The sequence below is a fragment of the Vicugna pacos genome, chromosome 2, assembly GCF_048564905.1.
Source record: "Vicugna pacos chromosome 2, VicPac4, whole genome shotgun sequence".
Taxonomy (NCBI): domain Eukaryota; kingdom Metazoa; phylum Chordata; class Mammalia; order Artiodactyla; family Camelidae; genus Vicugna; species Vicugna pacos.
In genome coordinates this window covers 25,323,203-25,395,291 of record NC_132988.1, presented here as the reverse complement: position 1 = coordinate 25,395,291, position 72,089 = coordinate 25,323,203, and the positions used below count along the sequence as shown (strand labels likewise).

The following is a 72,089-nucleotide window of genomic DNA, read 5'->3' as shown; positions in this document are numbered from 1 at the left end:
CAAGCAACTAGAAGTATATCAGGAGTACCCCTAACCTTTATTACTGAGATGGGAAAGAATACAGGAGTAGATATTTTGGAGGGGGTGATTAGTTTTGACATGCTGAATTTGAGATGACAATAAGATATGGAGATTTTACAAAGGCAGTTATACCTATGGGCCTGGAATTCAGAAAAAAGATCCAAGCAGGAAATAAGAATGTGGCAGCTGACAACATATACATGGTAGTCAAAGCCAGTCCACAGGATAAATGGACCAAGGACTCAGCTCTTGGTTGCCAGGAATGTTAAGAGGGTGGGACAAGAGTAGGAATTGGTAAAGATGACTAAGAAGGAGCTACTAGTGTGGAAGGAAAAAAAAAAAGACAGTGGTGTCCTGATATCCAAGGGAAGTAGTGCATCAAGGTTGAGAATGTTAAATTGTGTCACAAATCAATTAAAAAGGAAAAAAACTGATAAACTGATATGAAATTTGACAATGTAGAAATCATTGGGGAGATTTATGTGGAACTCTGGAGCAAAATCTCAGTTGGAATGGATGTAAGAGAGAATAAGCTGTGAGAATTTGGAGATGCATAGCACAGACAATTATTTCTTAGACTTTTACAATTAATAAAAATAGCTGTGGCAGCTGGTGGCTCAAAAAATGATGTTTTTTAAAGATGTGACAGTAACATTATGTTTTTATAATGATGGAAATTGCCTATAGACAGAAAATAATTGCTGATATAGCAGAGAGCCCCAAAGTATTCCTGGGGCTATGTACTGAAGTACAAAGGGAAAAGGGGAGAAATTGTGTGAAAAACAGAAATTATTGAATGTAGGCAGAATTATGGCTAGTTCAAGTATGGTAACATGCAATACTACAATATCTTCAGATACTGGTAAGTAGGAATATGTGGCAGTGGGAATGTGTAGATTGTTTTGTTATTGCTTCTATTTTGACAGTGAGGGAAGAAGCAGGGTGTGAGTGGGTGTGAGTATATGGAAGGACTGACAATAAAGGACCAGGTATGAAACAGTCCCATAGTTTGGGTGGGGGTGATTTAACAAGTTAAAAGTTGCATCCATGTCTGGTATCTTTACAGGCTCTTTTGAACATTGTTATCCTGAATTAAATTGATACTAATCAACACAGTTATATATATTTTTTCAGTCACTTTTAATCACATATTTGCATGTGTAAAAAGGGGTGAATACATGTGTTTAATCACGGTTTTAGTTTGCCAATATGTAAGGCAAAGCACAGAGGTATCAATCAAGGGCCAGTTCTTTATTTATTCATCATCAAAATATCAAGATTGTGTGGTGATTTTCCCCAAGATATAATTTTTTTTTAAATTTGACACAGACACACACAAAAACCTTTTCTTCATAACCAAGAGCTTTTTCCATTTTATTGCCAGGATCTAGTGATGCAAGTATCTTTCAAATGATGATCTAGCTCTACTGTCACACAGTGCCCCTAGTTGATGCTAATTTATCCTGTACACCACCAGCAGATTAATCCCTATAATGTACAATTTACAAAGAATATATTTGACAATTTAAAAAATCATGCATGCCTATTAAGTAAAAGAACAAATGACAACAGGAAATTTTTCTTCTAACCCTATCAACAATGAAGATTTTTACCTCCTTTTTGTATGTTATTTTCCACATAATTTTGTGAAAACATATACTTTCAAGAAAAGAAATTAATATTATTTATATAGTGATATTTAACAAATCATAAATTTTAATATTTCATGCTTTAAAATTCAAATTATTTAATAATTCTCTATTTCCTAAGGTAATTTTTTATTTTGCATTCAAAGCCCTTCACTAATTTCCACACTCATCTTCACTTATGTTTCACATGACACAGATAAGCTGCTGATAACAAACACATTTATTTCTCTAGTTATGACTCTCCCCTCAGCTTGAAATTCCTATATTCTTCTTGCTCTTACCTCTTTCTTGATTTTTATTTGGATATTTAATAGGAAATTCAAATAACGTCTGCAAATACCTTGTTTCAATTCTACCATGTTCCAGTACCAGTTTGTTCCTCCCTGTATTCCATATCCTGGTAAACTGCACCATTATTCATCCCGGGGCTCATTCCCAAACATGAGAATCTTTGATTTTCCTCCTCCTACTGCTCCTATCCATCATCAAATACTGTCAGTTCAACCTTCAAAATACAGACTCAATTGCACAATCTCTCATTTCAGAGAGCTCTATACAACTCCTTATCTGGAGTGATCCTTTCAAAGTAAAAAACTATTCTACAGCTTTTCATCGAAGTTAGAATAAGATCCGAACTTCTACAGTGCCCTGCAAGCATCTTACCTAGGAACTTTGCGCTTGAGATTGTCTTCACCAGAGAAACTCTTCCCAAAGATCTTCTCACTGTCTCACATAAGCATTTTTCAAATGATGCTTCCTCAGAGATGTCTCTCATAACTTTTCCATGTACAATAGTCACTCAGGGTTCCTCATGGGAAAAAATGGGGACATATGTAATGTTAATACTCACTCAAATTGAAATGACAACTCCACACTGTGGCAAGTGTAGGCTGGTGTATGGGCCAACTCTCGGAGATTTCTGGTCTGGGGTCACCTGTGTTCTCTCCTACTATGCCCTTCTGTGCCTTCACCAGAGTCTTTCCTACCCGGACCTCAGTAGATGGTGGGCACTGAAACACACATTTCATGCAGTAGGTGCCCATAGCACCTTTAATGTTTTTGACCATAATGAACCTTAGTCAAGAAAGAAAACTCAGTTAAACAATATATTGCTTAATGAAAGTAAAATCATTCAATCTGAGTATAAAATTCAAAAAATTCAGTAAATTAGGTATTTTTTAAAATTAAGCAGTCTATTAAAATGTTTTATCAGTTCTAGTCAAAGTAACGTTATAGTTTCAACTATGTACGTGATATACTGTCAAGATTATGGTTAATTTCCTTAAAGATACAATGAGTAACTCATTAATAGCTGAATTTCAAATTTGATATTCAAAACTAATTCAAAACAATTATCATTAGCTATCTTTTAGCTTATGTATTTTAAACTGTTTGAAATGTTATTTTAAATATCTGAATTTTTATATCAAAGTTATTAACTTAAAATTATTATTTTAAAAATAGCAATGGAAAGAAACTAATCTCTGTATTAGTCGGACACATGCTAATATTTAAAGGTATACAGCTGCATTTCTCTTGGTAAAAGAAGACAATTCAATCCTTAAATCTTCAGGTTGAAAACGGGACAGTAACTGTAAATCTTGTTGACATGATTTCCCCGTGCTCTGACAAACATTTAAGTTTGTAGTTGAATAGCCAACACTCATTATCTATTACTCGTTTACTTTGAATCTTAGAGAATACATCATTTTTCTCTTTTATTTCAGCCCCTCTAGTAGGTCAATATTACCAAGTATGAAGAAGATGACTACATTCATTATATTTATTAATAGCATACATATATATATCATATCGTTTATATATATGTTGTGAGTGTGTGTATATATACATATGTGTTACATATATAAAGTCTGTGAAAAGAACAATTCTTCTTTTAAAGGTAAGAATTCTTAAGTAAATGTTTTAGGATTATTAGTAACATGGATAGACTGTTTCTAGCATGGTTTAGTCTAGGCAAATGTATCTTTCTCTGTTCCTTAAACAGATTAGTTTTGGGAATAGCAAGAGGGTACAATTTGTCTAACAGATCTTCACTATGCAAGGGGCTGTATATACTCCAGCCTTAATACATCAATGACTTCACAGTAAAGTTTATTAATATCTTAGTGTCCCAGATGTCTTCTGATATATCTTAGCTCAAATACTAATATTTGTCTGGAAATTCAGGGAACTAGTCTGAAAAAAATTAATTCTTGATAGCTCCATTTATTTTCTGTTGAATCTATTCGTAATAATCTAAAGATTAGAGTAGGACTGAGGGAACAAAAGAAAGATGAAGGATTCTATATCTTGCTGACAGGTTTGGCTGCCGATGACCTCTTATTCTTCCTCTGATTTCCCATTGTTCCACAAGAGCTTGTGCAGATCAGAACAAGAATTCTCTAGCATCTGTCATGTAGCATTAATATTACCTCTTACTTCTTATGACATTGACCTACAAATAAATGACAGCTAAAAACTACACAGTTCAAGCTCAAACAGGTATTTTGAATGATGACAGTTTGAACATTAGGTACTTTACAATATTAAATCCATACAAATCCTAGATCAGGAAACATTTTCTGGTATGGGATAATAAAATAGATATTCTGAATATGTGAGCGATAATTGTAGATAAGGCTTTTTTGAAGAATAGTCCTCAGATAGTTTCTTTTCTAACCTCATATTAAATGTTCTCCTTTATCTTTTGTCATACGGTTTGTCTTGAAGTTTATTTTATTAATGTAGACACACTACCTTTCTTATGTTTAATGTTTGCATAGATTCTATTTTACCTTAAAAGTATTTGTATACTTATATTTAAAGTGCGTATCTCTTAGTGAAAGGAATAATTATTCCTGGCTTAAATTATTATTGTTATTTTAAAATCAGGTCTGATGATATATACTTTTTAATTGAATTATATACTGTTAATTCTGTTTATCTGATGTTACTATAATGTAGTTGGACTAATATTTACCAGTCTCCTACTATCTATCTCTCTATATATCATTTATCTATCTATATTTATTCGCTTTTCTGTTTCTATTTATCTCCTTTCCATCCTTCTCTTGGATTGAACAACTATTTTCTGTTTAATATTCCTCTTAAATTTCTTTGTGCTATCCAGTTCCATATCTAATTTATTATTGCTCTTGGGATTATTCTGTGTATTTTTAATTTATTAGAATATAAAGTTAATCTTTCAATGCTTTATGCAAAATGTAAGCACATTGCAACAATAGTTGTTCATTTATCTCAAATTTGTTGCACCATGGCCATATACTTTACATCTATATATGCTATAAACCTAACCATAAAATGTTATATTTTTTGCATTAAATTATCAGTTCTATAATTAAAGTAATTAATTAGAGAAGAAACACAAACTTAGTCTTTCTCAATTATCCAATCTATTTATCAATCTAGTGTCTTGAGTCTGTCCTTTGATCAGTTCCATCTGGAGTCATATGCTTCTGTCTGAAAATTTCCCACAGCAGTTTTTGTGTTGCAGGTCTTTCGGTGACAAATTGTTTTCTTTACTTTTCTGAATATATTTTCGATTTATTTTCCTTTTTGAAGACATTTTGACTGGACATAGAATTTTTGTTTTTACTTGTTTGTTTGTCCAATAAATACCCTAAAGACATTGGTTCACAGTGTGCCAGCATTTGTTTTTTTCTGATTCTCGAGAATTTCACTGTTATCTGTATCATTATTCTTCTATATTCAGTGTGTCATTATTTCTTTGGCTGCTTTCCAGATATTTATTTTTATCTCTCCTTTTAAGAGATTTAATTATAATATGCCTAGGTGTGATTTTATTTTCATTTAGCCTGCTTTAGGATTTTGGAGTGACATAAATCTGTATATTTGTGTTTTCCGTCATGCTTTGGACATCTTTGTCTTTATTTCAATATGTATATATTTTTTCTCTTTCTCATATTTTTCTCTCCTCTCCTGGGACTGTAATTAAACATACATTAGATCTATTGGACATCCAATTTATTTGTTTTTTCAATCCGTTTTTCTCTCTGTAATCTATATTGGATAATTTCTATTAATCTATCTTCAAGATCACAGAACTTTTCTTTTGTCATCTTCAATATCCTGTTAGTCACATCCAGTAAATTTTAATTTCTTAAATCTTCAATTTTGTTGTTTTAAAATTTTTCTTTCCTTTCTTTTTTTTCACATATTAAGATTTTCTTTCTTTCAGGTATTTAAACATATTTACAATAACTGCTTTAAACCCTTTGACTGCTAATTTCTATCTCTGGTTTTCTTAGGATCTATTTTTATTTATTTTTTATTGTTCATGAGTTATAGTTCCCTACTCCATCATATACCTAATCATCTTTATGGTTTATTGGACACTTTTGGATGATATACTGTAGACTCTTGGTTATTCTGTTTTCACTGAAGAGAAATGATTTCTGTTCAAGCAGATGGTGAGACTTTTGGCTGCTCACCTTTAACTTGTATAAAGTTTTGAATTTAGGGCTTTAGAGTGGGCCTGTTTCACTTTTGCTCTTATCTTCCATAGAATCCATGGATCTGTAATGCAATCTTCCCTTGTTAGGCAAAGTTCTTTTAAGGTTTCACTGGAAAGACTGATGTGGTTCCCAAGGCCCTCTATGTTGAAGATACTTAAACTGCTAAATATGCGCCTTGTATTAAGTAGCTATAAATGTCTGTTCAACTTATTCATGCTTTGAGATGTGTTTTTTCACCAAGCTCCATGGCATCTCGTTCAGGGGTTAGCCAAGGATTTGATGGGAGATTAGGTTTGGATCTTTCATTAATTTTTTATGAACTAAGCTATTCAAAAGAAGGTTGACTAGACTTAAAATGTGATTTTTAAGGATTTCTTTTGTAAGAATTTTAGAGAATATTTTCATTTATATGTTGAAAAAATATATATTATATATATATTCCCTGCAATACTTAACCTTTATATCCTTGTCTGAAACATTCATTATATTTGAAGAAAATTCTGTGGAAATCCAATTTCTTCTTATTTTTATAAAACTGACTGATAATAAGTATAATTGCAAAGGTATATGGATATTTTGTATATATGTACTTTTCATAAATTCACTAAACTTAAAATATTAGTAAACTCTTTTAAAAACTTGTATATGTAAAATAATATATCTGTAAGAATAATCTTTTTGTTTTTCAGGTTCTTATTTTGATATCATATAGTTCCAACTAACAACCTTGGATTGTTTAAAGTAAAATGAAAATTGGTATTGACTGACCCCCAACATCCAAACGGCTATATCCCAAGTATCCTTTCTTAATAGGGTCTTTGGAACTCAGGTGTATTTTCCTATTAAAACACACACACAATGTTTATCATTCTTTAGTCCTAGACAAAACCATATTTTTTTTCCATCTGTAATTAGATATTAGTCCTAATAGTGCTATAAAAGCTGGTAAGCTTCCTGCGAAAGTCACATTTAACCTCTAAACTAGAGCACCTTGAATACCTTTCTGCAATCCTGTTGGGAAGAAGGATTCCCACATTTATGATATTCGTGAGCATCCCTGTAATCTGGATCGATCCTCTTTAAGAAGGGAGAAAAAATACTGCAGACTTGCATTGATCATAAATGCTATTAACTTCTTGAATGTCCCAGACTTCCTATTTTTCTTCAGATTCCATTAAATAATGTGTTCCTTTTCTGCCGTATTAATCTGTTTATTATCATAAAAGTTAATCTAATTTCTCATGGATTTTTTTTTTTTTTGCCTTTCTTCCTCTAAAGTACAAAACTCTTTTGAAGTTCTCTAAAGGCTATTATTTGTTATAAGATGGAGACAGGTAAAATAAAAAGAGACAAAAGATGAGAATGAAGCATTTGCTATAGAAATAATGGTATGTGAAATCCAAACCCTAGAAGTACTGAAAAGGAGAGGAATCTCTTTGATCTCCTGCTCTTGAGACTACAATTGTGTCAGGAAGTAATCTATCTTAGAATACACAAGTCAAGACTAATTCACTTTAATGTATTTAAATTATTTTACAACCTCCATTTGGTTATGTTCTGGCTTAAAGGTTCTGCAATAATTACAGTTACAAAAAAATTGAAAAGCTACTGAATTTTTTAAGTCTCCAGAGAAGATACATTTTATTTAAACAATTAACAAAAGCAAGATATGGTGAAAATAAGAAGATAAAGAGAGCTATGTAATGGTAACAAAATGAAATCAGGAAACATATAAATAATAACAATAGTAATAATAATAAAGATAATTAGCAGAGCCAATGTAAATTGGTACATTGTACATGAACCTTCCCTTCAAACTATGTGTGAATAGATAATAAAAAGCTGAAAAGTTAGGCAAATCACCAATTTCTAAAGGAGATTTACCAGCTCATGAAATTACAACAAACTAACCAACCAAAGCCAATTAATAAAGTCTATTAAGATTTGTTTCAGGCAAATGATTTTAATGATTTTTATAAACTCATGATACATATGTAATGTTTTCCCAGCCCCTAAATATGGAATGACTTCCAATGCTCTGTTTCTTACATTCAGACATCATTTCTAGTTTATGAACTTGCATTTATAAACTGTTCTTTGAGAAGTCTGTTAGTCATAAATATTTATTTCCTTTATTATCTTTTCTTTAGAAAATACTTAACATCTATAGCATTGGATTTTTTATATTTTATAGACTTGAGCCAATGAGAAATTAAATATCATTCAAATTATATTATAGTATGTATTTACTTATCAACTTGGTTCTTTAAAGCACAAAATAATGAAACTATCTTTTAGATATAATTTCCTAATGTACACAGTTTTTATTATTTCTCCCTGGAGTTCTGGATATTTAACATATCAATTAATAGGTATCTATAGATGAATAACTCAAATCATAGAAAGAAAAAGATTCCCTGAATTACTGATTGAATACATTTTCAATGTATTCTCCTGAAAGCTGCTATGAACTTTTCCGTTTTGGTTGCTACTCCTCTTCACACTCATTTCTGGGAATCCCTCATATGCCCTTTTTTCCTCTTGGGGGTTGATTAAAACACAGTCAATGGAGGGCATAGTTGAACTTCATTAAACCATGATTGATCAATAATTCTCTTTTTCTATAGTATAATCTACTTAAAACAGATACATGAGTTTGGTTTTTGGTGTGTCCAGTTCTTTATACGAACTAAATACTTAAACTTTAATTAATTGCAGTGCTCCTCCCCTGCAAATAAATATTTTGAATAAAAACTAAGGTCATGATTAGAATAATGAAGGCAGTAGCTATCATATAAAATTTAATTTCAGTTTAGGTAATAAAAAGGATATATAGTAATAAATATACCTTCTGGATTTTTAATAAAGAATTATTTTTCCCATACCAGCATTCCCCACTATTTCTTAGACTATTTTAAGTTCATAATCTATAAAACATAATCACCTAGCTTCCTTACATGAAGAGTTTTGTGAAAATCAGAATCGTAGAATCTATATGATTAGTTTATTAGCCAACCTTTTCATATTATATAAAACTGTTCTCTTTACTGTGTCTTTGCCTGAATTCTCTTATTTTTTTAGACTGTGGGATTTTTAATTCCATAATCACATTTCACTGACACTTTTTAAATTGATTTTTAAATCTGATTATTAATGTGCTTTTTTAAAAACACAAGAAAAATTTTTCCTCATGATTATTGTTACAAGAGTAATAGTAATCAAAGAATGGAATTAATGACATTACTTCAATGACTCAAAAATAATCATTTGAAATATCATGCATTCAATTTCTAAAAACTGACTAAAAGATAAAGCTCACTATTTTTGCCTATGTTTTTAAAAATGATACTTTAATGGGAACATTTTAGTTTATTCATTTATAAATTAACACTACACAATTAAGTAACAGTTTGTTGAAAATAAGTTTTGTGAAAGCTTTGAGATATACACATTTGAAAAATATTACCTCAGTCACAATTTTAATTCAACTAAATCAAATTAACAATTATATTTAAATTATGACTCAGTGATCTATTTTAAAACTTGCAATTACACTTCCCTTTGATAAATCAGTTACTGTTGTATAGTAACAAAGTTTCATTATCAAATAAACACATTTAGAATATCTATGGATGGGGAGCTGCAATGCTAGAATAAAGAAAATAAAGCATAACTAAAATTTGTTTCCTGAAAGGAAATTTCCAAAATCTAAAGTTTATCACTACCTTCTCCTTTCTCCATTTAGTAATAAGACCATTTGCTGACTTTCATCAGTATTTTAGTGTCATTTTGCTTTTGCATTTCCTACATTTGTCATAATTATTATTAATGTTTATAAATTTCATACTTGTTCACTGTATAATCAGAAGAGTTTTACTATTAATCATTAAATAATTTAAAACTTAGTAATCTTATGATGTTTATATTTCAAAAAATTGTATTTCATTATAAAAGTGATATAAAAATCTAATGCTTCCCTGGAATAAATCCCATTTTATATCTGTCTCAGCAATATTTTTTTGGATCTGTCTTCTTAGGCAAGGGCAACAAAAGCAAAACTGAACAGATGGGACTACAGCAAATTAAAAAACTTTTGCACAGGAAAGGAAACCATCAAGAAAACAAAAAGGCAGCCTACTGAATGAGGGAAGATATTTGCAAATGAGATATCTAACAATGGTTAATACCCAAAGTATATAAAGAACTTACACAACTCAACATAAAAAAACTGATTAAAAAATGAGCAGAGGACGTGAATAGATATTTTTCTAAGGAAGATTTACAGATGGCCAATAGACACATGAAAAGACGCTCAGTATCACTGATCACCAGGGAAATGCAAATCAAAAACACAGGGAGATATTACCTCACATCTGTCAGAACGGCAATGATCAAAAAGACAACAAATAACAAGTGTTCAGCTGGATGTGGAGAAAAGGGAACCCTCCTGCACTGTTGCTGGGAATGTAAATTGGTGCTGCTGCTATGGAAAACAGTATGGAGGTTCTTCAAAAAACTAAAAAGTAGAACTACTATGTGATCCAGTAATTCCACTTCTGGGTATTTTTCTGAAGAAAATAAAAACACTAATTTAAGAAGATACATGTAGCCCTATGTTCACTGTAGCATTGTTTACAATAGCCAATATATGGACACAACCTAAGTGTTCATTGATAGAAGAATGGATAAAGAAGATGTGGTATATATACACAATAGAATATTATTCAGCCTTAAAAAGAAGAAATCTTGTCATCTGTGACAACAAAGATGGTCCAAGAGAACATTATGCTAAGTAAAATAAGTCAGAAAAAGACAAATACCATATGATTTCACTTATATGTGGAATCTAAAAAAACACAACAGAACAAAACAGACTCACAGACACAGAGAAAAAAACTGGTGGTAGCCAGAGAGGATGAGGGTGGGAGTGATGAGCAAAATAGGTAAAGGAGAGTAAGAGGTATAAACTTCCTGTTATAAAATCAGTAATTCATAGGATATAATGTACACTGCAGGGAATATAGTTGATAAAATTGCAATAACTTTGGTGACAGATGGTTACTAGACTTATCATGGTGATCAATTTGTAATATATATAAATGTTGAATCACTACATCATATACCTGAAACTAATATATAGTTATGTTCACTATACTTCAATTAAAAAAAAGTCTAATGCTTTACAATCATTTTCTTTCTTGGTTATCCAAACTGAAGCATCTGTAACTAATATAGAATCAATCATAGCAAAATGTGTAATGAGAATAATTTCTTGGGCTTTTTTTTTTTAACATTTTTTATTGATTTATAATCATTTTACAATGTTGTGTCAAATTCCAGTGTTCAGCACAATTTTTCAGTCATTCATGGACATATACACACTCATTGTCACATTTTTTTCTCTGTGAGTTATCATAACATTTTGTGTATATTTCCCTGTGCTGTACAGTGTAATCTTGTTTATCTATTCTACAGTTTTGAAATCCCAGTCTATCCCTTCCCACCCTCTACCCCCCTGGTAACCGCAAGTCTGTATTCTCTGTCCATGAGTCTTTAGATTCCACATATGAGCGATCTCATATGGTATTTTTCTTTCTCTTTCTGGCTTACTTCACTTAGAATGACATTCTCTAGGAGCATCCATGTTGCTGCAAATGGCGTTATGTTGTCGGTTTTTATGGCTGAGTAGTATTCCATTGTATAAATATACCACATCTTCTTTATCCAGTCACCTATTGATGGACATTTAGGCTGTTTCCATGTTTTGGCTATTGTAAATAGTGCTGCTATGAACATTGGAATGCAGGTGTCATCCTGAAGTAGATTTCCTTCTGGATACAAGCCCAGGAGGGGGATTCCTGGGTCAAATGGTAAGTCTATTCCACACTGTTTTCCACAGTGGCTGCACCAAACTGCATTCCCACCAGCAGTGTAGGAGGGTTCCCCTCTTGGGCTTTTTAATGTATAGATTTGTGAATTCCAGAACGTAGTTACAGGTAAGAGTGACCGTCTCTGTCTTAAACTGCTAATATTTATAGGTACAGCTGCAGGATAACAAATATAACCAGCACTAACTGGAGCACTTGAAATAAACAGCCTATCTGAGTGGATTAATTACTGTGGTTCTCTGTAAGGCATTGTTCAGTAATCCTATTTCTTGAGTATTATGTGACAATCAGTGAAAATATACATTATGTATGATACAAAGTGTGGATTATACATCGTATGTACTTACACACACACTGTGTGTGTACTTACACACACAAATACATAATGTGTGTACCTAGGGAGATACAAGAAACTTTCTGTGAAAGATTTCATGCAGGACCCCCCACACTCCAGGCTAGATAATTGTAACTTGGATTTGTCTATTACACTTTTCCTCTTTTTGAATTCATTTGCTGTTTAGTTATTGTTTATAGACTGAGTATTTGAGTTTCCCAAAATTCATAGGTTGAGAATTATCCCCATTGTGATGTTATTTGGAGATGGGTTTTGGGGGAGTTGATTAGGTCATAAGAGCAGGGCCCTCATGAATGGGATTAGTACCCTTATAAAAAAGTCTGCAGGGATTTCCTACCCTGCTTCTGCCATGCGAGGACACAGCCAAAAGACAGCTATCTATTAACCAGGAATCAGGCTCTCATCAGACAACAAATCTACCCGTGTCTTGACCTTGGACTTCCCAGTCTTCATAATTGTGAGCATTACATTTGTGTTGTCTATAAGCCACTACATCTATTTCATTAGAGCAGCCCCGATGGTCTAAGACTGTTATGATTAAGATCAAAATGAAAACAGGGAGCTGAAATTTTCCTTTTGAACCTGTTCCTTATGTGCACTTTTTTTTTTTAACCCCTAAATAAATTTCAGACTCAGCTCCAAAGAGAAAATTATTCTTATTGGGTTGTTCATCAATGCTTATTGTAACACACTCAAACTCTTCTAAATATAGCTGTTTCTTGCTTCTTCCTCCACGTCCACTTTCCTACCTTGCCAGCCCTGCTCTTGACCCAAGACAACCTCATACGCGGGCTATGTCTGCAGGACTCTCAGGCTCTCTGGCTTCTGGTTGAGTTGCATCAATGGTGAGCTTCAAGAGGAACACTGAAGGATGAAGGAGCGATAGGTCAGGAAAACTAGCCTCAGGATCCCTCCCAAGAGAGTCAACACAAGCTGGCTGTATTCCTTGAATACAGATGACAAATCTTCAAAGCCATTTCTTTCCTATGTAATCCATAACCCCACCCTCCCTTCATTTTTTTCCATTTCTGCTAGTGCTGGAATCTGCACTGACATTTAAGATTCCACTCCACGTCACTCACATCTTTATAAGGAATCCCCATATTAAAAAAAAAAAAACCTTCAGATTACCTTAATTTGCATATATCATACACCTCCAGTTGGGACTCTGACTGATATGTTTTCAGTGTCATAGAACATATCTTTCATACAGCATGTCCTCAAAGGTACATCAATATCCTTGAAATCTAAGACAATTTTAATTGTCCGCTAATAACTTTGTCCGGGACACTACCTCATAATGTGTTAACATTCACTAAGACATTGAGTAATTTCAGTTCTCAGGAGAAGCCACAGGACAAATTATAGAATGCTGTCAAAATAATTTGGGTTTATCACTTATAAAAAAGCATTTTTCAAGAAGTAATTTCAAAATTAATAATTTGATTTATGCCACAGGAATACATAATTGAATGTTAGAATATGGCAACTGTTCCATCCAACTCCAAATAAATACATCATCTAACTCCACATAATTACATTTAAAAATATATTTAACCAGTTAAAATACTTTTATTAATTACTATGCTCCCTATATTCAGACAAATAAAGAGGTTGCACTATTTTTAAATTTCTATTTCACTGCTATTTGTACAATAAGATTAAATTTAGATATTATCTTCAAAATAGACAATGCAGAATACAGAAAGTAGGAAAATCATGTTTAAATTGCATTTTGTTTCGTCTTCATAATATGCTACAGTCATCGTGGAATTGAATTAATAAAACCTGGACTTAAAATTAAATCAAGTGTAAAAAAATATTATTTTAGTTGAAATTTGAGTGCATTATTTAGTTTACTCTCACTGGGTTATGTTTTCCAAACTGGGACCTATTTTACTAATTTATCAATTTCTTTTCCCCAAATCCATATTGTTAATCACTCAGTTTGTGGAGTGTAGGCTTACTGGGTCTGGGCATTTGGCTCAATTCGTTGGTATAATGAAGCCAAGTATCTATGCCCAGTCCCAATAGGAGCCACTTAGTTTCACACAGAAACAATAACTACATAATGTACATTTAATTTCAATACTAACTGAAAAAAATCAACTTATTCATATATGAGCTTACCTTTATCTTTGCTTGAGAATCTAGTCTCTATTCCAATAATAGTAATAAAATAATTTTAGTTTACCATTTTCCTGAATACAGCACTTTATCTTAAGCTCTTTCAAGTAGAGGTTGCTCATTTTCTTTCTTTTTTTAATACTTTTTTTTAAAAAATGGAAGTACTGGGGATTGAATCCTGAATCTCAAGCATACTAAGAAGGTGCTGAGCTATTACCGTCTTTGCACCCCTCTCCCTGGGGTGGCTCATTTTCCACATTCCACAAAATTGGGTGTCAGGAAGTATTGTAAGCATCCTCTTCGATCCCTGCTGCCATGATGCTCTTTCTAAGTCATGACCTCTTCACTTCTCTTCACTTACTTAAATGAATCTGTGAATTTGAGGTTCATGGCAGCATGCTGCACCCCATGTTCTCTTCAGATTTATTTTTACCTTTTTATTTTGAAATACCTTAAACTCACACTACATTTGAAAAAATATTAAAGAGAAAACTCTTACAAATTTCATTCATATTCTACCTATGTATTTTACAAAACATATGTGTATAAACATGCACATACACACATGTATGTGTAAGTTATAAATGAGTTGCTAATTTAATCTGATTAATTGCCTGTATAATTGTGTGTTTTTTGAAAGGACATTATCTTAAATAATCACCATTTAATAATACATATTGCAAAATTAACCTTCATAAAATACTATTTATATAATATATAGATTTTATTTGACTTTTATCAGTTGTCCTGCTAATGTTATTTTTATCTGCTCTGGAATCACATGATGTCATCATTTGTCATTGTTCTTTAGACTTCTTTAAGAAGATAAAGTTTCTCAATCTTTTTATTTTTTTTCATGACCTTCATACTTTATACTGAGATCCCTTTCATTCTTTCTCATTCATTAAATCAGTGAGTACTCGGTTTATGCCTGCTTTTTCCACACTGGCATCAAGCTGAGAAACTTGAACATGACTAGACATCATCTCTCGTGCTATTAACCTTCCTCAGTTCACCCTCAGTTAGCATGACTACATCATGGATCTAGTCAGCATCCAGAGGGTTCCCATTAGTAAAATATGAATGCTGTTATTCCATTCCTACACAGCATTATTTTTGCCTATACCTATTGTCAAATTCTGAAAGAACTCAAATCTTTCTTGTATTTCTGCTGATCAGATTCTTCCTGTCTTAATTTTCTTCCATATTTGATGAATATTTCATAGTATATCAGTCTACCTAAATCTTGTCACTTTTCTAACTTTCTTTGCCCCATTCATTTCAGTTATCTCACTTGACAAAATACCCATTTAAGATTAATCAGATGTTTTCCAATGTTTCACCTCTATTATAAAAGCAGGTAAAGTTGTGACACTGCAAATTTATGGTCTCCAGATCAATTAGGTGATGAATGCTTCCTGTCAATCCTTTTTCTTTTTCCTTTGAAGGAAATAGAAATGGATACTGGGGGCAATCCAACATGAAAATTGGGCTGGCACAGGCACAGTTACCAAAGACTCCCACCTTTCAATGCATATCATCCTCATTTTAAAGTGATCTCTGCTTCTTTATCAATGACAAACCTTGTCATGCTCTAATATCCCTGCCCTTAGATAAAGATTATTGGGATATCCCATCATCAGATTAATACTGCTTCAAATTCAGAAATGGTCCCCTCTTTTTAAATCCTTTCTTAAGCGCCTCTCAACTTCTCCTTATTAAAATGTCCCTGTTCTTCCCTGGTGTGGGCTTCAACTTGCTATAACAAACTAAGTAAACTTAGATTTGTTTCAATGAAAATGTGCTCTGGATGGGTTTCAGTTAAGTCGTTGACATAACTTTTGCTTGTTTCCCTCACTCCTACTTTTTTTTTTTAAAACCTCCTTTGCTCATTTTAAACTTTCTTGGTTCTTTTCATTCATGACCCTGCCACTTTCCCCTTCACTTTTGTTTATTTGATGCCCTCTTATTTCCCAAAGAAAATATAAAAGTTTTAGATAATAATCTTCCCTGGCTGTATCATGGAGAATAAGTTCCAGGGAGTTAAACTTGAAATATGGAAAAGTGGTTTACAGTTTCAGGCAGGAGATGACAATAATCTGGAGTAGGGGCCCTCAGGTGGATTGCAGAGAAGTGGACAGAATTTAGGGATGGTGAGGAGGTACAGTTGTGAGACTGAAAACCAATTCCTGCTTCCCCTCACTCCTACTAAAGATTCATAGGTTTGAGGTGGATTGGAAGAGGAAATAAGAGTTAAAGTGAGCAAAGGTATAGAGTTATATGAATATGATATTGGAATGGACATTTTTTTAACAGAGTAGATCCTTCTTGTGGATGAAAGTGACACTACTTTATGCAAAAATTATGAGGCCTGCAGAACAGTTCTTTTAAAAGTGGTGAAGAAATAATCTACATAGTATATAGAAAGAGACAGCAGAAGAAGTTTTTCCCCCTGAGTTACACTATATTGAATTTAGTTCATTTAGTGGGTTTCGTATGCATGTTATTTTACTATTTCCCGATTTTTCCATTTTAGATAATACATCCCAATTTCCTATAGTGTAACATTATTTTCCTTTCCTTCATCCACCTCCCTCCATATTTATAGACAAGGAAAAGATATACACTTATACCAAGACTTTTCTGTGTGTGACATTCAGTGAAAAAGTGTGAAAATTATTTCAAGCCTTGGAGAATAAATTATTCCTCCAGAATGGATAGGTGTTTGCATCTTTCAGGCACTGGGCAACTATTAGTCCAAGACCATTCAAATTAAACACATGGCTTGGTGCTCTTTGTCTTATTTTATCTATGTTTTCAACATAGATAATATGAATCTGTATTGCAAGTCTACATTAGGGCAAATTTATGATGATAACTTCACAAGGATGATTAATTTAATTCTATGACTATTCAGTAACACCTTCCTTGCAGTCACTAAAGACTGGAGGTGGGTGCCAATCTTCGCATAGTAGGGGTCCCAGAAGGGAAAGAAAGTCAAAGTGGATTGAAAAGATATTGGAAGAAATCATGATTGAAAACTTCCCAAACTTAAAGAAGAAATCAGATATCCAAGTACAGGAAGCTCAGAGGGTCCCAAACAGTAAAAACCCAAAACAGACTCACACCAAGACATCATAATCAAGATGGCCAGAGTCAAGAATAAAGAAATGATCCTAAAGGCAGCAAAAGAAAAGCAAAGAATGAGTTACAAGGGAACCCCCATAAGGCTCTCAGCTGATTTCTCTACACAAACACTACAGGTCAGAAGGGAGTGGCAAAATATATTCAAAGTCCTGAATGAAACAAAGATGCAGCCTAGGATACCTTATCCAGCAAGGCTATCCTTTAGGATAGAAGGAGACATAAAGAATTTCACAGACAAGAAAAAGCTACAAGAGTTTAGCTACACTAAACCCATGCTAAAAGAAATATTGAAAGGTCTACTCTAAATAGAAAAGCAGCAGGATGCTACAGAAATGAGAAACTCACAACTGGAAAGGTGATAACTCATGAATTACAAATAAAATAAACATGAAATTGTAAAACAAGACATTTAAATCATTAAGAGTGGGAGAGGGAGGCAGGAAAATATAGATTTTTTTTCTTTCTTTTTAAAATTTTTTGTTCTCGGTAGGATGGGTTTGAGATCATGTTACTAAGAGTTTAATAAAAACAGTTATAGTAATGGGCTAATAGACTTACAAAAAAGGGTAACCACAAGCCAAAAACCTACAAGGGAGTCACAAAAACTAAATAAAATCCATGATAATACAAAGGAAAATTACCAAACAAAACGAAGAAGAAAGGAACAAAGAGGAAATACCAAATCAACTGCAAAGATAAGTTCAAAATGGCCAATAAACACACATCTATCATTAATTACTGTAAATGTTAATGGACTAAATGCTCCAGTCAAAAGACATAAAGTAGCAGACTGGATAATAAAGCGAGAACCTTCAATATGCTGCATACAAGAGACCCACTTTAGGGAGGACACATATAGATTGAGAGTGAAAGGATGGAAAAGGATATTCCATGCAAATGGAAAAGCCAAAAAAGCAGGTGTAGCAGTACTGATTTCAGACAAAAATAAAGGCCATAAAGAAAGATAAAGAAGGACATTTTATAATGATTAAAGGAGTAATACAAGATAAGGATATTACACTCGTTAATATATATATATCCAATGTAGGAGAACCTAAGTACATAAAACAATTACTAACAGAGATAAAGGGGGATATTGATGGGAATACAATCATAGTTGGAGATTTTAACATTGCATTAACAACACTAGACAGATCTTCCAGACAGAAAATAAATAAGGCAACAGAAAAATTAAATAATACAATAGAAAACTTAGATTTGGTGGATATTTTCAGAGCATTACACCCCCCCAAAAATAGGATATACATTCTTTTCAAGTGCACATGGAACATTTTCCAGGATTGATCATGTACTTGGGCACAGAAGAAACCTCAACAATTTTAAGAAGATAGAAATTGTCTCAAGCATCTTTACTGACCACAATGCCATGAAACTAGAAATCAACAACAGAGAAACAAAGGAGAAAAAAAGGAAAGCATTGAGATTAAACAATATGCTATTAAAAACTAATGAGTAAATGAGGAAATCAAAGCTGAAATTAAAAAATACCTTGAGACAAATGACAATGAAAGCACAACCACTCAAAATCTATGGCACACAGCAAAGGCAGTGCTAAGAGGGAAGTTTATAGCAATACAGGCCTTCCTCAAAAAAGAACAATCTCAAATAAACAATTAAACAAACCCACCAGCTAAAAGAACTATAAAAAGAAGAACAAAAAACCCCAAAAGGCAGCAGAAGGAAGGAAATTATAAAGATTAGGGAGGAAATAAATGAAATAGAGATAAAAAAAACAACCATAGAAAAATCAATCAAACCAAAAGCTGTTTTTTTGAAAAAGTAAATAAAATCGACAAACCTCTGGCCAAACTCACAAAGAAGAAAAAAGAGAGAGAACAAATTAGCAAAACAAGAAAGGAAAATGGAGAAATTACAACAAATAAAATAGAAATACAGACTATCATAAGAGAGTATTATGAAAAACCATATGGAACCAAACTGGATAACCTAGAGGAGATCGACAAGTTTCTGGAAACATACAGTCCACCAAGACTGAATCAAGAAGACACTGACCACTTGAAAAATCTGATCACTAGAAATGAAATTGAAATAGCAATAAAAAATCTCCCTACAAATAAAAGTCCAAGACCAGACGGCTTCACCGGGGAATTCTACCAAACATACAAAGAAGAACTCATACCAGTCCTTCTCAAACTCTTCCAGAAGATTGAAAAGGAGGGAATACTCCCAAACTCATTCTATGAAGCCACCATCATCCTGATACCAAAACCAGGCAAAGACACTACCAAAAAAAAAGAATTATAGGCCAATATCACTGATGAACATAGATGCCAAAATCCTCACCAAAATATTAGCAAATAGGATGCAACAACACATAAAAAAGATTATACATCATGACCAAGTGGGGTTCATCCCAGGGACACCAGAGTGGTTGAACTTATGCAAATCAATCAATTTAATACATCACATCAACGAGAGAAAGGACAAAAACCACATGATCATCTCAATAGATGCAGAAAAAGCATTTGATAAAATTCAACATCCATTTATGATAAAAACTCTCGCCAAAGTGGATATAGAGGGAACATATATCAAAATCATAAAAGCTATATATGACAAACCTACAGCCAGCATAGTACTCAATGGTGAAAAACTCAAAAGCTTCCCACTAAAATCTGGGAGAACACAAGGATGCCCACTATCACTGCTCCTATTCAACATAGTCTTGGAAGTCCTAGACACAGTAATCAGGCAAGAGAAAGAAATAAAAGGGATCCAAATTGGAAAAGAAGAGGTAAAAGTGCCAGTATATGTTGACGACATGTTACTATATATAGAAGACCCTAAAAGGTCCACACAAAAACTACTAGAGCTGATCGAAGAATTCACCAAGGTAGCAGGTTACAAGATTAACATTCAAAAATCAGTGGCATTTCTTTACACTAATGATGAATCAACAGAAAAAGAAAGTAAAGAAACAATCCCCTTTAAAATAGCACCCAAAGTAATAAAATACCTAGGAATAAATCTAACCAAGGAGGTGAAAGAATCACACACAGAAAACTATAAACCATTGATGAAGGAAATTAAAGATTTTACAAAATGGAAAGATATCCCATGCTCTTGGTTTGGAAGAATCAATATTGTTACAATGGTCACACTGCCCAAGGCAATCTACAGATTTAATGCAATCCCTATCCAATTACCCAGGACATATTTCACAGAACTAGAACAAATCATAACAAAATTTATATGGAAGCATCAAAGATCTAGAATTGCCAAAGCATTACTGAAGAGAAAGAAAGAGGCTGGAGGAATAACTCTCCCAGACTTCAGACAATACTACAGAGCTACAGTCATCAAGACAGCATGGTATTGGTACAAAAACAGACATATAGACCAACGGAACAGAATAGAGAGCCCAGAAATGAACCCACAAACCTTTGGTCAACTAATCTTCGACAAAGGAGGCAAGAATATACAATGGAATAAAGACAGTCTCTTCAGCAGATGATGTTGGGAAAACTGGACAGTAGCATGTAAAGCAATGAAGCTAGAACACTCCCTTACACCATACACAAAAATCAACTCAAAATGGATCAAAGACTTACACATAAGACAAGATACAATAAACCTCCTTGAAGAAAATATAGGCAAAACATTATCTGACATACATCTAAAAAATGTTCTCCTAGAACAGTCTACTCAAGCAATAGAAATAAAAGCAAGAATAAACAAGTGGGACTTAATGAAACTTACAAGCTTCTGCACAGCAAAGGAAATCACAAAACAAAAAGACAACCTATGGAATGGAAGAAAATTTTTGCAAATGAAACCGACAAAGGTTTGATCTCCAGAATATATAAGCAGCTCATACGACTTAATAAGAAAAAAACAAACAACTCAATCCAAAAATGGGCAGAAGACTTAAACAAGCAATTCTCCAAAGAAGACATACAAATGATCAATAGACACATGAAAAAATGCTCAATATCACTAATTATCAGAGAAATGCAAATCAAAACTACAATGAGGTGTTACCTCACACCAGTCAGAATGGCCATCATTCAAAAATCCATAAATGACAAAGGCTGGAGAGGCTGTGGAGAAAAGGGAACCCTCCTACACTGCTGGTGGGAATGCAGTTTGGTACAGGCACTGTGGAAAACAGTATAGAGATTACTCAGAAGACTAGGAAGAGACTCACCGCATGACCCAGGAATCCCACTCCTGGGCATATAACCAGAAGGAACCCTACTTCAGGATGACACCTGCACCCCAATGTTCATAGCTGCATTATTTACAATAGCCAAGACATGAAAACAGCCTAAATGTCCATCAACAGATGACTGGATAAAGAAGAAGTGGTATATTTATGCAATGGAGTATTATTCAGCCATAAAAACTGACAACATAACGCCATTTGCAGCAACACGTATGCTCCTGGAGAATGTCATTCTAAGTGAAGTAAGCCAGAAAGAGAAATAAAAATAACATATGAGATCGCTTATATGTGGAATCTACAACGAACAAACAAACAAAGCATAAATACAAAACAGAAATAGACTCATAGACATAGAATACACACTTGTGGTTGCCAAGGGGGCGAGGGGTGGGGAGGGATACACTGGGATTTCAAAATTGTGGAATAGATAAACAAGATTATATTGTATAGCACAGGGAAATATATACAAGATCTTATGGTAGCTCACAGAGAAAAAAAATGTGACAATGAATATATATATGTTCATGTATAACTGAAAAATTGTGCTCTACACTGGAATTTGATACAACATTGTAAAATGATTATAAATCAATAAAAAATGTTCAAAAAAAAAAAGACTGGAGGTGGGACTTGTGTACTTTCAGAGGGGATAAATCTGTGGGTTCTCAGTTTTAATGGGTTTGTCTTTTATTTGACCTTCTCTTGGTTTGCAGAGTTGCTCTCTATTCCCAGAAGCTGCTAAAGCAAAGAAAACTAAAGCCCAAATCAGCTTCTGTAACTTACCTCAAGGCAAACTTGGCTCTAGTGCTCTGCCCACCTCTGTGGGTTTCCCTTGCAGAGAAGAAAGCTAATTTTCCCCTACCCCTCTGAGTTCCTGGCTGAGACACCTATAACAGAAAGACAAATTAACAGAGAAAGATAGTTCATTAACACATGCAGCCCACATCACGTGGAAGAATTCTAAACCAAAAGCAACTCAAAATGGTGGCTTAGAATTCCAGCTTATATAGCATTTTCAACAAAGAACAGTAAATTTGTAGAGAAATGATAGGATAAAGTGTTTGGAATAGGGGTAATAAATTGTGGAGAAGTAATTAGGAAGATAAAGGTAGTTTAACAAGGTTTTTGTGAACAGATTTCTCAGCCCCAATACCCCATCTCTTATAATAACAGTATCTTCCTTCCTGCTAGTATAGGAAAGGCACTTTTCATATGGGAGTTTTTTCTCTTACTTTCAGGAAGAAAAGGAGGATTTTTTTAGATTTGCAATTTCTCAAATGCCTTTAAATCAAAATAATCAATATATCAAATTGGCATATTTTGGAATGACATGCTCTGAACACCTTCTCTATCTTATCTTATATTTTACACAAGTAATTACAATCATGGAAAGGTTTCAATGACTTTATAAAGAAATACGTATATTCTTATTAATTGATATTGCTTTTGAAAATATTACAGCTAAGTACATTTTTTCAAAATACATGTAACTATATCTAGACAACCTCAATAACACACTGACATTGTTGGGCAATAAATGGGATTTAGCCTACAATAAGCACTTTAGATACTAGCTTTTCAAGATGTATAATGCACATATATTATACATTTAAAAAATATATGTTTATGTGTATATACGTAGATATATATGCAAAATGTACACATATATATTACAGTGATCATTCCAACTTACAAATAACGAATATTATACCTCCTAAAATAACTATTCCAAACACTTGTTATGTATGAATATGCTATAATAGACACCAATGGAAAGGTTGATCCTAAATTACAAGCATATCTTTTCAGAGTTACCATTTTTTATAGCACAGCTATCTTTTAAGTTGAATATTTCTTGAATTAGAACTTGGGGAGTTTGTCTTATTTGTAAATGTTTAAAAACAGTATGTTTTTGTTGTCACAGTTTATTCATAAGTGTAAATCATGATACATACATAAGAATGATATTGAGAAATGTCCCATATAACCCTGGGTTTACAGAATATTTTATTATACAATGAAACCCTCTCTTCAGAATGTAATGGTCCATGAATGCAGCCAATCTAGAGAAACACAATAGAGTTGATTCTCTAGATGACTGAAGAACTGAAATTTATAGATGCTTTTAGTAAGTATTTAGGATCAATCATATCAGGCTAGGTTCTAAGTACTATATATACACAAAATAAAAGTCCATCTGTTTGCACTAAATGTCACAAACCCACTTGTTTGTTACTTTATGTCACAATGATCATTTCTTTCTTTTATAATTTCATTATATTTCAAACTCTTTTCATCAATAAAAGTTAATGTCAATAGGTGAAATCTACCTTCTATATTCCTGGGCTTTAAAGTATATTGTGGAATTTATGGAGAAATTTAATCTAATTGAATGTTTATCTGTCAACGTTGAAATTAATCCTAAAGATTATATTCTCCCAGCAAGAGCAAACGTTTCATTAATTCAGGGCACAAATAAAGAAAACAGTCTAGCTTCAGTGTGTATTTTATAGAAAATTTTAAAAAATATGCTAACCAATTGATAGATAAACCCAATTTTTTGGCAACACCTATCAGGTATATATCTTATCTTGAAAAAATAACAAAGCAAAAAGAAGAAAGGAAGGAAAGGAGAAAGGAAGGAAAAGGTAGGAAGGAAAGTGGGAGAGGAGAGAAAGAAGGAAACATGGAAAAAAATAGATTCAAGAGTTTTATTTCTGGAGAAATGATTTGATGAAAAACTATTTCCAAAATATGACCACCCATAGAGAGCATTTTTATATTATAATTTGAAGATTTGAGGACTATATTAGAAAATTAAAATGTGGCACCAATAGTTAAATACTTGAGTTTGTCACTGACTATGTACGCAAAGATTCAGTACTAAGAGATGAAGATACGGGGATGAGGCAAATTTGAAATTCTTTTTCATTCCCAAAAAGTGTAGCAGAGGATATTTTTATATGCAACCAGAGATGAACAAAATTAGAGGACATACAAAATCCCTAAAAAAAAATCTTTCCAGCTCCATCTCCTACTTCCCTGTCAGTCTCTAGCAAATAATCAAATATATTCTACTATTTTGAAATACTTCCCCATGTCGCTTCAGAAATATGTTTTTGTCATGCTTTTTTTGCATTATTCTAATCATTTTTCACTGCAGTTTGGGGGACAATCTGTGATATCTGACATAGAATAAAATGGGTATTTGTTGAACAAATGAATGAACAGTAAGGTTTTCAGAGGAGTTTAATCTGAATAATGAATAATTAACCAGATAGAGGAAGATTGGGGTAAAATATTCAAAGCAAAGAAAAATCATCTCCAGTTGGAGCCATGTTTTGTTCTCTTTTTTGAAGGAATTGGGCACTGTCTAGTTTTAGAGATTTTCGACACTCTGTACTTTCTAACTGGAATGGTAAAATCCAGCATTTCCTCCTGGCTAATGTTTCTTTCCTCAAAGTTACTTAGTGAGGCCATCTATCTAACAATGTAACCTTCTATCACAACACTCCGTATTTTGCTTGCTTCCCTTTTTCTCCTCAGCTTTATCACCATTAAAATAGTATACAATTTCACTTTTTTTCATTTGGTTTGATATTTGCCTTCCAACTCTGGAGGGTAAATATCTCTATCTCTGTCTCTGTTTCTGTCTCTTTCTTATGGTTCTCTCTCTCTTTTTTTTCACTGCTCCAAACACAGTCCCCTGAAAGAGAAACTAAGCCCTAAATAAAAATTCAGTACAAGAATAAACATACTTCGTAAGTATAAAACAGAAAGCTCTCAATGTTCTCATTGCATTTATATCATTCAAGATAAGCTAGGCTTTGATAAATTAGCATACAAATCTAAAATTTCATTTAATTATCATAATAAAGGTTTACCTTTTGTCCACATTAAATATCCAAAACAGCTCTATGGGAAACTGTCATCATAGTCACGCAGGGACTTAAGACTAAGAGGAGTTATTTTAATACATGATCTTGAGCATGTTGAGGTGTTTGCTCCAAAATTAAGAACCAGTTGCTATACCGTGTACCCTGTAACACAAAAACAAACAAAACAAGAAACAGATGTTGACTGGCCCCTTTGGACAGTAAAAGTGACAAAATCAAATTTGCATGTACTATTTCCTCTGCCTGGGATCTCCTTCCCCAGATTTAACTGGAGTGAACTGTTCAGCTTTCAATTTTGAATAGGATGCAGAGTTTTTTAAAAAAAGGCCCTTATCAGTTTCAGAATGCAATGTGAGCTATTCTGCTTCTTCGACCAAACGATCCAGTGTATCCCTATCTGATCCTATTTCAAGTTTCTCTGGAAGATAAGAAAACTTTATGAAACTTCTGCCAATTACTGGTAGGAATATCACAGCACAGACTCTTAGGGCTTTAGAGAATATTCTTGTTCTCTTCTCGAGAAAAGACATTCTCTTTTTTAAAAACAGAAATCAATTTACCACTGAGCCCTATGGAGACTGAATGCTTTAAAAGACCCATGAACCTGAGTTACCTATCATAATATGGACATAATCCCTACTTTACACTAAATTTGTGGTATGTAGCAGGACTCTCTTTTTGATAAGAAGTTCAATTCTCAATCGTCCTGAAGGAACAAGTAGTTGCTTAAATAAGTGAAGAATCCACTGAACCTACTCCTGCTTCAATGTTCCCCTTTTTTTTTTCAATATTTTCTATGATCTCATAGAAAGCTCTCTCTTAGCAGCTTAATAGAAAAAATTGTATGTTTGTGTATATTAGCCAATTTTCCCCCTCTGCCTTCATCCTACCCTTTTACTTAAAATTTATCTGCATATATTTAACTTTGTATTTTAGTATTTAGAAGAGATATCAAAGGGATATTGAGACTGAGTTTAGTAAGGTAAAACACTCCAGATATGGATAAAGAGATTTATGGAATTATGTACTCATAATTTTAGAGACAGTAAACATATTGTTTATTGTACTATAAATGAGTTGACAGTATTAGGTAGAGGAATGACAGGGTTGTTGATGTTTAATAGCTTTAATACAGATAAATGTTTGTATGGGGTCACAAAAGGTATGGCCATGTTAACATAAAATGTTGGCAATTCAACATCATTTCTGTCACCTACCTGCTTTTCTATATCATGTGAGACAAGCTTGAAAATGCATTTCCCCAAATTCCTTTCCAATATGTTCCCAAAATAGACGCTGACAGTGCAAATTTAGAAGATGGAAGAGAAGGGACTCTCATTCTCTGGCAATACATAGACACAGCCAGTTGAAATCTTAGGCTGTGGCTTCCAGAAGTTTTGAGATTAATCCATTGTGGTGATGCAAACATATGGGATCATTTTGGTAGTTTCCCTGCAATTCTTATAAAATATCTTTTGCCAAAAAAGAATTAAGATGAATGCTGATTTATATAAAATTAGTTGGATAGTGATTATTGAAAAATCAGAAATGGAAATATCATATCATATGAACAGTTAATTTCTATGTTCAGATAAGTGGAAATAAATAATTTTCACTCTATTACCAAAACTGACTAAAAACAAGAAATATTTTACTCTTAAAAACACAATCGTGTAGTCTGATTAAAATCAAATTTCATCTAATGTTTGTAAACATAATAACACAATTAACAAATCTGTTAATTAGGCTAAAGTCTATATTATTATCACTCAAGATAATCATCTGTAAAGTAATTAAAATCCCATAGATTCACTAGAACAGACAGAAAATCAAAATAAGAGTGGTTTGGCTCTGGGTACAGCTAAATAGGAAATTTATGAAAAATGTAATACTAATATATTTGTGAAGTTTATGAACACTGTCTCTAATAGAAAGAAATACTGTGGTAATTTTTCAAAATATTTCCAAAACAATCAATAATTTATATTAGATAGTTAAAATGTAACACAAACTAATGCATTTGAAGAGCCTATTCCTTTTTATTGACACTTTTTATTTACTAGTATTGTGTATAAAAATATTAATTTATACACCAACTGATATGCATGCATATGTCTGGGTCTGTATTTATATTTACTGTGTATACTCATCATGAAAAAGAAAATCTGTCATTTATGTTGGGATATTTGGAATTTTTTTCTTTTTTTATCTTAATTTAAAGCAAGACACTTAAATTTTTATTTAATAAATGAAATATTTAAGATGTAAAAATATACAACATGTCAGATTATTAAACATATTTACTAAGAAACATAACAAGTAAAATTGGTGAAAATACATAAAGATGAAGCCATGCAATCTGTAAATACACTGTCTATTTTGAAACAATGAAAATTGACCATATCTTAGTAACAAGAATATCAATGTAATTTTAAAAGGAGACATGTTGTAGACATAATCCTGAATATGTAGAATTAAAAGTAGAAATAAAATATAAAACTAGTACAAAAAGAAATTCCATTATGCCTAAATTTTGGCCTCCTTGATGGAGATGTTATGCTTTGGAAAATGATTCACAAACTCAGTAGAAGTGAACAATTTAAAAGTTGCTGGAGAAGTTAAAAACTACTAGTGTCTGCTAGGGAAGCATTCTATAGCTGATGTTCTGAAGCAAAAGGAAATAAAAAAATTTTGCTTGAATAACAAGGGGAAGGTCTCAAAAACCAATGGAACTGTCAACCTGTTCAGATGGTATTATTCGTGATGAGACATCTTTATGAGAATTGAAGGTTTCTAGTTCCAAGTGTAAGAAGCTTGAAAATCTCCACTCCAGCTTAACTGCTCATTGAAGAACTGAACAGACTGAAAAACAAACAACTATTTTTCAGTGCAAAAGAGAGGGAAGGAAACAGGGAATACTTTGTTCCCAAGATTAGAGAGATGGATAGGCAAGTATAGGGAGTGTCCGCTTATTAGGAGGAGAAACTTTTGAGTAGAAAGTACCATGGAGTCAGTGCCTGGGTAGGACAACCTGAACTAGAATTAACAAATTGCTGGAGGCTCGGAGTGAACAATCTAAGAGATAACTCCATGGGGACCTGGTCATGGGGGAGACATGCAATATTGTGAGATTTACCTTTGGCAGCTCAACCAGATTACCACAGTAAATACTGGAGACAAATCTTCCAGGGCTTCCTCCAAGGGGAGAGGGGATGGAACCATTTTTAAATACAGAGCACTCTGCCCTTCTGACAAGGCCTGCCATCATGTAAAACTAGTTATCCAGAGCCCAAACTGCTGGGGTTATTATCAGAGCCTAAGTGACCTGTGGGAGGAAAATAACCAACTCCAGCTGGTCTAGCCTCCAACATAGTAGAAGAAAAATACCCAAGTCCAACCCACTGTAGTCATCCCATCCCAGCTAAACAAGGAGAAAAAAATGGAGAAATATTTATGAAGTTCACAGTCCAGAGACAGTTCACTGAATAGAAGACTGAGATCTAATAACAGGGTTAGAAAATGCTTCCCTACATCCACATCTCATCACCACATATTTAAAGGCCTATTTATAGTAGTTCCTTTTACCTGGTACATCATGTTCAGCTATTAAGAAAAAATTTACAATGCATACAAAAATCAAAAAATACAATATGAAGAGACAGCAAGCAACAGAAATGGCAGAGATGTTGAAATTATCAGACTAAGAATTTAAAACAACTGTGATTAATACAATGAGTTCTAGTGGGTAAAGTAGAGTGCAAGAACAGAGAAACAATGAAACCAGAGAGATGGAAATCCTAAGGAGGAAAAAAAAATGCTAGGGGTAGAAAACACTGACAAAAGCAAAGAACTCCATTGATGGGCTTATTAGTAAACTGAACACTACTGAGGAAAGAATCTCTGAGTCAGAGAAAAATATATTAATAGAATCTTGAAAAATCACAAAGCAATAAGAAAAGAGTAGAAATTAAATAAATGTAATATGATGTATAATCATTAATTATAAATTGGATAATCTCATTGAAACACAAAATTTGGCAAGGGGGTTGGGGGAAATCCTTGTCAGTTAATCATAAAAAGGAGAAACAGAAATAATAGAACAGTCTTAGAAGAAATTATACTTTCAGGATTTTCCTATAAAAAAGCAAAAGAATGATCCCTTCACAGGTAAATTAGTTCAAAATATTTAAAGTATAAAAATTTCAGTGTCATTAAATTATTTCAGATTTTTATAGACTTCCAATTGACTTTATGAATCCACTGTAGAGTAAAAAATGACAAAGTTAATACATGGTTACAACTGTTATCAATTTCATTAAAAATATCAATAAATAAATATTAAATAAAATGTTAAAATAAATACTAAATAGAAATTAAAAGTCTATAAAGAGAATCCAGATGTTTTTGAAAGAAAATTACCTTATAACCAATAAGGATTTAAGGCGTGCCAAGAATTTTCATTAATAAAAATGCAATAAATATACTTGTCTATATAAATATTTGGATGTGCAAAACTATATAATTATGTCAAAAGACATTTGTAAGGTATCTTGACATTTTACTATTAATTTCTAATTACTGAATTACTGTAGCGTAACAGTGAATGAGTAATCTTTCTTGGCATTATCCACCTATCCCTCTATCATCTTTGTATAAATTTTCTCATTGCTGTTGGCATTGAGTTTAACAAAATGACAAGATGCCTGAGTTTCAGGAACAAAAATTAGATACCTATTTCAAACTTTATTATTTAATACTTTTAGAGAATGTTGGAATATCCTCTAGAAATTATTAGAACCATAAGGAAAGTTTAAGGAAGTGCGGATTAACATTTAATTATTCAATTTATTACTGATATAATTATTGGTTTAATATATAACTAAAGAAAATAATGTTCACTACAATTATCAAAATCATTTTAAAAAATCTAAGAATAATGATCATATCTACTACTCAACTCTGCCCACTGTAGCATGAAGGAAGCTGCGGGCAGCATATAAAGAGCAGGAGTGACTAAGTTCCAATAAAACTTTATTTACAAAAATTTATGGTAGGTAGATTTGAGCCATAAACTTCCACTTGTTATATCCTGATATACAAACTGAAGGGAATTCCAATCAAAATTTCAGCACACCTTATTTTAAAAACAGAAACATTTAAAAATTCTTACTGAAGTACAAAAAACCTAGATTTGCCATAACAACTTTGAAAAGAGAAAACTTGTAAGACTTATACTACCTAACCTCAAGATTTATTATAAAAATGTATTAAACAAGGGAGTGTAGTATTAGTGTCAAGATAGAAAAATAGATCAATGGAACAGAAAAGACAGTCCAGAAATACACCCACATATAAAGGGTCAATTGATTTTTGCTAAACATGCAAAGTCATTTTAGTGGACAAAGGATATTCTTTCAAATAAATAGTGCTTCATGATTTGGATGAAAATATAAAGATAAATAAACTTTAATCTGACTTATAAGATGTTCACAAATAAAATCAAACTGATTATAAACTAAAATGTAAAACCTAACTTATAAAATTTCTAGAATATGACATAGTAAGAAAATCTCTGTGAAGTAAGAATAGGCAAAAATTTCTCAGCTACAACTCCAAAGCATGATCTATCAAAGAAAAATATGATAAGTTGAACCGCATAACAAATAAGAACTTCTCCCTGACAAACACTATTGAGAGAATGAAATAATAAGTGATAGACTGGTAAAGTTATTTACAGATCAAATATCTGATAAATAAAAAATAAAATATGTATCCAGCTCTCAAAGAACTCTTAATAATAATGATACAACAACCCAAATAAAAATGTTTGCAAAGGATATGCACTAATACTGCACCAAGGAATAAATGCAGTTGGCAAATAAGAAATCTATGAATGCTTAACATTATTATTATAAAAATGCAAATTAAATTCACATTGAAAAACATTAAAATCCTATTAAAGTGTCTAAATTAAAAAAAGATTGATAATATCAAGTGCTGATGAGGCTGTGGAGCAACTGCAACTATCACCACCTGTAGGCTGAACTTTGAAAAGGAATAATCACTTTGAAAAACAGTTCAGCAGTTTCTTAAATAGATAAATATTCCTCTACCACATGACCTAGCTATTCTACTATTCTTTCCTTTATCTAAGAGAAATAAAAGTTAATGTCCATATTCAGATTTGTAAACAAATGTTCATACATAATAGCTTTATTTGTAATAGCCCCAAACTAGAAACAACACAACTGTCTACTGATAGGTGAATGTACTTTCTAATATTAAAACAAAATCCTACTCAGCAAAAACAAAAGAAAATAATTAACTACTGATATATGAGTGAACACGGATAAATTGTAAAATTATACTGATGAAATAAACAAGAAAAAAATTACATACTGTATAATTTCTTTTATACAAAATTCCAGAAAATACAAACTAACCTATAGAGTAGATCAATGGTTTCCAGTAGATTGATGAGGTAATTAGGGGTAAGAGACAGGATTACAATGGGCCATGAGAAATACTTGGAATTGTTGGATATGTTTATTATGTTGATTGATAATAATAATAATAAAAATAAATAATAAAATAAAAATAAAAATCTACACAGGCCTTCCTAAACTAGCACCAATCTAAAACTCATGAAAAATGAGATTGAGAAATTTGAATTCATAAAATTAAGACTTTGATGGTTCTCATATTTCTCCGGTGAAAGTTCTATAGATGAAGCCACCCTGGAAGCATTTTCAAGCATTGGAGAAGAAGATTTAGCCAGAATCCCTTATATGTTTTGACTTCTATGACTGAAGCCTCTGGAAATGTTGATGAATATGCATACACACACACACACACACACAGATTTACTTCAAAACCACAAGCTAAATTTAAAACAATTTATGTACTTCATTGTAGCTAATTTAGTTGGTATGAAAGGGAATTTAAAAATTGATAATAAAATATGAAAATACCAAACATTGTTAAAGGACATAAATGAGAAGAGCTCAGGAAGTTAATATAAATGACATATAAATGTACACTTGTGGCTTCAGCTTTAAAATATAAAGAGCCTGGAAGTCATCACTCAACATTACAACAAATTTAAACTTGAACAAATGAAAAGTCAATGATTTTTCTTAGATCCATCAAAGTTTTGAGGTCACAGGCAAAAAACTACTGCAAAATCTGGAGAAAATGTGCATACTGGGGATCACAGCTGAGATGATCATGCCTGAGTCAGAAGTGGCTGGAGCCATAAGCTGATAGGAACACTTAAACAGTAATTTAATGACTTGTTGGAAGCTGAATGTGGACTATTTTGAGAATAAGAAACTCCTGGTCCAGTCTCAAGGTTCCTCCAACACTTTTGTGGATTTTTACCTCCATGAATCCCACCAGATTCTCATACTGAAGGTCTAAGAAATCTCCCCTCACGTTTCCATGAAGGAGAGGGCAAACATAATCATTTTGAAATACTCTTGGAATATTCTCCATAACAAATGCCAACACTGCTAGGGAAACTACTTTATCAGAAGCTTACCTGAATTGATAGAAGAAGAATTAACCAATTCCTATCCCTTCTAGCATTGCTGACTTACCTAAGAGGATGGGGAAAAGTTAAAACAATTATTTTTTTCTGTTGGTTTTCAGTCCAGCATATGAGGAACTTAAATGTCATCACTCCCATTCGTACAAAGGAAAAGCTGAACAAACTGAAAATCAACTTTCTAATATCCATCAGTGAATGGAGGTCACAGTGCAAACCACTGCTTCCTCCTAATTTGAGAGAGCCGGCAGATACTGGGAATGACAATTTACCAGAGCAGAATTCCAGAACAAATCTCCTTGGGAACCAGTAGGGGTAGCAATATCTAACCTGTAATTGATGAATTGTCGGAGGTCCAGTGTGAATAAGTCTGAGAGGTAAAAACTCTATGGAGCATCCAGTCTTAGGGGAGTCTCTCATACTTTTGTGAATGTCACCTCCAAGAGCCCTACCAAGTTCTTACAGTGAAGAGCAGAGAAAAATACCCTCTTGCTCTCAGCACAGGAAGGAGGAAAGAAGCCATTTCAAAATAAGCCTACAACACTTTTTTCTTTTTCTTAACCAGGCCTTCCATCAAGAGAAACTTCATTTTAATCAGAGCTCAACCAACTGGGATTTTTTCAGAGCCTAAGCAGCCTATAAGAAGGGTAATACACAATTCCAGCCCCAACTAGCCTTCCTGTCTCATCCAGGTTGGGGGAGTAGGGGTAGAGTGGGGTGGATAAGTACTTCTGAAGGTCACAGCCCAGGGGCACAGGACCACTAAGAGACTAAACCTAACCATAGGATTATAGTATGCTTCCCTCCCCCACATCTTACCCACACATCAACAATGTTCCTGTATAATCACAGGGAGATACAACTGAAAGAACTGATTTGAGAAGAAATCTCTAGGGAAACCCAAATATGACAGAGGAGACAAAAATAAGGACACAACAGGAAATTTTAGCCTCTGACAGCTACAGATATAGCAAATGATAAAAATAGCTAACCGCTAGTCAGATAAACACAAATCTCACAATAAAGGCCTATATTGTGAGATTTGTGTTTATCTGACTAGCGGTTAGCTATTTTTATCAGGTGACTGGATAAAGAAGATGTGGTATATTTATACAATGGAATACTACTAAGCCATAAAAACCGACAGCATAATGCCATTTGCAGCAACATGGATGCTCCTGGAGAATGTCATTCTAAGTGAAGTAAGCCAGAAAGAGAAAGAAAAATACCATATGAGATCGCTCATATGTGGAATCTAAAAAACAAAAACAAAAACAAACAAACAAACAAAAACAAAGCATAAATACAAGACAGAAATAGACTCATGGACAGAGAATACAGACTTGTGGTTACCAGCGGGGTGGAGGGTGGGAAGGGATAGACTGGGATTTCAAAATTGTAGAATAGATAAACAAGATTACACTGTATAGCACAGGGAAATATACACAAAATGTTATGATAACTCACAGAGAAAAAAAAATGTGACAATGAGTGTGTATATGTCCATGAATGACTGAAAAATTGTGCTGAACACTGGAATTTGACACAACATTGTAAAATGATTTTAAATCAATAAAAATGTTAAAAAAAAGGCCTATATACCTTAGTTTCTTTCACCCAATATGTCACATGCAGCTTTCAACAAAAATTTAAAGGCTCACTAAAAGAAAAGAAGGCACTTTTTGAAGAGACAGAGCAAGCATCATAACCCAAATACAGATACGACAGAAATGTTGGAATTATCAGACAATGGATTAAAAATAACTATTATTAATATCTAAGAACTCTAATGGAAAAAGTAGACACCACTGCAAGAAAAGATGGGTAATGTGAGCAGAGAGGAGACACTAAGAAAGAATCAAAAGGAAATGTCCTAAGTCAAAAATACAGCAACAGAAATGAAAAACTGTAAGTATTACTTCAGTTACTTCACTAACAAGTTTTGTTTAAAGTCTTCTGTATGGGAGTTTGATCTGAGAATTTAATATTTATTCTACACATCACTTTTATTTTGGTGTCAAATTAAAATTAAGAAGTATATAGGGATTTCAATTTTCTTTCACTTTGTTTGCAAGTTTTAGAGTTGCTACTTAAAATTCTAACATAAAATAGTATAAAATTAACACAAATTTTAGGACTTTCTTCCCTTCATACATATATACATTTTTTTTCTATGTCAAGTGTTAATAGTTTGCTTTGGCTCTAATTTTGAATCAAAGACTTTATCTGGCTTTGTAACTACAAGGAAAATGTCTCCATGCCAAAGTTGTGATCAACTTTACAGATGCAGGGGAATTATGGAAATGAATCATGCAAAATGCCTACTTGCCAAAATTATTCCATGACCTTGTGCTTAGGCTGAGTTTTAAATAATTCAGTGATGTGTCGAATGAATAAATTTGTATTGCTTGTTACTCTAAACAGTCATGCATTCACTTTTCCTTGCCATTTTTAATAAAGCCTAGTTTTCTAATATTCATGAAATATTGCATTTCAATTAAATTACATAGGTTTTGAGAAAATAGTTTGCCCTAAGCTGTTTAGTGTTGACACCAACTGTCATTTGCTTTTTCTTTGGTATAATGCCCAAGGAGGCTTTGAGTACAACTAATGCAAAAGTACTGTCACTCTTTAATGAGATAACTTTTGATCATGTATAACACAATGCTGTCTGAGGAACAGAATAATAAACTCAAACAATACTTTGTTTATGAGGGATATGATATATCAAAATATGCAAAGATATTCAAAATAAACTTTTGCTACTTTAGTGGAAATTATAAGTGTGTACTGACCTAAATTCCTTGTATTCCAAACATATGTATGCAAACACATGATATTTTCTCAAACTTTTCCTTTGTCTCACTCTCACAGTATCTGTTTTCAGGTACATAAATAAATGGACAAGGTAAACGAGTGGATTTTGGGATTATGAGATTAATTTAGCTTTTAAAATCTATAAACTTTCATGCAACTTTTATCTCTTACTAACCAGTTGAATCTGCCCTGTATTTCATGACATTAATGCTGCAAATAGTTTTGATGTTCTCTGGTTATTTCTTACTGAATCAAGACATTAGTTCTGAAATAAAGACATTCTATGAACTAGAAATAGCATCAATAATAATTTTGGTTACTAGGGCTAGTGCTTTTAACCTATTATCCTACACATACTTAATAACTGGGTTTATTTTGATAGCATATTTTTAGTCAATTTTTGTCATAATGAAACTATAATCACCACCCCCTTAAATAAATGCATTACAAAATTGAAATACATGATGCTTTACCCTTGGAATAGTATGAATTAACAGTATCTACATATTAATAAGTACTTTCTAGTTGTCTTTTAAAATTTTTTCATATGTTCTATATGATACCATTGGGTTGATAGCTTTGGATCATTTCACATTAAAATTATTGGTATTTTCATAACAAAACATTCCTTTCAGGTATCCTCTCATTCACCTAAGCTCTCTTCTTCTATAAAGGCAGGTGGTTTCAGGCAGCTGGGATTTGATGCCACAAAAGAATTTCAAATCTACTCCATTACAGAGGGCTTAGAAAAAGACACAGTCAGAATCTGCCACAGGAATTTCGGAAAGCATTTTCATTCCTACAAAAAGCAAGGAAAAATAACCCTATTCACTTGTTCTCTTGAATTCACTTGATCTGCACTGTGGAATCCATGAAAAATAGGGTAACTTCAGATAGCCCAAACTACCAACTATCACTCATTTTCTTTTGTGTAGATGATTAATAGACAAATGTACAATAGTATAGCCAAATATAGTGCAAAATAGTAATTATAAAATTGTTTTTTTTTTCAGGGAGGTTTTTAAAGATTATCTCATTAACTTAGCCATTTTCCTCAGTATCTACGCAAAAAAACAAACAAACAAAAAACATTTCCAGCCACATAAATAGGCAGAATTCTAAGGTGGCCTCTGGGATTTCTCTCTTCTGGGGTAATTTGTTCTGCATAATTTCCTCTTCTTGACTATGAAACAGCCTATGAATATAATGGGATAGAAGTTCCTTTGATTATTACCCATTTATGGCAAAAATGATGGTATAATCATCCTCTTCATTATATCACAAAGACTCCTGTCTATTATATAGGAGAGGAGAGAGATTCCTGTCTTTAAAGAAGTAATCTGCCTGCCATGTAGTAAGACAGCCAAGTAGCTAGGGTCTAGATGCTGAGAGCAGTTCTCAGCAGGCAGAAAAAAAATATGGAGACTTTATTCCTACAATTGCAGAGAAATGATTTTGCCAAAAACTAAATGAGCTTGAGGAACACAAACATTAGATGAGATCACAGCCCAAGCCATCACTTTGATGTACTTCTTGTAGGATTTTGAGCAAAGGACACAGGTAATCCATGCCCAGTTTCCCTACCTTTCAGAAACAGTGAGATAAATGTGTGTTGTTTTAAGTGCTGTGTTTGTAGTGATTTGTTATTCTGTAACAGAAAAAAATACAGCATATAAGGATTAAAAATTTGAACAGATATAAAAATCATTATAAAATCTTTCAGAGTATTTTTCTATGTATGTATGTACATGCTTAAATAAATATGCATATACACAAACTTACACAAATGTACACACACCCACACACACACCACAAATATGTACCTCTAAATGATACGGGGGGATATATAGCTCTAAATGAGTGAAAGTTTAAAATTGATCAATATTATGTATATCTTGTTCAAAGTTAAGGCAGAATGGCTTCAAAAGAAAATAAGAATCGTGTACATTTACCTGGTAAGGATAATTACATGCTTATATATGTCAGGGCTTTGTGTGAGCATGTTTCTTTGTGTATTTCTGGACTTACACAAGACCATCTTGTAAGTTTTCAAAACCAAATAAGCATCAATAGCCCTTTCTAGGGAGCGTAAACTGCAACCTATTCCACAACTAATCATATGTTCATACAGAAAGCACTGTGCTCTATCTAGAATAATGATTTATTTCAAAATACAGTTAAGCACAGTGGTTACATACTTTATTCATTAATTACACTTATAAATGGCAGGTGATTAATATGCTAATATCTTACTACCATTTATGGGTTAAACACCAAGGAAAAACCTTGGCAAATGAATGTATTTGTGTTGTTTAAATATATTTTGTTAAATATACTTATTTGTTTGAAACAGAGCTTTCTTCACTTGTTATAAGGAGCAGTAATGTCCAAAATTAATCAGTAATATAAAATACTTCAACTAATACTCATGTTTAATATTCATTTCTTTCACAGAACTATGGTTTTGGCCAGAATTATCACAGATTAAAAGCTGTTACTTTATGTAGATACAGATTATGAACACAGAATATGCTTGAATATTATCTAATTTTAAAATTAGTAATCAGGTTTATATCCTGTATACATATGTTTTATATTTTATATTTTAATTATTCAGTAATTTAAGCCAAATATTGGAAGTACAATTTTGATTTATCTATCATGTAAAATCTCTCTTTACATACAATAATAGCAAACAATAATTAAATGACATTGGTTGATGAAATAATTTTAAAACAACATAAGATTTTTCTATTCATGCAAATTTTACCATCAATAATGAATGATCATTTGCACTTTCTTACAATTTACCCTGCACCTGACTTTAAAATTTTTAGGTCTAAAAGTAAAAGCTAATTTACTTTTAAATATCTAGGATAATCACACTGAAATGTAAATTGTATTATGTCATCATTGTCTTTTTAAAAATATTTTCTTTTAAATAATTAATTTTAGTTAATTATCTTTTCTCTCATTCTTTAAAAATTATTAGATAGCAAGGGGCTAACCTAGAACAGCAAAGTGTGTAGCAACGTAACATTTAATTTTCAAGTAAGAAATTTAACTTAAAGTAACAAATAAGAGATAGTTTAATAAAACTGGCCTTAGCGGGCTTTGAATTTCTAATCTGTCCAAAGAATATTTTTTTTAATGAATCAGACAATAATACAAAATGTACTAAAGAGACTAAATGACCCTTCTGACTATATTAACTTCCTATTTAGCCTTTATTTGAGATAGCCTAGTGTATTTTTTTTTCTATATTTAAAATACTGATCATCATTCAGTTTTCTAGAGTTTTGAAAGTGTTTAGCTAAGCTTATTTTCTTTCTGAGGTTATGGAATTAATGGTTGAAACAGAAATCAACACAGTTTGGGAACACTAAGACATAATTTAAGAAAAGAATACTCGCCAAAATTCAAATGCATAAACAGAATTCAGAAAGTAAAGAATACTCAGAGCTCAATTTATCTAAGAATACACTGTTTCAAGATATTAAGTGTATAATTTGCTTTGATGGTTTTTAAAGCTACCTCTATTATAAGCCACAAATTCTTCAGCATAAAAATCAATACAAATGACCATTAAGGAAGAGAAGACATAAAAATACTACTTTATAATTACAATTAAATTCAACCTATAAAATAATCTCCCCATTTTAAAATTAAAATTATAATATTTAATGAAGAAAAAGAAATCAGTTTTAATATTTACTCTTATGACAAAAGTCATTGTGAAATTTGACTTTAGATTCAAACTTCATGTGATTTTTTATTGTATACATAAATAATTAATATATTTATTATTCAAAATAAAATAAAATGCAGTTTATCTAAGTGAAAAAGAATTTCTTTAACTCTGAGGAACTAAAGTTTAAAAAGCCATTGTTTGAAGTTCATTATATGATCACAATACTTCAGTTCTAAGAAGGAAATTTTAGGTACACTTGTTAAGACAGACAATATTGAATAATTTAGGATGGCGCTTGCACTCTTGAGTCTTCTTGGGTAAATACTATTTCTGACTGAGTTTTTAGATTCTTTATAATCTTCCTAAAGAAAGACCCAATTAGATCCTCAAATAGCATTAAGCTTCTTTCAACCTGAGGACCGTCACAAAAATATCATGCTATCATGGGACTCAATTATCCCGCTTCTTTTTTATTATGAGTCTTATCCATCAAGATTTCCCTAAGTATTCATTTGTATCTCCCCAGGATCATGTAGACCTCTATATTACATGCTCCCCGAACAACATTTGGTTACCCTTGGCAGCATTTATCAAACATATTTTAATAATTTTTATTATAATAGACAATTTCTATAATGTTTTCAATGTAAGTCCCATGAGAGCAGGAACTTCTTTTATCTTTTTTAGCTCTGCATCTATCACTAAACACTCATTACCTACCACTGATTTTGGTCAGAATTATTTGACTGCAGTTTGAATATAATTGTTTTTGATCAATTATAAATAGCTTTGTTTCTAAATCATATTAACAGACTTATGACCATATATCTTTAAAAAAACAATCATTTTCAATTAATTTTAGCTTAACTGAATCAGGTTGTATTGCCAAATAATTCAAAGGCTGTTATAAACCTTGGACTTACTGGTTTATAACTTGACTTCTCTTGTATGATGATGTTCTTATGCTATCAGGATTCAGTGTGAGTAAAAAATATATCGTAACTATGATTAACTATTCAGTATTGATGAAAACTACCAAATTAATTCTGAAAGAGCTTTTAGTAGCCAAGTATTAGAGGACCACAAATTCAGATTTTTGGCTCCTGTCTCCCCTCACCACACTGCTTAGACTTATTGAGCAAAATCTATCTTAAATGTATTCTCTAAACACTTCATCTGAACACCATCACCCAGACCAGCCACAGAGCAGATCATTCCCTCTTGTTCATCACACTTTATTTAGGTTATAGCCCTGCTATTATTTTATAAAAGTTATTGCAAAGAATTCTGTCTTGTTCAGTATATCTTTTTCTTGTATTACACATACTGTTTTATTAAAAACAGGGATAGTCCTTTATTTAATTCTTGGCAAATCTCTCATTTTGCTAAGTAGAGACTTTACTACTATATGTTTTGAGGAAATTAAAAAAGGTTATGTAGATCAATTTATGAGGCAAAGCATGAATATTATTACCATTTATCAGCATGCTTTTGGATTTCATGATTTACTGTTAATGGTGGTAACTTACCTTACAATTCAATTACAGTGAAATGCAGTATATTTCAATATTTATATTCATGCCCTTGTTTGACAATAATATGAACCTTATTCAAGCATTTTAATTTAATTTTAACTGCCATGTATCAGTAGTTCTAACAGTAAATAAGTAAATGGATGAGACTTTGTAGAGTAACATAATGAAGAACCCAATCTAGACCCATAAACAGCTTTCTTGGCAATTTCTCAGACAGTAACCTCACTTCCTATTTGCTGAGTTCTAACTCAGCCTACAAACAACAGGGCTTTGTCAACTGGTGGCTAGCATATAATGAAAAAAAAAGAGATAGAAACAAAGGAAAAATATGTAACAAGTAAAACAGAATATCTTCTAATTGTACCAGATGGCAGCACACCACTTTTATTAACAGGCTTCTCATTACATGTTAAGGTTAACAATTCCCTATTTCATTATATATGACAGCTTACTCATTGAGTTTTATTACTCCTTTTATAAAGCTTATGTGCAGGCCTCTTACATGATCTTCTCCGCTATCCTCTAAACAGAAATGCTCCCACAGAAACCCCTATCTAGGTTAAAATTAAAAGAATACACCAATTTTGCTTATCTTCTCTATTAGCATTTATTAGTGCCTTATGATTTGTATAAAAATGAAATTTCTTTGAGTCTTCACAATTTTATTTTCAATTAATGATATATTTAGTTCAATTATACAGATTTTATAACACTCATTTATGATTTAAGTATATACTAACATCAATTCTTATTTTAAAAGTAAATTTCACCATTTTCTCTTTCTTTTATACCATTAAATTTAATGAAAGGTTATTGTCTATTCATGTTTCAAATTTCTATTAATAATATATGTCTAGTAATACAAGAAAGTATTTGTAATATTTCTTCACTTTTATTTATGGATGTGAGAAAAATAGCTTTCTTTAAAAATTTTTTTCTCAAAAACTGGTTTTTAAATAATGCAATGAGGTAACCTTCTAATGCAATTGCATATAGCTTGTTTGAGAGACTTGGAAAATGAATAACGGAAAGTCTACATCAACTTTTTATTCATGACATTATCCAATATGTTGACTGCCATTCACTGATAATGTCACAAATAACTCTGTTACCTACCACTGGCTTCCATTCAGGCTATTACTTACTCTCACATTCTGCAATCACTTATTATATAATTCAGTGGAGGGTAACCAACATATTTGAAAGCTTTCCCTTTTACCCCATCTATTGATTGACAGAATTTCTGGTTTCTATTAGGAGTGGACTCATTTGTATGTAAAATACACTGTAATATCCAATTGCTTGCATAAAAATTTAAAACAAACAAGAATCAATGCAGTTTTGTCCCAGTTTCAACTGACAAGTGCTGTATGTTGCACACATTCAGGAAATTCTCAGAGGACTTTTTGTGAGGGTGACTTTTTAAAGTATTTAGAAATATGTATCTTCATCAAAAAACCAAAGGAAACATTTTTAGAAAGGAATTATCAATAACAGTGGCATCTTGGATTATTTGATTTTGAGGCTTAAAGGTAAATATAATTCAAATGACAGACAGATGAATTTATGCCTCTAGCTATATCTCTGCACACTGAACTGCATTTTTTTTTTAAACATAGCAGCAAAGGGTTAGATGCCTACCGGTTACATAGTTAAATAACACAATCTATATTCACAGTTTGCAGATAGGACAGCTAGATCACAGAAACCACTCACCTTCTAGTATTTCAATGTTCATTTTTGCTATCTTTTTACATTGGTACAGTTTGGGAAATATGCTTAATTTTTCCTTCTAGCAAACAAGGGGTTCATCAGTAATAACTGTAATCTATGTGATATGACTGAAACAACAGAAGGCAAAGTTTAAATAATAAAATAATGCACATTTTTTCACAATTTTTGTATGGTTGCAAAAATAATTAAAGATAGCTACTCACAGCTCCTTTTGTTAAAATTCTATTAACTAAAGAGGTTATAATTGGACCCTCAATAGCAATAGATAATATGATCTTTAAAGTTCAGAAATATAATGACCAACTAAGAGAATACACTGAAATTTTCTATGGTTTGGGAAGAACACAGTGGTATAATTATCTATGTGAAATGTGTTTGAATGTAAGATTTATTGCACATTTAGCCATTTGGACCATCTTCAAAAATCTGATGATAGGTTGGGGGAAGCAGCGTGACTGAGTTTAATAACTAATTCATTAATTAATTGAATGGCAGAAATTGACCTAGGCTTCACTTCCAGTGTAATTCTCAAATGAGGTATGAGGTTACACAAGGAACAACTGGAATTATTATAAAAATATTATTAAAGAAAATACACTCAGAGTGCTTTATGTATTTCAATTGGTGCCTTCTAAAATATAACTTGCCCAATTTCAGATTATTGAATAGGTTATTCTCATGTCAGTTAAACCAGAAAACCCTCTCCAGTCACATGTGTATGTGTGTGTATAAAACAATGAAGGACAACTGTGATGAAGCCATCACAGCCTTTATTTAGTTGTTAATACTCTGAAGAAGGAACTAAAGCTGAGCTTTCTTGTTGGTGAAGGTAGAAATGAATAATCACCTAGTGATCACACTCACAAAAAGTCCTCTGGGTGATGTAAAAATACATAGATATTGTGCTCTAGTAATCTGGCAATAGTGAAGCAAGGAGACTATGCAACAGATAGAGGGAAGGAATAGTAGTGATATATAATCTCAATTTGTACATAAATTTATTTAAAGTAAAACTCTGGGTAAACAAATAGACACTGCCATAAAATATTTTAGTTAAAATAATGAATATAATATAACTAATTAGTTGTTTCTAAGTGCACTAAAGAACTTGGAGAAAGAAAATCATAAGCTCTGTGCTTCAAACTTTAAGATTAAAGGCTTGAGTAAAGAACAAGAAAGCATCTATGATCCTGCTAAATAATTATTCTTTCCTATAGCTGCTAAATAATTATTATTTCCTATAGCTGCAGGGCTGCTATTTCTGAAAACCAAACCTACGGTTTAATCCTGTGAGTGACTGAATTACAACACAAATGAAATTTATAACTTCATAAGGTCTATTATTATAAAGATATTTGTTGGGGAATAATGGGACCCTGAAAATTGGAATGGAGCCATATGGGCAGAGTCTCATAAAGAGGGAGACACTGAACCCCCAAATTCCTTCTGATTCTTTGAGGCATACAGTCTCTCTTTGTCTGAAAAAAATATCTTTAATTGCCTTCCCTGAAGCAGTTGTCTGGTGGGAGACTTCTGATCACCTTCAGGACCCAATCTTATAGCTTCTTACTGCCTCCAGACCTAGAACCAGACTTAAGTGCCACCATGTCCCAGAGAGAAACGTAAAGAGTATGACCCATGAGAAGGCTCAGTATACTCCAAAAATGGCAAAGTTATGTCAAATTACATAAATAGGAATGTGGAATAAATGTTTTGTAATGGATCCTAAGAGTACTGTGTTAGGATGAAAGAAATACAATGTTATATCAGGCTGTGGTCATTGATAGAGATACAGTAAAAAGTATTCCAGGTTCAGCTTTAGCTGGGAGAATGGCTCTAACCATTTGTTTGGTATTTTGAGTGAAATCTAGACTCAAAGGCAACCTATGATAAGTGAAATTAAGGTTTTGGAAATCCTTTGGTATATCATAAAGGATGGTATCTAGAGGATTAGGGACATTTGAATGTTAGAGCAGATTTTCATGCAACATCTTCAAATTATGTCTCTTGGAAAAGTCCAGAAACTATTGCTTTATGAAGGCTTTGGTAATTATATTTACAAGGGGAGTCACCACATTCTCCAAACTCTGTATTACTTCTTGCCTGTAGGCCAGAAGTCATAGTGCAAAACTCTGTCATTGAATTATCTGACAAACTGAATTCAATTCAGATGCTCAGACCAAGATTGCAAAGGCAGTACTTAATTGTTAAAGATAAGATAGTTGTGATTACTTTAATGGTAAGTAGGTACAAGCAGTAACCATAAAAACTTTATCTACAGAAGTGGACATTAGCTAACTGATCATGATGTTCCTAGAATTGAAATAGGCATTTTACTGAGCCATTTTTGACTCATATAAGTGGAAAAACTCTAGAGCTGTTGAACAGAGAAGTATGACTAAATCACTACAGTGAAGAGTCACAGTCTCTCAAAATATTCCCAGGTTTAAGGCAGTTCGCAGCACAGAGATACTTGAATGAAGAGGAAGTATAGTCCTCTTGCTATACTGACATAAATTTATAAATCTTTTCTCAGCTTTCTTCTGAGGGATAAGATATAATTTACCAGGATGGTTGCATACTGGGGAAAGGAAAATAATCATAATATTTGGAAATATCAGATGCTGGTTCTAAACTGGAATCTCAAATGTCACCATGGTCCACCAGAGTACAGACTTACAGAATTCAGGCAGTCAAAGGAGTTTGGTTTGAGTTCAGCTTACCATGGGACCCTGAATGCAATCTTGGTTATTTCCCAATTTTTAAATGCACAATTGAAATAAATATACCCAGAAACTGGCAGAGTTTCCTGATCCACAGACTGAAAATTATTGGCAGTAAAGGCCAATTAGAAGCCATCATACCTGCCTCTGTTGATTTAAACAGTCAAGAGAAGGTAATACCATGTTACTGCAGAGACTACAGAGATAGTGCTACAGTCAAGATACAGAAGAGGTGAATCTTTTCATATTCTCATTCAGTTCACCCTCCTGACCTGTGCAGAAGTTAGATGGATCTTGGAGAATGAGAGTTTCAGTGTTGGACCAAATTAGGGAATCTTTTGCACCTGATATGTAGGTATTAACCTGGCAAATGCTTTTTCCTATATCTGTTAGTAAAGACCATCAGAAGCAGTTTTCTGTCTTCTAGCTTGGCCAGAAGTAATCTTCACTATCCTACTCATGATTACATTAACTCTCCAACCCTGTTCTGCAGGAATCTTAATTCCCTATCCTTTGCAAAATGTATCACACTGGTCCATGACATTGATGATATCATGTTGATTGAATAAAACCATTACCATAGCAGGTGATGGGGGACATGAAATGTTTATTGGAAGTTAGGGCCTTACTACTATTTGCATAAATAAAGATTATATAACCCCTATCTATATTTCTTTCCCTGAATTGTAATATATATATATACCTATATAGCTATTAACACACTTCTCTTTCCCTCTTATCCCACCCCACCACCAACAAATGTATGAAGGTTAAATATGCCAAAATTTTTTCACTTAGTTGAATATTAAAAATAGGATTCAAATAGGAGGTTAAGTGGTACAAACTTCCAGATGCAAAATAAATGAATCACAGGTATGAAATGTACAGTGTGGGGACTACAGTCAACATCTCTGTAATAGTATGTGATAGATCATAACTAGGCTTATCGTGGTGATTATTTTGAAAAGTATAGAACAAATCACTATGTTCAGTAACAGGAACTAACATGTCGTAGGTCAATTATACTTCAAAAACAACTCAAAAAGCAAACTCATAGAAAAAGAGATCAGATTTGTAGTTACCAGAGGCAGGAGTGGGGATGGGGTGGGAGGTGGAAGAATCAGATGAAGCCAGTCAAGATGTACAAACTTCCAGTAAAAGATAACCAAGTACTAGAGATGTAACATACAAATCACATATGAGAGTTGTTAAGAGAGCAAATCCTAAGATATCTCATCACAAGGAAAAATTTTTTCTATTTAGTTAATTTTGTATCTATATGAGATGATGAATGTCCACTAAAATTACTGTGATAATCACTTCATGATATGTGGATTTCAAATTCTTATGCTGTCCACATTAAACTTAGACTGTGCTGTACGTCAATTGTATCTCAATAAAACTGGAGGAAAAATAAAAATCAGGAAACATAAAAATATTAAAAAATAAACTGTAATGAGAAAAATGGCCATTTATATTCAGAGAAACTAAATTTATAGCAGTATACTAAAGTAAATTATACAACTTCAGATTTTCTACTCTTGTGAAGGGGGAAAATATAGTGGAATATAGTGATGTTTGTTTCTGGAATATCTTAAGTTAGTATTGCCATTTTAGGGACTATATGTATATAAGAAAGTATGTCAAGCAATCAAATGACTTTATTATAATGGACATTTAATTTTTGTCTTGGCCAAACTTGCATTTATTCCCTCTTCTTGATTGTTGTATGTGGAATGACTTCATTTTCATTAAATAGTTTGGTGGGCTACACAAGTTACTCTCTTTCTCACAGATAAAGGGCAGACATATTCTTCAAATTGAAGGATTCCCCCCTGGGTAATAAATCTTCTCCAAAGTGACAAATGAACCTGAAAATTTGCAAAGCTGTCTTTGGCTTTATGAGGCAGGCTCCCATACATCCTGCCTTCCAGTTCTGTGAAACTTTCAAGATGTGTTTTTATTTTTCCATAGATGTGAGCTCACCATATGATTTTGCTGAAAATGACTAAAGTTGAAATGGCTGCTTGCAACTAAAATAATCTCATTTAGAGAACATTCTAACAGAAACTATTCTTTCTTCCTTTATGAACCTTGTTAGTGTTCTCAAATGACAGAATCAAATTATAACACCTTTGCTTAATGATGTGAATATCTTCTTTATTTGTGTGTTAGATTTTATTGGCCTCTGAGGTTTAATTTTTATCCTTGATATATGTACACATTTTCATACAGACACAGACACACACAAAAACAAATGCAAGACTATGTGGGTTCTCTCAAGAAGACACCAGAATATGGTGGGAGGACAAGGAGGCATCACATCATCTCAAGCTGATGAGGCATTCTCCAAGGTGACAAGTACAATGTCACATGTTGGAGTGGACTAATGAAACTCAACTTCCTATGATCCCAAAGGTGATCTTGTTTGTGTATTTTAATGTGGTTAAAAACATTTGGTTCACAGCTGTTAAGAGTTAAACAAAGGAAAATAGGTTAAAAAGCAGTCTCTCTTGAGAGAGAAAGAAAGAAGGAGTGAAGAGCATCTTGGCAAAGTGTAATGAGGAAGTGGGAGCCCAGGGGAAAAACTAGCTTCCTCAAATGAGACAGCAAGAAAATCTGCCAGAGACACACAGGGGAAATATACCAAGATAACATATTTTCTCTGAGGGAAACAGAGTCTGTGAGGAAAAACAAATTGAAATTGGGGAAATAACTGAAAATAAAATCTTAAGAAGTAAGGAGACAAAAGGTAATGAGCACAAGACAGAGGAGAGAAAAAAAAAAGTGGGACTTCACTTATATACAGATGGTTTTGCCTTTACCGAATATGTGTGATGATAATTCTTTTAAAATAATATTGTTAACAAAAAGATTTTAACTATTCATATGCATGACTTTAGTATTCTCTTATTATATAATGAGTTATTGATGATGAGGACAACAAAATGTTTATTATTAATCACAAATCTGCATTAGACTTAGAATTCAGATAGTAGCAGCATCAAGTCCCAATAGTCACTAGTCTGTTACAGTGCACTTTTTGTGTGTGGACTATGGTCTTAGCATCATTAGATGAGTATTTTTGTTTGTTTAACAAAATCATCTCTTTACTTTAAAGGCAAACTATAGAAACAAATGAACAATTAGAGAACAAAAGAAATTTATCTCCAAATTGTAACAGGATAAAATATAGTGATAAAACTCCTACTCAGCATTTTAAAAAAATGTAAAGTTGTATATAGAGTTGCACTTCCAAAAACGATAAAACTAAATTCCTACAAAATGTTGGAATTTTTTCTTAAAACATCTTAGAACAATCAACCAAGACACCAGATACCACAATTATTTCCCAAAATGAATCATTACTCCTATACATTCTTTACAACTGAGTAGATAATTTGAATATAATACATTTCATTAATACAATGCAATCATAATTTTTCACTTCATTTTTATGAGAATTGGTGAAGTCATATAAGCTCCATTAAAATGTTTAGGAGAATAGGTTTTTATAAAGACAATTTTACTATGATTTTCCTATAGAATCTAATGATTAAAGCAACACTTAAAACTGATAACCCAATAAAGAGAAAGAAACGGAGAAGTAATGTTACTGACATTTTAGTTATAAGCTAATAAATATATAGTAAAATTTGACAATTATACAGTTTTCTATTTTAAAAAAAGTACATTGATTTTAAAATGTTAAATAGTAACATTTTCATATTTATTAGGAAATGAGCAATTATTTTTCAGCTGAAACTCAAAAATGTTCTATAATTTTATGTTTAGGAAGAATCACAACAATGGAAGAAACATGAAGCATTCAAGTATAATGCACTTTAATAATGCTCAGGCTATTGATTAAACAGATACAGAATATCTGCTGAAACATATCAAAAGGTGACCATCCTTTAAAATTATACTTCTTTTCCAATATATTATCTAAAGTGACAAAGTGCTTTTGAAATACTAACATCCTTATGCATTATGATCTGGGTTAGGTCAAGCAATGTAACAGGCAACAAATGTATCTCTGCAATGCCATATTGAAAAATGTGTGAAAAGAAGTATGATAAAAGTTATTCAGCAACTTTTTGTTCCCCCAGTTTCTGGGTCATTTGTCTATTATCTGACAATATCAGAGGTAAGACAAATTTTCATCACTTCTTTTGTTTGTTTGAAAAAATATATTGTTGAAATGCTTTCTTGCTTAACAGTTTAATTTATATCAAAAGTAGTGGTAGAAATTCAAAAGCCCTTATCATTTTCTACAGCCTTTACATTTCTGCCACTGAGCTGAATGTAATTAATGATACACCAGTATTTTCAGGTTAAAAGTTTTAGAAAACAGGTCAATGCTATAAGCTTTTTATTTTTGGACTAGCTTTCTTATTTCCATACGTACCTGCTGGGTTTTTTAACATAAAAAATTAAAAAAAAAAATAAGGCTAACTTAGATTTAATATAATGTGGATAAAATTAGCTAACATACTACATTTTATCTTTATTATCCAAGATATACATCTTTTTCTCATACATATTACAAAGAACAATTTTACTAGTTTAAGTTATGGCATGAACTGTGTCCCCAAAATTCACATGGCGAAATCCTAAACTCTAGTTACTTAGCATGTGACTGCATATGGAGATAGAACTTTTAGAAAGGAAATTAAGCTAAAATGAGACCCTTAGGGTAGGTCTAATTCAGTAAGACCTGTGTCCTCAAAAGAAGAGGAAATCAGGATATACAGAGACCCCAGGGTGCTGGAGCACAGAGAAAAGGCCATGTGAGGACACTGCAAGAGGGGGCTATCTACAAGCCAAGTAGGGGGGAATCTCAGGGGAAATCAAAGTTGCTGACACCTTGTTCTCAGTTTTTTAGCATCCAGAACTCTGAGAAAATAAATTTCTACTTTTTAAGCTACCCAAACTGTGGCATTTTGTTATGGCATCCCTGTCTGCAAGCAATTTATTTTTTATTTATCCATTTTAATTTGCCTTCGTCAGCCATCAGAAGAAAGTTTTTCCTACAATGAATCGTTTTAGGTAAACTTACTCATCACATTTGATTCGCTGAGATTTAGTTAGTTAATTACTTAGTTACTTAGTTAACTGAAACTCTAGGCTACAATATCACCTAAACTGTGAAAAATAATAGTCTTACATAGGTTTCAACATGAGAGAAGCAGATTGTATTTAATGGCTGCCAATGACTAGCCTCTTCAAGTGGTCCAGTTCTAAAGAATCACTGTCTATCCTAGTAGACTTTAGAGAATGATACAAGAAAATGATAAAGATACTTAGTTTCCTATTAAATTATTTTTAACTTTAGAGCTTTCAGTCTCTTTGTAGCAGTGATAGAATGGTATAGGAGCAAATAATGAATGATACAATTGATACTGCATGCAATCACACTTGTATTTAATGGATACCCGCTACTAGGTTCTACTGTAATTTTTATATAAATAATTTGTTGGGAAAATCTAGTTTATGATAAATCAGCAATGTTTGAGTGCAATTCAACTATAGAATATGAAATGAGAACAATGCATCACTTAGTGCTACAAAAAAGGTTTGATGTTAAAAGATTATTCATCAAAGAGCCAAGAGATCTGGGTCAAAGATTACATTCTAATGGGCTATATGACCTTGGGGAATTCACTTAATTTTATTGGCTTTGTTTCTATACAAATGAGGTAATTAGCAATACTTATTCTGAAATCCATACAACTTTAAGATTCTATGATCATCAGACAAGGAATATTAAAGTTAGATGAATTATTTCTATATATAGATACAAAATTTCAAGTTTTTTTTTAATTAGAATTTTAAAGCCGTATGTTTGTACTGTTTGTATTGTTCAAATTTGAAACATATTCACTGATTTCTTAGGTCACAATTTGAAAAGGGAACTTGTGAATACTTTGACCATCACATCATTTTCTTCCAGTACTGGAAGAGACCATTTGGAAGAGCAGCAGCAGTAACTGATGCTATGCTCACTCCAGACTGGAGATCAAGTAGAGAATGATGTTAATAATTATTAACTTCCTAGGGATATGTACTTAAAGGATCATTTTCTATGACAACACTGTGTACCTGCCATAGGTTAAATGGCATAACTTATTTTTAATGTGTTAGGCACCTACTATGTACCAGGATTTGTATTAGATGTTGCATATGCAGACATAAAGTTTTTCTATATTCAAAATGGTGAGAATTTATCAATGTTTTTATATTATAAATTTATAAATATATATGTGACATTTATATATAGTGTTTATAAAATAGAGCATGTATACATATACATGTATATATAGACCTTATTTTGTAGGGTAGTTTTAGATTCACCTCAAAATTGAAAGAGAAGTACAGAGAGTTCTCATATACTCCCTCTTCCCCAACTACACCCAGTCTTCCCTACTTTCAACATCCTGTACCACAGTGGTAAGTTTTCATAATTGCTGAGTCTACATTGGCACATCATTATCAACAAAGTCCATAGTTTGCATTGGGGTTCACTATTGATGGTGCACATTCTATGAGTTTTGACAAGTGTATAATGACATGTATCCACTATTATCACACAGTAGAGCTTCACTGCCCTAATAATCTTCTATATTTCACCTATTAATACCGCCTTTTGTCCTAAACATTTGCATCAACTGATATTTTTACTGTCTTCATAATTTCAGTTTTTTGAAAATGTCCTATCAGTGGAATCATAACAGTATTTAACCTTTTTAATTGGCTTCTTTCACTTAGTAATATTAATATGCATTTAAGGTTCCTCCATTTCTTTTCATGGCTTGACAGCTCATTTCTGAGTGTGCCACAGGATATTAATCCATTCACCTACTAAAGGGTAGGTGTGCCACAGGATATTAATCCATTCACCTACTAAAGGGTATGCTGGTTGTTTCCAAGTTTGGCAATTATGAATAAGACTTATAAACATGTGAAGATTTTCCTATGGACATAAATTTTCAAGTAATGTAATTACCAAGGATTGTGACTGCTAAATCATACAATAAAAATATGCTTAGTTTTGTAAGAAACTGCCAAATTGTATTCCAAAGTAGCTGTACTATTTTGTACTTCTACCAGAAATCTTTGAGGATTTCTATTGTTCCATCTCCTCTCCAGCATTTTATGTTGCCAATGTTTCAGATTTTGGCTATTCTAATAGCTGTGTAGTGGCGTGTCACTGTGGTTCTAATTTGCATTTCTCTGATGATGTGGAGAGTCTTACCATATGCTTATCTGCCATTTGTATATCTTCTTTGTTGGGTGTCTGTTCAGGTTTTGGGGCCATTTTAAATTGGGTTGTTTGTTTTCGTACTGTTGACTTTTAGGTGTTTTTTAAACATATATTTTTGATAATAGCCCTTTATCAGATGTGCCTTTTGCAGATATTTGCTCCCAGTATGTGGATTGCTTTCTCTTTTGGCTGACAGTATCTTTAACAAAGCAGACATTTATAACTTTAATGAAGTCCAGCTTATCAATTATTTCTTTCATTTCTTTCATAGATTGTGTCTTTGATGTTATATATAAAAAGATATTACCATACCCAAGGTCATTTAAGTTTTTTCCCATTTTATCTTTTTAAGTTTAAAAGTTTTGTGTTTTGCATTTAGGTCTTTTTAAGGGTGGTTTTTCAACTGTTCCAGAACAACAGAACAACCTTTGATCCATTGTATTGTCTTCACTTCTTTGTCAAAGATCAGTTCAATATATTTACGAAGGTCTATTTCTGGTCTTTTTATTTTGTTTCATTGATCTGTCCATTCTTTGCCAAAACCACACTGTTTTGATTACAGTAACTTCATATTAAGTCTTGAAGTCAGGTAGTATCAGTCATCCAACTTTGCTCTCCTCTTTCGATATTGTATTGGGTATCTTGGGCTTTTTGCTGCTCTATATAACATTTAGAAACAGTTTCTTAGTATCCAGTAATAATTTCCCGGGATTTTGACTGAGATTATATTGAATCCATATGTCAAATTGGGCAGACTTGATATCTTGACATACTGAGTCTTCTGATCCATAAACATGGAATACATCTCCGTTTATTTAGTTCTTTGATTCATTTAATGAGATATTTGTACTTTTCCTTATATACAAACATATTTTGTTATATTTATATTCATTTTTGTGATGCTAATGTAAATCATAACTTGCTTTTAATTTCAAATTCTACATATTCATTGCTAGTATATAGAAAAACAATTAACTTTTATATATTAACCTTTTATCATGCAACCTGGCTATAAAAATGTCTCAGTTTCAGAATTTTTTTTTGTCATTTCTTTCTGATTATCTAATCACATCATCTGTGAACAAAGAGAGTTTTATTTCTTTTTTTTTTTTTCCAATCTGTATACTTTTTTCTTTCTTCTCTTATTTTATTTACTAGGTCTTCTACTACTTTGTTGAAAAGGAGTGGTCGGAAGAAACAATTTGGCCTTCTTACTAATTTTTGTATTTTTTTAATTTGAAGAATGACATAAATACACGCCTGAACAAAGTCCTACATCCATACAAAATCCAAATTTTACATAGATAACATTAATTTTACATAGATAAACACTTTATATATATGAATTTGCTAATTTCAGTGAACAAATGCAATGACTAATGACACTGATGTGTATATAGTTCATATAGTTTTCTGGTTTATAAGAAGAAATAGCATATTACTCTTTGTAATTTCATGATGAAATTCATTGCTATCTAGAGGAAGAGTTTTATCAAGAGCTTATAATCAAAATATTTCAAAATACTGTGAGGGTGACTGATTTTTCAGGTTTTTAAAGGAACTTTTTTTGCCTCCAAAACTGATTTGCAAGCTGAAAGTTTTTAACACCTGAATAAATGTAATTGAAAATTACAACCACTGTGTTAAAATACAGGAAAATGTTCTGACACATTTTATGAATTTAGAGCAACAATCAAATTTGAGTATGTTATAAAATGCCCCAAGTTGTTTGGATAGCATTTAAAGATAAGTCATTAGAACTAGTAGAGCAGTATCTATGTAAACTTTTTTTAAAAAAAAGCTTCATTATAATTATCCCATTTTGGTGGAAATTTCTTGTATTTATATTTTAATTTGTATTATTATAGTTAACTTCATCATTATATTGTTCAATTAAAAAAGGGTTGATAGACTACAGAAAAATTCCACCCTTATAACAAATTTTTATAAGTTAAGATAGCAAAATGCTAGTTAATAAAGATAAAAACGGTTTCTGTCAATTAGAGAAAAACTACGAAACACTCTTCTGCCATTTGCTACCACCTGTATCTACTGAGAGTTTCTTATCAATTTAGATTCCCTCAGAACGTAAACAATCTTTTAAACAGTTGAATTAACAGCTCAATGCAACCACTACATTTAATATTAAAAATTATATTTATAGAAGTAAGCTTAACTTTATCATTATAAGATTTGAAAATATTTTATTTTGAGGTATTTTACAAACTAAATATTTAAAATATTGCCTAAAATATGTATTTAATTAATCTGAATAGAATTGCAAGACAGAAAAGAAATTTTCACCTTGCCCTATATTGATGTCCAGGTTCCTTTACAGTTTAGTTAAGGCTGCTACAAAATTATTTTTTTTATCTGTGTGCATTTCATAAAAATGAGAAACATTGGAAAAATGAAGAACACTGAAACTGTGTGCTTACCATTAATATAACACTAATAATTTTCATTTATCATCATCATTATTACTGAACCTTATTTTCAGCACTGTAAGTTAATAAACATGCATAATCACAAGGAAGATTAAAATTAACAATAGTACTATTACTGAAAATATATCTTGCATGTAATCCTGCAGATTTTAAATAAATACTACTGAAAATATATTTTGCATGTAATCCTGCAGATTTTGAATAAATGCTGAGGAACATTTTCCTTTACATATTATTTTGTAACTTTTACACATAATGTATCATGCTTATATTTTATGCCAACAAATGTACTTAAAATAAAGGTAAGATTAACCGAAATATACATTGCATCATATACATGGGCTAAAATGCGTATGCAATCATTTCCTATTGTATATTATATGTTTCCAAATATTACTTCTGTAAATGATACAATGAAATATCTTAGACCTGAACTTTTATACATATTATGTGTTTTGGAGATTAAAGAGTGTGCCAGTTTTTATGATTTGACAAAGAATTTGGAATTGCACTGTGAGCTTTGTAATGTTTTAATTTACTAGAATAATCAGGCTTAACATACAGCTTCATGTTCACTGATGCACAATAAATAATTGGCATTTATAAGTTCTATTATATCTGAAAAGTCTTAAAGCATATGTAAGTTGTTATCCTAAATTTAGTATTTCTAAGCATTTTTCATGTAACAATAATTCTCTATAAATAAAAAATACATTCTTCTCCCAAAAATTTTTTTTGTATAAGAAACTGAAAATTGATATTGTATCTATAATTAATATTATTTTCAAGATTATGAAGTTACAATATATTTTAAAACATTCATCTCAGGTTTAGGTCTGTAATCAGTTTAGAAAGCCAGATGCTTTTTCTGTTCAGTAAGAATATAACTGACAGTTAACTTGGAATCTTGCACTTCTGCTAGATTGTTTTTCAAAATCTACAGTGATAATGAGGACAAGAGTAACAATGCCAATTACCTGCTATCTGCAATATCACTAACAGAGAAAATGTAGGAAGAATTCAAAAACTTGAAGAAAAAAAAGATAGGAACTTACCGGAGGAAATTTGCTAAGTGGCCTTCACTTAAAAAAGATCAATGAGAACTGTAAGAGTGCGTGAAGAAAAGCTTCTTGAACCATATCTTTAGGTCAGAATTAACATTATTTCTCTCTGTGCTGACACAGATAATTGGAAAAAATATTTCAACCAGCAGACCCCTGAAGTCGTGTCATTTTCATTTTCTTTAGAAGACACTTAAAAGACAGGTGCATCCACTGAAAACATCTACACATGCTAGAAGGGAGAAATAATTTACCAAAATGATAACTATCTGTCATAACGACAGAACTTTATTATCAGGAAGGCATCAGGTGAACTTCCAAGAATTCTTTTAATCCTTATCCCAAAGGAGAAGGAAATAATTTTATAAGGACACCTTCAAAAGACACTACAACAATTATCTAGACTCTTCTTTCCCATCTTTCTGACATGTGTAATTATTCATTTCCACATACTTGTATACTGTAATTACCTCAAAAATATTATTTTACACTTTTTGCAATTGAAGAACAAAATACTACAGATATGTTTTATCAGGAAAATCACTCAAATCACTAGGTGTCTGTTATTAACTTTGAAGATTAGTTACCAAGTATCAGTAAGAGAAACAAAAATAAAACCAAACTCCTTAAAAGTAACAAAGCTGCTTCACCAGTAATACAAGGCACATGTATTTCATGCACAGTGTCATTCCTTGGAGGGACTAATAGACAAATCAATCTGCACAAGTCCCAGGTAGACCACCCATCCTAAAGCCCTTTGAATGTCCATGAACCCAAAGTGTTCAAAGTAAATAAGAGAATACGTATTAGTGGCAGAAGAAAAAAATAAGTTGAACTCATTAACAAATACTCAGAGAAAACAAAACAACGGTCGATATTTACAACTGATATTCTCTACTTCACTGAAAATATACTCATCACAAAGCTTTGGTAGCCTTAACGTACTGATGAAGCCCCATTCTCACTATTTTATATCATTGCCACGATAAAGGAAAAAACATACAAAATCAATTTATTCACAGAAAATATTTTGTTTTATAATGTAGAAAGGATATTTTAAAGAGAGAAATTACTGTTTAAAAAAAATAATTCCTCTCAATATTTTCAAACTTAAAAGAAACAAAGAATGACTTGAATGTTAAAACTCAGTAGGTGACCAAAATGTAATACCAATTTAAAAATACGAACTGATCATTATAAAATGATGAAGTAAAGAAACTATCAAAAGAGGTTTCATATATAGACTGTTAAAGTTAGTGATGAGAGACACCTCATCTTGCATACCAAACATTTAAAAAATATATATCACAGGATGAGATATTAAAAGCATTAAGATGACTCCTAAGTAACTCCATTCCATACTTCATGGCATTTTTATTTACATGCCAAGATTTGTGGTTGTTTCACTTGTCCATATTTTCATATCTTTCCACGTGCAACTTAGCCTGCCCAAACTTCAACTTAAGTCTCACAGACTCCACAAAACTGAAACTATTTCAATTCTCACTACCTCACTATTGTTTGCCAATCTTCGTAATATGTATAATGTGCAATCCACCTGCGATCTTTTGATTTAGTGCTATATTTTCCTTCTGCATCATGCATCATGTGAATTTGTATCCTAAAATGGCTATTTTTACTGAATGTTACTTTAAGGAAGTTTAAAGTATATGTAGAAATCATACTAGGTTGGGTTCTGCAGAAGCAAATACCAAATCAGTATTTGGGGTGCAAGTTATTTATTAAGACTCAAAACTATCCCAAAACTGAACAGCATGTCCTTTCTTAAAAAAGGGCTTTGTCTACATATATAACACAGAAATGTATACAAATCATAAGTATACATCTGGATGAACGGCCTCAAAATAAACACACCATTTCTGTATTTTATGTAACTTTTGTAGCTGGTTTTGGATTAGTCAACTGCAAGGGGTTTCAATGCAGTGACCCCAGTTATACATATATGTTGGACACAAGATAGCTGGACGTAGATTTCTCATTTCCTAAGAAAACCTCCAATTTGTGTAGGTTGCCAGCTTTAGGATTATGTAAATAAAGTGTTGAGGAATAAAAGGTGTTTTCACCCAGCTTAAATCAGCCCAGGCAAAACAAATTGGGTTATATATATTCTACTCTATGTTTTCATCTTGTATCTACCAATTAAATCTAAGTACCAGGGCCGAAAAAAACAAAACAAAACAAAAACAACTCAAATCAGATGCTGAGAGCAATTAATTCATTGGTACTACTTAAAATGCCTAAATAGTGGAACAAGATCTCTAGATAGTCCTTAAGGAAGCCAACTAATGTTTTATTATATATGCTAGGCAAGTTAGCAATGAGAGATGTAATACCCTAAATAATATTGACTAAGATTAAATCATTAAAATGATTAAAGATTCAGGACAAACATGGTGCCCAGTTTTAAATAAATTTTCCTCTAGTAACAAAATATACATATATGATATAAGAAGACTTTCTTACTTTCATAAATTTATAATGTGTAGAAAAGTGTATTAACGTTGGGGGCAGTCACGGAGAGGATATGACCACTGGTTGACCATCGAGCTGGACCCGGGCGATTTGGGGCGCCCCTGCCCTGTCCTTGCAACATGGACTCCACGTGCCTTCCCCTGTCCAGAAGCTGCCCAAGGACACAGTCTTGAGATACAGGCTAAGGGTGTTGAGACCATCTGGATGAAGCACGTGACTGAACCCAGTGAAGGCCTCAGTATACACTTTTCAGATTCTGATGGGTGGGCGCAGAGATCTCTCTCGTCTTGTGGCCACTCAAGACAAGCCTCCTGTGTAAGCTCCCTTGTTTATGAAACCTGCCACCTGCCAGTCAGGAGTGGTCTGCCCCTTTCTTCGGTCTCCCCGGGGCCTCCATGCATGTGGGGGGCTTTACCTGGGACGCTCCAGAGGTTGCAACCCCACCACTGTCACCGGCAAAGTCTAATAAGAATTCTCGCGAAACAAAAATAAAATCTGGGTAGTAAAATAAAGTCTAACCTTTCTTTTCCTTCGTGCTTGTCTAGTTTCACTTGCTCATACGTTGGGGCGTACAGAGGTCTTGCACCTGTCGCTTCAGAACAGTTCCTAGGGCAAGAAGGCTGCCCACCGCACCTCACCTCAGCGGAGGCGCTGGAGCCCGAGCAGCAGAGCTGCGCAGTCTCGCGAGAACCCTGCCCCCTGACGGGAACCGCGTCAGGCAGCCCCGCCCACGACCGGTGAGGCCAAGTGTGCGCTCGCTGGTAGAGGAGCGCTGACCCTTCTCTGTGGGAATCCTGAAGTAACTTAGTTGAGGAAATTTTCCTTAGAGAGCGAGCACCTGTGCTTGTGTTTGCATTTTGTTTTTCCCTTGGAAGACCACCATCTCGGAGCGTCTCATATGTTAATTTGTTCGTGGATTCCTGGATGACAGAGATAATATTTCTTTCAGAATCCTACGTGAGTGTAAGACTCGTTATACATTTTTAGAGAAATTTTTCCTGTCTGATGATGAAGTTGAAGCAGGAAAGTTTTCTCCTTATCACTCTTACTAGGTAAGTAGATTTTTTTCCCCCTAACTCAGGCTTCCCCCTAAGATGTATCATTTTTGGAGCCCTGGCTTCATTCAGGGGGTAAGGTCTTATCTGTTGTTTCCCTCTGGCTGTGCAAACCCCAAATTAAATCCTCCTCAGCACTCTGAATTCCATTTCCTTTTTATAACTGGCTCGTGTTTTTTCCCTCAATATTTTGTTTTAGCCCTAACATGTATTTAATATGATATATGTTGCATCTTACCTAGAATTATAGATGTTTTGTAGCAGGACACTTTTCACTTTCTTTTTTTTCTTTCCTTGCTGTAATGCATTCCTTGTTAAATGCAGTCTTCCTCGATTAAAAAAAAAAAAAAAAGAAGATGAAGAAGGAAAGGGAAAACAGTCTACTCATTATCTTAATTCTCCCCTAAATCATTTGTTCGAAAAATCGCTGACTGTTGTTCACTAAGCATGTCCATGTCTCTACTTTTGTTTTTGAACTTCATAGTAAAGATTTAAGTTGAGCTTCAGTGAGTCCTTTTATTATGAGAATTTCACCAGTTGTTCAGTTCTATTTAGTGGATTTGAAACTTACATTTTATAACAGGAAACATAAAATAAAATGAAAGATTTTTTTTAATCTTCTAAAATAAATGCCACAGAGAACAAAAGTCATTTAGATCATAAAAAATGAAAATATAAGAATTTTAAAAGATAATTTATATTTCATTAATCAACTCACTCAGAAAGGTATTGCAAATATAATATATGGATATAAATTATCCTCTCTGTCTCACTAGAAAAAAAGATGCCTGCAGGACATTCTCAATTAATTTCCATATTTGATATCCTATAAATGTAAGATGAATAGCTATAAAAATTCAAGATGTAGGGTGAGGTTTCATATGAATATATCAATGATGGATTAAACAAATCTGATATGAAAATAAGACAACCCTTCCAGGCTTTGAGTATGCTGAATTGGATTATCCAGGGAACTACTAGATATGCATATAAAAAATAAGAAGTATATCTCAAAGAACTACATTGGAAGGTATTTTGCTTGAAAAATAATTATTATATAGAGTGAAAAAGATTATCAATGTACATAACTTTTAGGAATGAGCTTCAAAGAGAAATGACTCTTGTTAAAAAAAAAAAAAAAACCCAAAACACAACACTCAGGTTTCCTTCACTTTTCAATCATAATCCAAAATGCCTAGGATACATATTCTTCTCTCACTAGTTAGTTCTACATATGTATAACATATATCTTTCTATAACTTTATGTATATAATACATATGTATACATACATATGTATATATCATATATACACCATTTATATTTCTAAATATACAAATAGTTCATAAATATGCTGATTTTCCTGAAGCACATATATAAATATAGCATGTCCTTAAGTAATTATACTGATAGCTGTAAAAGCTGTTTTTAATGGAAAAGTTTAGTTTTAAAGACCAATATAGAAGAAAAATAGGACAGAGAGGTACAGAACAAATATGTGGAAACAATTTTATTTATCTCAGTGGAAGAAATTCTTTTCTAAAATTCACATGTTCTTATATGACTCATCATTCAGAAGTTCTCACTACTCTTTATAATAGTCTCCCTCCAATTCTGTGTATAGTAAACGTTACTGATAAATACTTTCTGAAGCTAGATTGTTATTACTCCCTCTTTCTCCTTCCCGCAGGTCTAAGGGACTTAAACATAATGGCAGCATCAGTGGAAGGGATCGCACCTCCCTACCCTCTAAATGTGTCATCTGTTTTTCCTGTCAGGTTTTGGGGTACTGTGATGCTTCATCCTTTGCAGAGGCCAACAAGTCCTGCCTTGACCTCTGGTTATAAGGTGCACAGTCTGCTCTCTCCTCATCCCAACTCCAGGTATTTCTTAAAAGCAGAGTACATTTTTAATTAACTCTTAGATTTTCTATTGTAATTATTGTGTTTTGTTTGCTTATGTTCTCTGTTCCAATTCCTGTACTTTCTGATACAGGGGTATCAGTTATCTGTAGGTGGAAACACTCTTGTCCCTCTTGACTTCTTCCTTCTGCTTTCTTCTGTTCGTGATTTTTCCTAAATTCTGCCTGAAATTCTAAAACCTGTCCTGTAAATCTTAAACTGAATTTTCTTTATTATTACTACTACTCTGTATCTCTTTATAGTGTATAAAATTCTGCTTCATTGATATTTTTGCATTGATTTCTATGGTGGACTTTGGCAACTTTATATTTCACTTTATTTTTTCTTGTCCCAGTATGAATGGTTGAGTTTTTGCTTCTAAGTAGAATATATAGTGTGATGTATATTAGATATACACATGAGTGTTTTCACAACACATACAACTACACAATAAACATTGAACTGCTTATATATATTTATTATCTCTGCACATAATTTGTAGCTTTTTATGAAGTACAGAAAAACAACAGATTAAGATAAGACCTTTTTGATAGAATATGAACTGTCAATGTATTTCTAAATTTATAAGTAAATATGGCAGAGTTCTGGTCTTCAAATCCAGAGTCCAGAAAACTACAGTTTGTAACAATTGTGGGAGGTCATGCAGAGAAAATATACTTGAACAGGCTTTGTTGGTATTTGCTAAGTCTTTGAAAAAATTGAAACAAGAGGGACTTTAACTTTTTATAAGGTATATGAAAAACAACATAACTCCATGCTGGTGTATTTTGTTACAGCCTGGAGTGATTTTTCTATTTGTATTTTGTTATCTACCTGTATTATTGGAAAGAATGTCCCTCTGGTCTTTAAAAGGCAGTGTCAAATGATGCTTCCTTCAAGAAAAGTGCTTCTCTGGTTCTCTGGGAGTTCTCTGAATATCTCATTTGATTGAAAAAAAGAATTTGTCCAGGTTGCTTTTATTTGTTCAGAAAAGATGTATTATAATTTCCATTTATAAGGCTCTCTAAATAAGTCAGGCTGGCTATAGTCAGTATATGTAAATATACTTGAAAATTTCATTACAAAAAGAAACAAGAGAAAGTTTTATAATTCTATGTACCAAAAACTTTATATATATATTTTTGGTCAGTAAAGTATTTTAAATGAAATATGTCAATAATTTTATTTTCATAGAAGAATTTATATACTTTTAAAAAGTTTATTCTTTATTTAAAATTATTTTCCAGAACTTTGTATGTGTATAGAATTTAACACATTCACATTCATTTATCATATGAATTTAAATATTTTAAATTAATGCTAAAATGGTACAATATTTGAAAGACTCCTATTCAAATATTTGCTTATTTTCTCATCACAACAATGAATAGTCCATGATTTTTGAAACAAAATCATATTATGTTTAATCAAAAACATACCTCGATTTTCTGCATAACTGTGTATAAAAATATAAATTTTCTATTAGTGTTATTTGCATGATTAATTTTGTGAGAAAAATAACTTAGATATGTGACAGTGTGTAATTATATTGAATTTACTCTCAAATATAGATAGCAAAATTCAATCATTAATATTTTTCTCAGTATGAATCTACCTTAATGATTTCTTTAATCAAATCACAAAAAGCATATTACAATAACTAAGGATTGAAGGTAAATCTATGCTAACAAATGCATTCTACTGTGTATGTCATTTATTGGTAAACAAAGACTCTTGGTACAAATTAAATTGCCATGCTAGTCTCTTCATCTATAATTGTAATTTTAAGTTTAATTTTCTTTAACTTTTACCTACTCTTTTAAGTCACTTTATTTAAGAGGACTGTCCAACATTAAGAAATATTCTTAAAGCTTGCCAAATATTTGTGACCATGTTTCTCCTCCTTCTTTTGAATTTTATTGTACTCCCTGATCCTTTTCCCAATGTGTCATCAAATCCTTGATTTTGTCTATTCTTGTATTTAGTAAATCTAGTTAATTTTGCTTGTATGAGGCAAAGATGAGTAAAGGAAAGTAATAATTGAAATGGTCATTTAAAATTAGACTGGGATTCCAAATGGTGAGGAAAAATGCTAATTCATAAATTGTATCTTGGTGCCCAGTAAGATATGAAAACAATACCATATTGATTTACAAATCTTATTCTTTCCTAAGATAGCTTAGCTTCATATTAACATGCATAATTTTATTGTAAAACACTTAAGTGTTCATAAAGAGATTGATTAAAAAATAACCCAACATAAAATCAAACTATGGAATGGTGATGAGTATGTAAAAGGAATGTAGCATAATATAGTTTGATTATTAAATTATATGTTCAATATTTTACTTAAATTTAGCTATTAGTTTCAACTGCTACCATTACAAATAAAACTTTTAACTTTACATTTTGGGAGTCTGGCTTAATAAATACCCAAAGGGCTGACAAGACAGGAAAACCGTTAGTGTCTGTCCAGAAATTATGAGAAAGCTTCAGTTCATGAACATAAGTAAACTGCATCAAATGCCAAACCTTCCCTGGTTGTTTAGAATTTTTTAATAACTTACTTATTATTTAAACATAATATCAAAGTTACAGAAAAGTTGTAAATGTAATACACAAAGTATCTAATGTCATTTACCCAGATTCACAAATTGTTTACATTTTAGTTTATTTGCTTTTACTATCTTTTATCTATGTATCTATTGTCTATATAACAATCATTAATAATATATATGTAAAGATTATTTCTAAAAATTGAGGGCAAATTGTAGGAAATGTGACTCTTTAATGTGACTTTATCCCTAAATACCTCAAAGTGTATATTCTAAGAGGACATTTTTGTAAATAATCATTAAACAATTAAAATCAGGAAATTAATATTGACACACCATTGACCATTGACACTAATCTATAGTCCATCAAATTAGGTGACATACAAGTTTAAAGAAAGCAACAAAGTTAACAATTTGTAAGGAGACTTTAGATTATGAATATCTACAAATTAAAAAAGCTAATACTTATAATCAAGCTAATACTTATAATCATAAAGCCTTAAAAATAAAAAGCTAAACAAAAGCATAATAATGGTAGAATATTTTAATTTACTCCTCTCAGATAATGACAAGGTCAAAAGAAAAACAACATCAAAAACAGAAACTATAGAAGGCCTAAAATAAGAATTTGTGGATTAGAAGTGATTGCTTACACATGAATTCTGAATCCTCAAATTAAAGGATCACATTCTGTTGAGTGTCCATGAAACATAAACTAAAATTGGATCAAAAAGAAATTAAAAACACACCATGAAAAGAGTAGAAATTAAACAAGTACTATTCTGAAATAATGATGCAAGAAAGAATAATTGATAAAATCAGAAAATAAAATGCCGAATGATTCCACAGAAAGATTCATAGTAAATTGAGTTGCTAATTGTGTATAAATATAATTGAAAACTGCAATGAAACTGATAATTTTCTATGAAAATGTAACTGCCACAATACATAGTGAAAAGGAAATAATAATATACATGTTGATTTATTCAAAATAATCAGAGAACTCTGTCATTGAGTTATCCCCTAAGAAAATACTAGGCAAGCTCAGACACTTTCATAGCTATACCAACGAATTATAAAGAACAGATAATTCCAACACTAAGCTATTCTAGAGCATAGAACAAAAAGATTAATTTTTAAAATATTATTTATTGTGACAAATATTGCATAAATAAATCTACACACCAATCTGAATTATGAATAAGCAAAAAAATTAAAATAAAATGTTAACAAATAGAAAATCCAAAAATGATTAAGAAAAATAACACATCATTTACAGTAGTTCATTCTTGAAAAGTTAACCATAATTAAGTACTAGAACATATTCAAATAAGTTACCACATTTATACATATAGGATAAAAATCCTGTAATTTTATACATATATGCTGAAATGTCATTTAACAAAATTTAAATCCCTATCATAAATTACAATTTTGAGGGTATAGTTTTCTCCCCCACCTATTAACATATTTTTCATTTTTTGGAAGTCTTACCTGGCATTGCCATTTCATGAGTCACTGCAACTAGAGCAAAATATTTTTCTCTGTTTAAAATTAGGTCTTTAATCTATTTTCAGTTGATTTTTTAATATGATGTAAGATAGAATCCAAATTCACACTTTGGCTTGTGAATATCCAGTTTTCCCAGCACCATTTATTGAAGAGACTCTCCTTTCCCTGTTGTGTATTCTTGGCACCCATGTGGAAGATCATTTGACTATATACGTGTAGGTTTATTCCTGTGGTCTCTATTCTGTTCCATTGGTCTGTACATCTGTCTTTATGCCAGTACCATACTGTTTTAATTGTGGTAGTTTTGTAATATTTTTAAATTCAGAAATGTGATGTCTCCAGCTTTGTTCTTCTTTTTCAAAATTGCTTTGGCTATTCTGAGTCTTTTGTGGTTCCACATGAATTTTAGGATTTTTTTTACAGTATCTATAAAAAGGCTACTGGGGTTTTGATGGAGTTAGCATTGAATCTGTAGATCACCTTGTGTCTTAGCATGTTTGGACTGGTATAACAAAATACCATAGATTGGGTGGCTGATAAACAACAAAAATTTATTTCTCACAGTTCAGGAGGCTAGAAGTTCAATATCAGCCTGCCATATGGTCCAATTTTTGTTAGGATCCTCATCAGGCTGCTGAGTTCTTGTATTCTCTCATATGGGTGTAAAGGAGCTTTCTTGTGCCACTTTTATAAGGGCATTGATTCCTTTTATAAGGGATCCACTCTCATGACTGAATCACCTCCCAAAGTCCCCATACCACCACTTTGATGGTTAGGTTCCAAAATAGGAATTTTCAGGGGACACAAACATTTAGACCATAGAACTTGCTAAATAAAAATCTAAGACTGGCAGAATAAGAGTTTATGTCAAACTACCATGTAAATAGCAGAAGCACATTTTAATATAATTAATTAATTAATTATTACAGAAATATATATTGTTTAATGCAAAAATATCTACTGATCTCCCATACATATTTCTCTATTTTGGGGAAAGATATACAATTAATTTGAATAATACTTTGCTTTCTTTTTTTGAAATGTACTCAAGATTGCACTATCATAATTTATTTAAATAGAGTTCACATTTGCAAGAGCCTCTGAATAGAATTGGTTGTCACACAGACACAATGACATATCAAATGTTTGAAATACTTAAAGCCAATGTTAACATTCATTTCCTTTCTTCCTTCCATTAAATTATTTTTTTACCCCAAGCAACACGATTGTTTAGAGGCACTTTATTAGAGAACTTGAGCCTTTCTTGTGTGGATGCAATGGCTTCCAGATTGAGTCATGTTAAATGTAGTCCAAAGGTAATATTTTTTCCCATTGGTAAAATTCAAACAAATCATAATGAAGCTTTAGTGTTTGTTGTCTGGATATCATCTCTAATTCTTTTCTTCAAAATAATTAGGATTGTTATTTCCAGCAGTATTTTGATATCAAAACTGTGTTCTAAAAGTAAGCCTGCAAAGCCTAATATCTCCCTTTATTAATTCACAATACATTTGGACAGTAACACATACTTTAGTTCTTGTTTTTCTTTTCTATGTATATTTATGATGACAAGTTAAAATTATAATGGAGTACTCATAGTTCAGGCATACAAAAAAGGAGTTGGGCAGGAATTAAGGATCTGGTCTCAGATGCGTCTCTGCCTCACTGAGAACTTAAGCTGTTTTTCAACTGTAGGTTATCATCAGCTGTATTCACAGCACCTGCTAGCTGCAGCCTTTTGGTCTCAAGTTCTCCTTTTTCTAACTATGCAACCATTTAAGACCTCAACCAATCCTTTCTTAACAAGCACCCTTACTTCTTGCCAGCTCCAATTATAATTCTGATAGCTCATGTAACTAACTGGTATCTTGTGATTTTTGCCTTTAGAAGCCTCCCCAATTTTGTAGTCCAACAGAACATAATTCAAGTGCTTCTTGAATTTGTGTCTCCCGGGCTGCAGTTCTAACAAACCCCAAATAAACACCTGTTATTCCAATCAGGTCTCCCTTTCTAAAATTTTGGTTAACATTTATATTGTTTCTCCACCTAAATTTTAAGCTTCTGGAAGACAAAAATCCTACTTATACTATTCTAGATTCCCTGATACACGGGATGGACATTCATTAAATTCAATATGAATTTAAAAATTTTCAAATAGCATTTCATTAAAATTAGATGTAAAAAGGAAATTACATTACCTTATGATGTTCTGATGGTAGGATGTTCTGATCTTAGCTTCAAAACTTCTAAAAAGTTTTTTACATTAAAATATTATTAAGAATACGTTTATCAAATTGCTTTATTAAATTAAAAGTGAGAATGAAGCAACTTCTTAAATTCCTTAAAAATCAGTTATCAAGAACTATTTTTATGTATAATATCAGACACTTTGTAGCTTACTAGTACTTAGACTCAAGGAAAGCCTATTGAAGTCTGTAATGTCTGTAATGTCTAATTTTCTTATCTGTGATTCTTCCTATCTCATGAGTGTGCATATATCAGTAGTGTATACTTGCTCAGAGTTGGGAATTTACTGAGCCTGTGATAGCTACCCAGAAACTGAAGAAGAGAAAGAGAACTTGGCAGTTAACTCACTTGTATCTTCAACCAAATGATCTGTGTGTAGTCATTAAAGTATCCTTTATGGCTTCACTGCTATATTTTTTCACCCAAGAAAGGTAATCCCAGAATAACTTCTGTGTACTTTGTACCTATACAATGAACTCAGTAATTTTGTTACTTGAACATAATGCGTAAGTATAAAACATGCTTACTTTTAAAAATTTTGTGTATATATTTTTTATTGAAATATTGTGAATTTACAATGTGCCAATTTCTGGTGTACAGCATAATGCTTCAGTCATACATGAATGTACATATATTCATTTTCATATTCTCTTTCACCATAAGTTACTACAAGATATTGAATATAGTCTCCTGTACTATACAGTATAAACTTGTTTATCATTTTATATAAATTAGTTAGTATCTGCAAATCTTGAATTCCCAGTTTATCCCTTCCCACATCTTTCCCCCGCTGGTAACCATAAGTTTGTTTTGTATGTCTGTGAGTCTGTTTCTGTTTTGTAAATGAGTTCATTTGCCTTTTTTTTGTAGATTCCACATGTAAGTGATATCATGTGGTATTTTTATTTCTCTTTCTGGCTTACTTCACTTAGAATGACAAATCTCCAGTTCTATCCATGTTGCTGCAAATAGCATTATTTCATTATTTTTTTAATGGCTGAGTAGTGTTCCATTGTATAAAATAGCCAAGATTGGAAACAACCTGAATGTCCATTGACCGATGACTGGATAAAATTTGTTTACTTTTTGTTGATAATGATTATACTGTTTAGGTTAAATAGCATAACATCAAACATGTTAATAACCATTTATCTAAAATAATTAAATTAAATAATTAAAATGTTAAATAATTAAATATTTATTTTAAAATAACTACCATTTATTTAAAAATCAAATACTTCTTCAAAATTTTATATTTTAAGATTTTTTTTTAAATTTAGAGTAACGTTCTATCCTCAGCTTAAAAACTGGGGATAAAACTTACATTAAAAAAATACTGCTTCCTCAAAAAAAGAAACAAAAAAACCAGCACCATAATCACTCCTATGTATGTAGTCAGTAAACAGATACTTCCCCCCAGACTTTCATAAAGTTTCTTAAGATGGCTTACCCTGTGGAAATCTTTGTTTATTATCTCTTTTGAGTAAGTTAAGAGGCAAGTTTCCTGGTTTAAAACAAATGCAAGCTTAACTAACTGAGAAACCATATTTCTAACTTTGAAAGGGATATCTCAGTGTTAACACCGAAAAAAAAAAAGTAATTTTGAGCATAAATGAGAACAAGCATACTAATACCTCAGTAAGAAACATTTTTAAAAACTACAACAGAACACCAGTGAGTAACATTCCAGCATTCCAAACATTCTGCTTGTTTTTGGAATGTACATTGAGTTTCTACAATTTTGATGTAAAAATATTAGAGACACTTCATGCTCTAATGAAGCAAGCTAGTCAGGACTGTCCTAGAATGATGTAAGTAGTTAGCTATTATCTTTAGAAGTAAAGATCACAAGATAATTTCATATCACTATCAAATTAGATATTGAGATACTTGGAATAAAAAAGTTTAAAACAAACAACAAGTCTATATATATATTTTTTTTCACAATCCCCTGTATCTTTCTAAAAACTTACATTTTGCCTTATCATTCTTGGATCCTCAATTAATCAGTGTCAATATATGGGCTTATTAAATGTTTTGTGGAAATAAGAGGAGAATACTATGTTCCATGTAATAACTATTGCCATTTTTTTATGGCCAGTATGCTGCCCTTATTCTACCATGGTTTACTAAAGTGCTTCTAAAATCCTGGAAATAATACCTGTTTTAATTTTTTGAAGAATTCAACAATAACAACCAGAGTAAAATTATGATTATACTAAAGAAGTTAATAACCAAATAACCTAGGAACTTGGTTCCATAATTTTCTGTTAAACAGATTATCTCTAAACCTTGAGCATATGAGTATTACTTAGTGAATGAAGCATATGCTTAATATACATATATTATATATGCAGTGCTCACTAATTTTATTAAATAGGGACTCTAGAAAATAGTATTCACAAAAAGACAGTTTTACTTGGGGTCTTTTACACCAAAAACAACTCAATCATTGAATAGCACCTGGATTATTTTTCTGTTACTGATCTAGAGAACAATTAATGATATAACTTTAAATATCTCACCTGGAAATATTATCTTGCAATAATAGCTATACATTTTATCTTGTGGAAGTGGGAAATATATATAACTTTAAATGTAATATTAAAACAATTTAAAAGTTACTTTTAGCCATCAGGAATTTTCCAAGAATAATGAAAGGAACTGACAAAATTCTGGAGAAAGCAAGAACATGCAAATGAATTAACAAAAACTTTTTAAGCCAGATTGACATGAACATGCTAATGACTATGTTCTGACTACTAGAGATTTCATTATAATTTACATCCCCAATTTGGATGCTTGCAAGCAAAGAGAGATATAACAACTTTGGTTTAATAGTGCAAGCTCTGTAAGCCATCTTTCCAGGTTTATACCCCACATCTTTCATATATTAATTGTGTACATATGTAAAAGTTACCTAAGTTTTCTGTGCCTTGACAAAATAGACCAATAAAATTGATCCTGATGCATTCAACAATTTAAGATTCAATTAAAAAACAAATCAAGTACGTTTTACTTAAGTGATATTTTTTCCCTAGTTTTTTGCTATTTAGAGGATAATATATTCTTATTGATTAATGTAGATAGGTTGGGGATAATAAAAGGTAGGAAAACTAATCTTTCTTTTAGAAAATATGAGATATACTTTAAATAATATTTTGCAGTCACCTTTTCAAAAGCCCTGTAAAATAGGTATTAATAATGTTTGTAATATTAAAATAATATATCTCAGCTACTGTTTACTGAGTTCTTACTGTGTTTGACTTTACAAAGTATTTATGTGTACTATAAGTCCTTAGAACAAAACTATTTATGTATTATTACTCACATTTTTAAAGGTAAGAAAACCATGAATCAGAGCATTTGTGTTATTTGTTGAAGCTAATTCAGCTCGTCAGGCATGAATCAAAGATTTTAAGCCCTTTCTGTTTAGATCCAAAACACCCTACCTTAAACACCATGTGCCTTTGAAGAAATTTGGGTTAATTATCTTGTTCGAAAGAGAGCAGCTTGATAGTTACAGAATTAGAGCTAATATTCTTGGCTCCACAAATGGTGATTAAGTATAATTTAATAGAAAAATGAAAACAACCAATCCTTATATATTGCCACAAACCAAAACTAGATAATAAAATAATAAAAGTCAACATATGAATATTATTTAAATATGAGAAAATTACCTTTGATTCATCTCTTCCAGTTTATTTCCACAGTTACT

The 72,089-nt window shown here is 32.1% G+C and overlaps 1 long non-coding RNA gene across 1 annotated transcript; it reads right to left on the bottom strand.

Moving 5' to 3' along the window:
• Window positions 1-13,156: 13,156 nt before the first annotated feature.
• LOC140700016 (uncharacterized) lies at window positions 13,157-59,676 on the bottom strand. The gene is made up of 4 exons (XR_012078216.1): window positions 59,620-59,676; window positions 25,775-25,930; window positions 22,674-22,777; window positions 13,157-13,273 (listed from the first exon to the last, which is right to left on the bottom strand). It is a non-coding gene; the product is annotated as an uncharacterized lncRNA (long non-coding RNA).
• Window positions 59,677-72,089: the final 12,413 nt, after the last annotated feature.